Source organism: Marmota marmota, unplaced genomic scaffold (assembly GCF_001458135.2).
Source record: "Marmota marmota marmota unplaced genomic scaffold, marMar, whole genome shotgun sequence".
NCBI lineage: Eukaryota > Metazoa > Chordata > Mammalia > Rodentia > Sciuridae > Marmota > Marmota marmota.
The window spans coordinates 457872-528635 of record NW_026000207.1 but is presented as its reverse complement, the minus strand read 5'-3'; the positions used below and the strand labels follow the sequence as shown (position 1 = coordinate 528635).

General features: G+C 44.7%; 4 protein-coding genes, 1 long non-coding RNA gene and 1 pseudogene across 13 annotated transcripts in view; 2 read left to right on the top strand and 4 right to left on the bottom strand.

Annotated features, from left to right (window-relative positions):
• Window positions 1-4060: 4060 nt before the first annotated feature.
• Window positions 4061-5134, top strand: Zscan4 (zinc finger and SCAN domain containing 4). Its single transcript, XM_015505316.2, has 2 exons — window positions 4061-4181; window positions 4272-5134. The coding sequence occupies exons 1-2, from the start codon at window positions 4061-4063 to the stop codon at window positions 5021-5023; spliced, it is 873 nt and encodes a 290-aa protein (XP_015360802.2). The 3' UTR covers window positions 5024-5134.
• Window positions 5135-21326: 16192 nt separating this feature from the next.
• Window positions 21327-28650, top strand: LOC107158992 (zinc finger protein 154-like). 3 transcript variants are annotated; one of them, XM_048791543.1, is made up of 4 exons: window positions 21327-21480; window positions 24041-24167; window positions 25424-26558; window positions 26643-28650. In XM_048791543.1, exons 1-4 carry the CDS (start codon window positions 21448-21450, stop codon window positions 26806-26808), a joined length of 1461 nt encoding a protein of 486 aa, XP_048647500.1. In that variant the 5' UTR covers window positions 21327-21447; the 3' UTR covers window positions 26809-28650. The 3 variants fall into 3 exon arrangements, with proteins under 3 accessions (XP_048647500.1, XP_048647501.1, XP_015361014.1); XM_048791544.1 differs by having other exon boundaries at window positions 25664-28650; XM_015505528.2 differs by having other exon boundaries at window positions 25424-28650.
• A 1342-nt stretch (window positions 28651-29992) lies between these two features.
• On the bottom strand, window positions 29993-30708 carry LOC107158824 (annotated as a pseudogene).
• A 2741-nt stretch (window positions 30709-33449) lies between these two features.
• On the bottom strand, window positions 33450-36818 carry LOC125612791. 2 transcript variants are annotated; one of them, XR_007343261.1, is made up of 4 exons: window positions 36687-36818; window positions 35027-35149; window positions 34473-34582; window positions 33450-33979 (listed from the first exon to the last, which is right to left on the bottom strand). It is a non-coding gene; the product is annotated as an uncharacterized LOC125612791 (long non-coding RNA). The 2 variants fall into 2 exon arrangements; XR_007343262.1 differs by lacking the exon at window positions 34473-34582.
• Window positions 36819-39013: 2195 nt separating this feature from the next.
• Window positions 39014-48650, bottom strand: CUNH19orf18 (chromosome unknown C19orf18 homolog). The gene is made up of 3 exons (XM_015505315.2): window positions 48389-48650; window positions 40235-40377; window positions 39014-39367 (listed from the first exon to the last, which is right to left on the bottom strand). Exons 1-3 carry the CDS (start codon window positions 48526-48528, stop codon window positions 39252-39254), a joined length of 399 nt encoding a protein of 132 aa, XP_015360801.2. The 5' UTR covers window positions 48529-48650; the 3' UTR covers window positions 39014-39251.
• An 8914-nt stretch (window positions 48651-57564) lies between these two features.
• The window catches only part of Znf606 (zinc finger protein 606), an 18705-nt gene continuing 5505 nt past the window's right edge, over window positions 57565-70764 (bottom strand). For 5 of the 6 annotated variants that reach the window (XM_048791504.1, XM_015505505.2, XM_048791505.1 and 2 more), the window contains 3 exons: window positions 65226-65352; window positions 64842-64937; window positions 57565-60772 (listed from right to left, as the gene is read on the bottom strand). In XM_048791504.1, coding sequence (XP_048647461.1) covers window positions 58788-60772; window positions 64842-64937; window positions 65226-65352 — 2208 coding nt within the window. In that variant the 3' untranslated portion in view covers window positions 57565-58787. Of the gene's footprint in view, window positions 60773-64841; window positions 64938-65225; window positions 65353-69280; window positions 70552-70764 lie in introns of those variants that run through there. The other variant, XM_048791507.1, reaches the window with a different exon arrangement.

The window sequence follows — 70764 nt, the reverse complement described above, 5'->3', positions numbered from 1 at the left end:
CAAATGGTGTGCCTATTGTTATTCAGGTAATGTGATTTGTGATCACAAATCAAGTTCAATACATGCATACAGAATTCCACCTCTGCTAGATGCCAGACTCTAAAGGCAAAGGACAGAAATTAAAAACAGAGAAGCAAATCTTAAAAAGCAAGGACAAATGTCGATATGGTGTTCAGCCCAGAGAAAAATGTCATTTATGTGGATTTTGGCCTCTTTTTCTTTCCCCATCTGCTCAACTTCCCTGACGTATAATTAGAAAGGGAAAATTATTTAAATCTAAGGTATACAAGTGATGGTGAGATGTTTGTTGCAGTGATAGGGCTTGAACCTAAGGCACCTTACACTGAGGCACATCTCCAGCCCTTTTTATTTGTTTATTGGCACCAGGGATTGAACCCAGGGGTATGTAACCATCGAACCACGTCCCCAGCCCTTTTTATTTTTTATGTTGAGACAGGGTCTCATCAAGTTCTTAGGGCCTCACTAAGGTATTGAGGCTGGCCTCAAACTTGCAATTCTCCTGCCTCAGCCTCCTGAGATGCTGGGATTATGGGCATGTGCCACTGAGCCCAGTAGGACATTTTTTTCCCTAAAGGCTGAATAATATTCCATTGTCTCTCCCTCTCTCCCACCACATTTCTCTTCCTATCTATCCTCCATATTCTTATCCATTCATCTGTTGACAAAATTGTCTTCATGTTTTCGCTACTGTGGACGATCCACCTTTTCTCATAAATTCTGATGATTTTTGAAAGAACATATTGCATGAATTTTATTGAACTTTATCACATGAATTATAATGTAATTATAATGTAAGACCACACTTACACTCTTGTAAGCACTTTTGTTAAAGTCTGATGCCTATACAGGAAATTTAAAAATCCTGCAGTATTGGGGGATACCGGTAAGGTGCTTACCTTGCAAGGTCACCACAGAAGAAGTGTAGTCTGTAGCACAGGGAGAGCCAGTACTACTGTGTAACTAGTTTCCTTGGGAAAAAATAAACCGCTACCAACTAAACCTGGAAACCATGGCGGTAGAGCCCTCCTGGGATGCCCCCACATGCCATTCCAGTTTCTCCTTAGCTGCAGAAGTAACCGATACCCTCATATAGTGTGGATGATATATTAATACCAATAATATACTTCTGAATTTCCATGTGATGATGTGTATTAATATTTATAACATAAATTCTGAATTCCATATACTGTATAATAATAAACAAAAAGTGTTATTTAGTGTATGGGTTATTCCAGTCCATGTTATTATTTGAATTTAACTTTAATTTAATTTGATGAAGCAGCTGTTTGCCTATTTTCATTGCTGACAAATATCCCTTTATATGAATAAGTCATAATCTGTGCCATCTAACATTATATATTTAGGTTGAAACATAGGACTGTCACAGACTGTGAGGATGCAAATTTTTCTTATATGTCTTTGAGGCATATTTACAACTTGGAGCCAAGAGTTAGGCTAGTTCCATCTCATAGAAAGTGGGAAATATGCACCCAATCTACCATGATGACATTTTAAAATCATGACTCCTGGGTCCTTGAGAAAATCATTCCTGGATTGTATAACCTATAAAAGGTTTACTAGACTTTTAAAATCTTTTACATACATCACAAAGGGTTTGAGAAACAATTCTGAATACCAGGTTTTCTAAAGTAAATGTAACATCTCCTTTATGCATCAATGAGAATACAAGCATATTCATTTTAGTGAGTTGCCCTTAGAATCATCATGTCAAATTTCACACACAAGATAAAAAGTGGGTTTGTATTGCTGAATTTTCTTGATTGTATTGAATTATAAAGGAATTTGGATGTAATTGACATTTTTGTATTGTTGATTCTTCCAATCCATGGTAATATAAGTGGAAAGGTTTATTCTTTTTAATTTTTAACTATCAATAATTGATAACACAATAATACAAAATCAGTTCATTTTGATACATTAGCCTTCTACTGGACACCTTGCTAAATTCATTAAGACTAATATTTGTTGAACGTTGTTCTGTAATAAAATAAGGAGTGTTATAATGATATTTCATAGATTTTCCTTCCTTATTTTACTGGTTAAAAAACAGTCTAATGTCTCAGAGATTACATAGGATATGTGCCTCTTGACCTTAGGGAGAAAACTTTTAAGAATATTTTTCTGTAATTTTACAAAAACACTCTCACATCAAGGATGTTTCCTCAAATTTTTAGTTTATTAAATGCCTTCTTCAGAAATGAGTACTAACATTCATTTTAAATGCATCTACTATAACATACGATTATGTTATATTCTTCTATAATCTATTAACATGGTAAATTCAGCTGATGATTTTTAACCCAAACTTTTTTGGGGGGTACTGGATATTGAACCCAGGGGTGCTCTAGGAGTAGGTCATATTCCCAGCCCTTATTATTTTTTATTTTGAGACAAAGTGTCACTAAGTTACTGAGACTGGCTTCAAACTTGCAATCCTCCTGCCTCAGCCTCCTGAGTCTCTGGAACTACAGGGCCACCATGTGGGGCTTAATTGAAACTTCTTGCATTTTGAAAATTTTGATTTGGAAATATTTTGCTTTGAATTATTTGAATATACTTGTAAGATTTTGTTATCTGAGAAGTGATGACCTCATTGATGAAAATAGGTAGAGTTTCTTCCTACAATGTTTTAATGTCTGATAGAATTCATCCATAAAAGCATCTGTCCCTGAAATTTTGCACTATTCATTTGTGTTTAACTAACTGTATGTTTCTTCTGTTTCTAGCTTACATCTGTTAAGCATCCACCAATCACTGAAACAGATTCTCAGAGAAACAAGACAGCAGAGACTAAAGTGCCAAAGTTGAGCCTGAGAACTTTTGCTAAGAATGGCTTCAAATCTCACAAACTCATGTCAGTGTAAAACATCCCAGAATGATTTTGAATTAGAAAATACAGAATTTAGACGAACCCAAGGATCTGCTGTCCAGAATGGAGAGATCATCTCTGAATTCTCAAGCTCTGAGCTCAACTCACTTCCAGACAATGGTAACTCAAATGCAAGAAAGGAACTGCAGAGACTCCATGGGATTTTTCACTCATGGTTGCAGCCGGAAAAGCATAGTAAGGATGAGATTATTTCTCGATTGGTCCTGGAGCAGTTTATGATTAATGGAAACTGCAGGGACAGATCCATTTTGAAAGAGAAATGGGAATCAAGTGGAAGAAACCTGGAGAAATTAATGGAAGACCTGACTGATGATTGCATGGAACCACCAGTCTTAGTGAGTAGATGGTTATGAACTTTGGTGAGAGACAAAGCAAAGTCAGGAAGAGCACAGTCTAGTACAGTTGCCTGGAAATAGAAGAACGTCATAGCAGACCTGATTTTTCATCAGATCACACTCTCTCCCAACCACTCTTTCTCACCAAGGAGAATTTTCACTGTTCTACTTAACAGAAAATGTGTATCTGTTTATTCTGAGGATATATATGAGCCAAACACATTGATTAATTGAAGTTAATAAATTCAGTTTGTGAGAAGTGGTGGCAATCTATAACAAATTAACATTTGAGTAAAGACCTCAAGGATTAAGAATTACCTTGACAGGAGCTTTTATTTCCTTAGGGATCCACAATATAATTATATTATTAATCATGAAAAAATATAATTTTATTAATCAGTGATAACTAATCAAGAATGCATATTAAATGAGATGCTTTCAGTAGATACACATATACCAAGGTTATGTGTTGCCCAGTTGATGAAAATATTGTGGCCAGAAGTTCACCAGAAACAGCATTTTCCCCAGGCATAATTATTCTATAGTTACAAATTCAATGTTCATAGATACTTATAAAGCATAACAACTTGTGAACAATGGAAATAGCACTATCAGAGATAGGGTTAGACAAGGTGTGGTAACTCAGAGTTGAGAAATCTTGTGATAGTCTGTTGAGGGCAAGTTTTCCATAAAGTTTTTTCCTTACACAACTGACTCACAGATAAAAATGAAATGGCTTTCTTTACAGGTACGTGTTCACATGCAAGGACAGGAAGCCCTTTTTTCTGAGAACATGCCCTTAAAAGAAGTTATTGTTCATCTCAAAAAACATCTATCAGCAGAAAACACAACAGGAGAGAATAAAGGGATATCCTTCCAGGCTCCTCAGGATACTCCCCTGGAGACAAGACAAGGTGAGTCAGGCAGACCTCCACCCTGAGGGTTATTCTATGTGTGCCCCTTCTTGAGTACAACTTCATTTCATAGCTTCTTTACTTCCACAGGAAATGAAGATAAAGAAAATGCATGCAACAATTTCTGGAAAAATACTCAAGCAAATGACAGTATTAATTGTCAAGGAACTCAAACACCTTCCCTACTCATTATCCAGGAAGATAACTGTCTTAGGTTAGAAGATGGAGGTGCTTCTTGTGAGAACCCACACAACTCCAGAAGGGTAGTCACATCTAATTCTGAGAAAGGGCCCCTGGAGGGACCTTCTTACCAAAATGTCCCTGTGGAGGAGCAACCAGAGTTTCTCCCCACCTCAGACCAATCCTCCTCCGAGTTTGTCCCTGCCCACCAGAGCAATAAGGGAAACTCTACATGTGAGGGACACCATGAAAAATACCGTGGAGCTCAAAAGTCATACAAATGTAAGGAATGTCCCAAGATTTTTAGGTATCTCTGTCACTTTTTAGCCCACCAGAGAAGACACAGAAATGAGAGGCCATTTGTTTGTGCTGAGTGTCAAAAAGGCTTCTTCCAGGTGTCAGACCTACATGTGCATCAGATGATTCACACAAAGGAGAAGCCTTTCAAATGCAGCATATGTGAAAGATCCTTCAGCCACAAAACCAACTTGAGGGCCCATGAGAGAATTCACACAGGAGAAAAGCCCTATACGTGCTCCCTGTGCCAGAGAAGCTACCGCCAATCGTCTACATACCACCGTCACCTGAGGATTCACCAGAAAATCAGACTCAAAAGTGTCTCTTCCACACCAAAAGCTTCCTCAACTACTGCCCCTATGTAATTTAAATGCATATATTGCATACATGTGTATTTCCATAGTATTTATCCATTGAGAACATACAATGTAACTTCCTGACTATGTTGTCTCTCACCATGAAAATGTAAGGTTAAAGAGGGCACCACATGTGTCAATTTTGTTCACTAAAGTATTCCAAGTGCTTAGAAAAGTGCCTGATATTTCATGTTTAATAAATATCTGTTGAGTAAACAAATTAATCTGTAATGTTCATGCTATTAGCCGCTTAGAAATAAAAAAAAAATGTGCCCACATGAAAAGATCTATCCTGGAGGACAAAACACCACCACCTCACAGTGGTCCAGAGGGGCTTTCACTACCCATCGCCCCCATCATCCCAGCACACTCTATTTCTGTAACCACAGACACCTAAAAACACCCTGAGCAGAGGTGGATATTTGAAGGCAGGTCTTGCAAGATGACTTTTTCAATTTACTGGAAATGTTAATAACTAAATTAGGACTGAATATGACTGATAACTTAAAGCTGCAGGAGGTAATTTTATGAACAGATGACAAAAAAGACAACTACTTCCCATTATTTTCTTCCAAGAATGGCCGGTAAGGAGGGAAGGGGAATTTATTTCCAGAACCAGCTTTAAAAGGAAGTTTGGAGAAAAAGAAATCCTGTGCAGATCTGAGGCGAATGGGCATATATAGATCAACTTGTTGGCATGTACTGATGGGCTGCTTTCCACTAGGAAATTGGAGCTCAAACCCACTGACTAACTAGAGGATGTCATGCAGGAATGCCCTAAAACATGGAAGGGGGAATTGTGCAGTGTAAATTGTGATGGTTCTCTAATGGTCCCTCTATAGAACTCTGGGGCTGTGTACAGTGCTCTATTGGGTGGGACTCATTTATTCATACTCTTTCATGGACTGTCTCCAGGTGTTTTGCTACTGTGGACATTTTTGCATATGATTCTTGGTACACAAGGGAAAATATTTCTTTAATAAATAAGGCAAAGAAAAACATTTTGTGAGCTTTTTTTTTTCCTTTTCTTTTTGAATCCATGACAGCACCATTAGCAGCAAAAAAAAAAAAAAAAAAAAAATCCTGAATGTCCATGTCTTCTCCAACACTCAGTATGGCGATAGCTTTGGTTTTAATACCTGGATCCTGAGTACAATTATTGGAGTCTCCAGGTAACATAAAGGGGCAAATAAAGCTCTTTCCTCCTTCCCCCTTGCACAGTTGGTAGGCTTGGATCCTGTAGGTGTAACGCACGCCTGTCCATTCTCCAGGACACATAGCGCCCACAGTAACGGGTCCTGACTATTCACAGGAATCACAAATAGACTAAACGATGGCCTGCTCTAGCCCACTTCCACATATCGGTCATGATGTCCTACCCAGAGTCCAAGTACACCAAAGTTTCCTGCACATAACTTTTGGCACGGGTTCTCACATGGGACTGAAGGCTAAATTCCCAGGATAAGGTTAAAAACATCTTCCGTCTAGGGAGCCCTACTGGAGGCAAGCTCTGCGCAGGCTGACCGGTGCCACCTGGAACTTCCTGCCTGAAGCTCTGCAGCAAAGGTTGGACTGAGTCCCGGAACTTCCTGTCCAGGGCTCCACTGCGGCGGATGGGTGGAGTCCCGGAACTTCCTGCCTACAGCTCCCCTACAGAGGTTGGACTGAGTCCCGGAACTTCCTGTCCAGGGCTCCACTGCGACGGATGGGTGGTGTCCCGGAACTTCCTGCCTACAGCTCCCCTACAGAGGTTGGACTGAGTCCCGGAACTTCCTGTCCAGGGCGCCACTGCGACGGATGGGTGGAGTCCCAGAACTTCCTACCTACAGCTCCCTACAGAGGTTGGACTGAGTCCCGGAACTTCCTGTCCAGGGCTCCACTGCGGCAGATGGGCGGTGTCCCGGAACTTCCTGCCTACAGCTCCCCACAGAGGTTGGACTGAGTCCCGGAACTTCCTGTCCGGGGCTCCACTGCGGCGGATGGGTGGAGTCCCAGAACTTCCTGCCTACGGCTCCCTACAGAGGTTGAACTGAGCCCTGGAAGTCCCTGTTTGCAGCTCCTCTGTGGAGGTTGGACTGAGTTCAAACTAACAAGCTGTTTTGGAATTTCTGTTTGTATGGGTATGTGCAAGGAGGAGGGCTTAATGTGTCATTAGGTCTATCTTTGCAGTTACCATCTATTTACGCTGAGGTAGTGGCTTCTTTTTTGTCTTTAAGATACTGATGTCTGAAAAGCGAATCCATTGAAACATTCAATAATGATCACATGCCAGGAGCGTCATGTCCCTTGCGATGAAAGTGCAAATTGACTCTGGCTTACTCTCTAGCATGTGACCGTTTTCCGCTCATGATAGCCTTGGTCAAGTAAAATCATTCTTACTTAGCTTTATCCCTTGCTAGGTGCAATCTTTTCCTGCCAATCTTTTTCAGTTACCCTACGTAAAGGCACCCAAATCTATGATTTCACCCTATTGTGACGTTAGAACTCCTAGAGTCTGACATGTGGCTCATTTATTTAGTGTGGTCTGCCTTTTTTTTTTTTTAATAGCACATGGTACTTTTTATTGTGACACTCAGTGGAGACGTCTGTAAACCAACTTATGTGATGGTAGCAGCTGCCTTCTTAATGACCTGTTTCCCACCCTGACATATGAACTCCTGTTTTGTTCCTTCCAGGTGCATGGATCAGATTTAGAGTGGAAATAACCCCCCAACCTCAGCATATTCTGCAAGGCTGTTTCATCAGCCATGGCTGGCTGTCTCTGTCACCTTCCTTGAATTACTCTAGATTTGGGGGTTGTTTTATTTTGGGTTTTGGTACTGGGGATTGAACCATCCAGGGCATTCAACTACTGAGCCACATCCCCAGCCATTTAGGGTCTCACTGAGTTGCTGAGACTGGCTTTGAACTTGCAAGTTTTCTGAGTCAGCAAGCCACTGGGGTTATAGTTGTGCACCACTGCCAGGCCCTTGTATTACTCTTTTGCTCCTGTCCTCTAGTCTAACTTTTTCAAAAGTGTCATGCTCTTTCCCATCCTCCAGTCTCTGCCCTTGCATTCCATATACCTGGAACACTATACCTACCTCTATGCAGAGCCTCCAAAACTACTCCTATTTTGGACACTGCATTGATAGTCTCAACCTCCTAGAACTTTTTAACATGCAATGTCTACTATTCAGTTAAAATCAGTGCCTAGAAAAGATTGCAGTGAGATAAGAAGGTCTCTATAATGATGATAATTAGGGAAATGGGAGAGAAGGACCTGCCACTTTCCTTATCTCTAGTTCTCAGAAGAGGATATAAACAGAGTGACCCTTGTTGTAAAGTAAAGGAATGTACCTAAAAAGCAGCTGAAGAAAGCCACCTGCAGTTTGGGCTTACTACCTATCCTGTATATTCCACTAGATTATAGGTACAGTGCACCCTTCATTGTACCCCTTCCCATCACAATCCAGGGGTGAGTAATTAATGAAATGTTAATACATCTCCATTGAGTCCTCTAATTCCTTCAGGATGGGTAAACAGTACACTGGGGTATTTGCAGCCCTGGAGTTGAACAGTCCACAAAGATTAATTCTTATCTTTCTTATATCTCTAAATTTATACTCTCAGGGCTGGGACTGTGCTTCAGTGGCAAAGTGCTTGCCTAGCACATGTGAGACACTAGATTTTATCTTTAGCATGGCATTAAAAATAAATTTAAAGGGCATGCTGTCCATCAATAACTACAAATTTTTTAAATAAAATAAAGTTATACTCTCAGACTTTTCCTGAACAATCTATCATAAATCTCAACTACTTATGTTTTCTATTTCAAAATAACCTCCAAAGTCAAATAATGGACTCTGACAGAAGAGTTGAATTGTACCAAACAATAAGATAATAAATATTGTTCAAATCATCTTCAAGAACGGGAAAGAACTGGCCAGGCATGGTGGCACATGCCTTTAATCCCAGCAATTAGGAAGCAGAGGCAGGATGACTGCAAGTTCAAAGCCATTCATAGCAACTTAGTGAGATTCTGTCTCAAACTGAAAAGAACTGGGGGTGTAGCTTAGTGATTACATGTCCCTGGGCTCAACCTTAGTATGAAGGAGGAGGAGGAGAAAGAAACTATTCTATAAGCCTAATGTAACTTTGTTATAAAACTTAAATAATTAATATGAAAGGTGAAATCTAATTACCAAACTCAAAAATATTGATGTAAAGTCCTTTTTTAAATTTTTTATTTGTTTTAATTAGTTATACATGACAGTAGAATGCATTTATGCACTTTGATATATCATACATAGATGGGATATGATTTCTCTTTTTTAAAATATTTATTCTTAAGCTTTAGGTGGATACAATATATTTATTTTACATTTATGTGGTGCTGAGGATGGAACCTGGTGCCTTGTGCATGCTAGGCGAGCACTCTACCACTGAGCCACAACCCCAGCCCCGATTTCTCATTTTTCTGAGTGTACTTGTTATAGAATCATTTTGGTCATGAAGTCACATATACACATAAGGTAATAATGTCTATTTCATTCTATTATATTTCCTGTTCCCACATCCCCTCTCCTTCCCTCCCACCACTTTCCTCTACCTAATCTAAGGTAACACTATTCTTCCTTAGTGCCCCTCACCTTATTGTGAATTAGTATCCGCATATTAGAGAAAACATTTGGCCTTTGGTTTTGTAGGATTGGCTTATTTTGCTTAGAATGCTATTCTCCAACTCCAACCATTTACTGGCAGATGCCATAATTTTACTCTTCTTTAAAGCTGAGTAATATTCCATTGAGTATATATACCACATTTTCTTTATTCATTCATCTATTGAGGGACACCTAGGTTGGTTCCATAGACTAGCATTTGTGAATTGAACTGCTATAAACATTGATGTGGCCATGTTTCTCCTGTGCTGTGATATAAACCCAGGTGTTCTTTACAAGCTGATCATATTCTGTTATTATCCTTGATATATTATGAAGCTAAGAAGAGTGTTAGGACATGAATGCAGGTTTCCACAAGAAAGGTGAAGGGGGAATCCTGGTCATATACAGATCCTAAAGATACAGCCCCTCCCCTGCTCTGTCCATCAGTGGACCCCTGCAGGTCATACTGATGGTAAGTAACTGGAAAGTAACATGGGTGGGAGAGCCAGGCTCAGAACCCACCTGGCCTGGGATGGTGTGAGGAGCACTGCACATGGAGCCAGCAGCAGGGCACTGTGGGAGCGACTATCTCTGAAGGTGTTTTCTCCCATCTGTGAATCCACTGTGTTTCCACACACTGCCCCTGTAACTCTTTTGACATCAGGGCTCTGAGGCTTTTTTTTTTTTTTTTTTTTTTTTTTTTGCTCAACAAAGTAAACCTGTATAAGAATTCTGTTTAAAGTATTCTCCTTTGAAGTCCTTCTCCTTTTCCTTATGTTAGAAAGAGTTCTATTGTTCAATTTCTGGTTTGTAATTATACTAGTTTCCTCCTATGTTATTGAAGACTTAATATTTTGTCATCTGCCTCATAATCTAGGTTTTTAAATTCTAGATTCTAGTTCCTCTCTTTATAGCTTTCCCTGCCCCATTTTATGATGAATTGCTTCTCATTTTACATAGACTGAGGAAGAGCTTACTTAACATATTTTTTATAATAAAATATTACTCATTTATTCTGTCCATATTTAAAAGCCACATCTATAATTATAGCAGCTTACTTTTCCAGAAGCATGATACTTTCTGGATGATTTTATCTGTAGTGCAACATCACGCATATTCTCACTGCTCCCTTCTTCCCACTCTCTTCCCTGTTCTCCTCCTCCCTCCCTAGGTGTGCAGGGTCACTCTCTCGCTTCACACTATGCATTTGCTCACTATCTCCCTAATCAATGGTCTCACCTAATCACAGAATATTTATAAATGAGAGTGTGACCCTGGACACAGGAAAATGAGGGTGCATATAGAGTGATTTCTAGACTTGGAATCTTCTCTGTGTGGACTTACTCATGTCAAGACACTGAGGAAATGTTCCTCAGTTGAATTTAGGAGAGGTCCTGGATGTTATATATTCCTTCTCTCTCTCTCTTTTCTCATAGTGTTGGTGAAAACATCAACGATGGAGCTATGCGATTATTGATGTATTTATAAAACCTGATCTCTGTAATGCGATAACAGGCTATATTTCTTTTATACGCTGGTCCACCCTTCAGGAAAACTCATGCTGTCTCTTTACATTGAAAAGCATGGACATTACAAGTGCACCCTAGTAGAGAATGGTAGATGACTTGGTTTGGGGGAGGCTCTCAATTCAGGCTAACACTTTAAATCTCATGATGCTTTATAAAATACAAACAATGCTTCTCGTGAGGTAGTGTTCATACAGGAAAAAAAATAGATGACCTGCTTAACAGGAAAAAAACCCATCCCTCCTCTCCTAAATACAGGAAACAGCAATTCAAAATACTGAATTATTTAATATCTCATGGGTAACACTATAGTTTTGGAGTCCCCTATAGTCTCTTGTATCTAGAGGCTTGGTACTCAGGTTGCTGGTATTGGAGGTGAAATTTTAAGAGGTAAAAAAACATACATGATTATGATTGGATGCCTCATTCTTCATATCATTGTCAAGATCCAGGGGTTGAGTAGCTCTCATATGACAGTCTCATAGCAGGCACCACTGTCACTCAATGAACCTTACCCTGTTGAGAGCCACAGCCGAAGGGGCCCCAGCAAACTTCCAGCTGCCAGCAAACTCCCAGCTGCCAGCAAACTTCCAGCTGCCAGCTGATGATTGGCTCACAGCGGCCCAGCAAACTTCCAGCTGCCAACTGATTGGCTCCTCTGCCGTGATGCTCATTGGGTTGTTTCCCCGCCCTTTCAGACCTCGGAGCTGCTCATTGGGGGACTTTTTTTGGCTCCGCCCACGCGACCCAGCCAATCGGCCTCAAGAGCAGGAGGAGTGGGGGAGGTTGAGAGGCTTGTGGGAAGCGGGTGGTGGCAGTTGGGCTCTGAGGGTTTTCCTGAAGAGCTGTGTGGTGCAGCGTGTGTGTTCTAAAAATAAAGTTTGTTTCTTTTGACAAGTGGCTCCTGAATTGTACCCAGACAGACTGCGGCATTACCCCAATGGGAGGCCAGTGTGCCCTCAGAAGGGAATGTTAAAAACTGGTATCTCTTCTGCTTCTGGTTCAAAATGTAATCATTTAGTTGCTCCCTCACAGGCTCCTGCCATTTTTATTAATACCATGAGGCAAGACATCCAAGATCATGCAATATACTATTTGGACTTTCAGTCTCCACAAATGTAACATAAGTAAATCTCTTTTTCATCATCAGTAACCTGTGTCAGCTATTTTATTATAGTGAGGAAAAGTAGACGATTTTATCAGTTTAAAAATTCAAGTTATTTTCTAAGTGTCTTTTTTTCTATTTCATGTACATTTCATCTTATCCTAAGTGTCTTGACATATATTTTCTCTTTCCATTCCCCCTGCTCACAAATATCTGTGCCTGTGGGGAGTCTTTAAATTCAGTTAAATGACTGGATTATAGGAGGTTGTTGGGTGGATTATCTATATTAATCGATTCAATTTTTCAAAAATGATAAATTATAATGCAGTTATCAGTTTAGAAACTAAAAAACGTGAAGGAAATGAAGACTAGAATCAAAATTTATACTACCTAAAAAAATTGGGGGGGCACACTAAAAAGTGTTGGACAATGGTATTTTCTTGAAAATTTAGTCCATTTGAAGCAAGACAGATATTTGACCTCATTCTATTACTCTTTTTTCAGTAAATATAAAACTTTTAGATAGGTTGGCATAAAGATCTGAATTTACTTGTCCTGTTCAAAACCACAGATACCCCTTGTGGTTGGAGAGTTATGTCCCCTTCATGTCTAAAACACACATATAAGTATGATTAGCTTTCTCCATTCCTGGTATCATTTTCATGGTTCAGGGCATCAACACCTCTCACATGAAAGTTTCATAGCAGGCACTGCTACTGCTGAATGAATCTCAAACCACAAAATCATTCCATGTAACACCTTGGTCTAATGCCTTTCTAACTTTTTTACAGACATAGATAGAAGTTCATTTTTCTGATCCTTAAATCTATACCATGAAGCTGTGTGCTGAAGCCTGTGTTATTACTATTTGACCATCATCGTTATAACTGTATGCTGATTAACAAAAATACCCTAGTAAATTTTTGAAATTGTGGTAGAATACAAATACCAAAACAGTGATTATTTTAACCATTTTAAATTATATAGTACAGTAACATGAAGAGTATTCACATTGGTCTGCCACCAATCTTCAGAAACTTTTTTCATTGCAAAACTGAAATTCTATACCCATTCAAAAACTTTTCATTGTTTTTTCCCTTTGCTTCTAATAGCCATAATTTTAGGTTCTGTGTCTATCATTTTGAACATTCTGGATGCCTCACCCAAATGGAATCATATAGTACTTGGGACTGGCTTCTTTCTCCTCACACAACGATGGTTATCCAGGATGTAGCATGTGTTTTTTCCTTTGGGCTGTGGTTGTGGCTCAGTGGTAGATTGCTTGCCTACCATGTGTGAGGCACTGGGTTTGATTCTCAGCATCACATGTAAATAAATAAATAAATATCCATCAACAACTAAAACAATATTCTAAAACTCTTCTTTCCTTTTTAAGGATAAATAATATTACATTGTATGTGTATACCATTTTGCGTTTATGCATTCATCTCTTGGTAAAATTTGGATTGCATTTGACTTTTGTGAATAATGCTGCTAGGAAAAATGGGCATACAAATATCTTCAAGATTCCACTTTCAATTTTTTTAATACATAGCAAAAAGTGGAATCCTGGGATCACAGGGTAATTCTATTCATAATTTTGTTCAGAAATCTCCTTTCTATGTTTCAGGAACCTCCTTTCTGCATCAATTTACATTCCCACTGTGTGGCACAAGTGTTCCAATATGTGCACATCCTTGCCAGCACTTGCTGTTTTCTGTTTTGGGGGCATTTTTTCTTATTGGGCTAGGATCCATACTGATCCATACTGAGAGTTGAGAACTCATCATGAAGTTTTGAATTTGTGGTGCTAGTGATCAAATCCAGGACCTTGCACATGCTGGGTAAGCACACTCCATCATGGAGCTATATCATCAATCCCTCATTGTGATTTCGATTTGCATCTATCTAATAATTAGTAATTTAAGCATTTTTTCATAGGTCTGTGGGCCACTTGTATTTGTGTTTGGAAGAAAATATATTTAACTCTGTACTATTTTTAATCAGATTATTTGGTTTTCTTTCTCTTCTTTTTCATTAGGAGTTGTTTGTAAACTGTGAATATGAATGCTTTATCAAATATGTGATTTGTACATATTTTCTCCAATTTCTTTTCCAAATTTTTCAGATCTAAGCTGGGTTAATTTCAAAAGCAGTGGTTAACTATTTAAGTTCCTTTGGACATTAATTAGAACTTCAGTTATTTGTAAAACATTGGCTTTATGATAATAAGATTCCACATAGAGTGATATGGCACATCTCTTCATTTATTTAATCTTTAATTTTTTTTCTAAAAATTATACTGATTGTTGAGTTCCCCATATTTTTATTTTAATTCCTTGAAATCTGAAAAATATCTTTGAATTGATAAGCTGACATTACAGTGCAATATTTTTATATTTATTTCCCATATTTAGTAAGTGTCCAATTTGTACATTAAATACAATTGATTCAGCTAATTAAATTTAACAAATTGTACAACAGATTTCAAAAATAAAAGTTATTTAGTAATATTTTGCCATATTTTAATTTCCCATCATATTGTCTACACAGTTACACCTTTGAAAATTTACAGTTTTGATAACAATTGTAAAGTTATTTCTGACTTTAAAAAAGATGAATACCCTGTTTCAACATCCTAGCTTCAAACAATCCTCGAATCTTATAAAAATATTTTATGAAAGGATGTTAAACAAGTATTATAATCAAATTGTACATGTCACACTGAATTATTTTTAAGTGAAATTAGGCTTTTTTTTAATGAGCCTATAAATTAGTCACAGAGATGCAAAGTGCTTTAAATAAATGAAAGAAACATATTAATGGAGCAAATTTTTAAAACTTGATGATATTTAAATATCTCAAACATTTAAATTTTATTAAACACATATGAGATGTACCTCTAAGCTCAACACAAGGCATCTACTAATATAAAAAAAACAAAGCTTTAGAATACATTCATCAGTGGGAAAGATTTATAAATATAATAAAGTGATGAAAATTTGTTTTAAGCTACTTTAATAAAAGCAACACATACTTTATGTTTTCTCTCAGGGTCTTTGAACCCTAATAAATTTATCTTCCCTTCACAGATAAGAGAATGATTCTCAGGGAATTAACAGTGGGAGTTGTCTTCTTCCAGACTACAGTGGGAATCTTGGCAATTCCTCACTTCTATTTCATTATTTATTTTATTGAGTGGAAAGAGTTTGATGCCCAAAGACCTGACTGTAAAGCACTAACTTTGACCAACTTCTTGACTATTATCTCAAGAAGAATTTCTCAGACAGTGATAGAGTCTGGGTGGAAGTATTTCTCGGGTGGCATTGGATGTAAACTTGCCATCTATCTTTATCAAGTGGCCCAAGGGATGTCTCTGTACACCACCTGCCTCCTAAGTTGCTTCCAGCAGTTGTAATCAGCCCCAGCAGCACCAGGTGGATGGAGCTTAAACATAGAGCTGCCAAGTCTGTTGATCCCTCTGTCCACCTAACTGGCTTGTGCCTCTGCTTCTACACATGGTGATCACCATAATGGTGACTGGCCCTCATATCAGCAAAAATATCACTAAGAGATTCAATTTGGGGTACTGTTTGGGGTTGTTTCTGGCACTAGTGCAACTCCACTGTATGTGTCCATGCTCTGCTTCACTGCTATTCTGTGTTTGGGTCTATGGCTCCAAGGTAAGCATCCTTCTCATGCACAAGAGGCAAGTCCAGTATATTCACAGTGCCCACTGCTCCCCTGGAGTGTCCTCAGAGTCACCCAGGCCATCCTGGTCCTGGTGTGTAACTTCGTTTCTGTCCACTCATTGTTTTCCATCCTGGTACTTTATGTATCATTTTTGATAGTCCAAGACTATGGGTGATAAGCATCTTTGCATTTGTAAAAATATGTATATCCACTTTTAACCCCTTCTTCAGTAAGAACCCTATGCCTCTACACTCTTATTCTTATTCTTGCTGGGGGAAAAGGTAATTTTCTCTAAATTCGTCACAGGATTTTTGGCAATTTGTGGTCTCTGCACCATATATATATCACCTTTGTGGCCCTGGTGAATTCTGTGGTCTATTTTTTCTCCTCTTCTCCATTTAACTCTTTATATTTCTCCTGTTTTGAATCCAATCCAGTTTCTGCTGCTCCCCTCTTTTGTTCCAGCTTCATGATTCCAGACATTTGGCTACTTTATGCTAACAAGCAATGATGCCTGTGCCTCTCAGTTTTACTTTTCCTACTGGAGAAAGAAATTTATATCTTTTGCAACTGATTATACATCTGAAATATTCCTATTCTTTCCAGAAAACCAGTTTTACTTTCCCAATTTATAAGTGAGTAGTAAGTTCAAGATGTTCTGCTGGAAGTGTGTGATACCTTGTGTTTAAGAGAATTATTGATCTTGTTCTGTCCCATAAAATAACATAGCATGAATAATTATATAAGGATATTTAATATGATTTGTTATGATCTTCGGTGGAGATATTAGACATTTATGAGATAACAAATGAAAGTTAAGTTCAAGGATTTAGAAGAAAAAAGTCATTGTCTGGCTTGCTCTCGTGATGGTCCAGAAAGGCCCTTGAAGAGCACTGGACTTTTCCAGTCCTACTTCCAGGTGTGGGTGACTTGACCGACACAGGCTCCTGCAGGCCTCAGGTTTCTCCACTGGGTCTACTGCCTGGAGTGAGGATCTCTCAGCAAGACCCAGTGGCCTGCAGCTTCCTCTTGCCACTCTCCTGCAGGTGGGTTTCCAGAAGTGTGGCTCCACTTAATCACCTGTCTGGGAACAGCTTCCTGGGGAAAGCCAGATCGAGGATTTTTGACAAGTTCCAGAAACCATATTTCAAGCAAGTTCTGCCACTGTAGCTCGGTAGTGACTCATTCAATGAGTTCAGGCTCTGTCCTGTTGACAATACTTGGAACTCAGTTTGGGAATTTAAGGCACTCTCTTGAATACTTGAGGTTAGTGTGTGTGTGTGTGTGTGTGTGTGTGTGTGTACACATATACATACACACACACACACACAAATTACACTCAATTTTATCAGATAATTTTTATTGTATTATTTATGCTATATGTTGTAGTTGTATTATATATCATATAATAATATGTATTTTGCCAATTCACATGTATGATATGTTTTTCCTGTATTATTTATAACTATATCCTATATCAGTATTTGTAGTATGTTCATCATCTGAGGCACTAATGCAGAACAGATAGGCTGGGTATTATTTTGAAAAGTGAATACACCAGTGGTTCTTACTTTTTGGCATCTGTACATATGACTTGGGTTAATTAAGAATATACAAGCTTAGGCTCACTGAAATGGAGAGACTTGTGATACTACTATTCTACTTTATCTAGAATTTGGGAGCTGTAGCTCTTGTTCACTGACTGTAATGATATTACACTGCATGAAGCACTGGTCATAAAAGGGAAAACATGATGAAAACATTTTGATTAATGAACAGAATTTTTAAACCTTTATAATATCAAAATATCTCAAACTTTACATTTTATTAAATGTATTTAACATGTACCACTGAGAACAACACAAAAATATATACTAATATAGATATCTGAAATTGAGTTAGCTCGCTGAATTATACTCCTTCTATGCATAACTACAAAACTTTCTAAAATATTTGAAGCAGCTTCTTTGAGATCTTGAATGATAGACAACACAGAGGCCTGCACAGAGGAGAGGAGCCCAAATAACAGAGGGTGGAGGCACCTGAGCTCAGAGCTAAGGCCTGAGATGATCATAGTCAGTCCTGTTATTTCATCTTCTTAGCAGGCCTTCCTTGTTAGGCCAGCTCTCTGGGTTCCATCAGTGTAGAGGCTGAGACCCTCACCCTCACATCAGAGGTCATGTCCAGAGAAGTGTCCCCAGGCACTGCATCCCACCTGAGACTGATCAACATGGCAGGACACGATGAGGATGATGAGGCCCCCACTGCAGGTCCTAGACATCACAACAGACACCAAGGCTGAACCTAAATGTGGGAACAGGGTCCCGGTCTCCAGGCTTACATTTAGGCATACTTTGTCCCAGGAAGCTCTGATAAGAAACAGCTTGGGCAAAAGACACCCATGGAGTTTTCTGGAGCCTTGAAAGGTCATCTTAGGGAGACCTGGGGGACCATTATGTTGGACCTGGCTTCTCGCTTTCAGCTGGCCCACATGGATCAAGCAGATAATGAAATACAAAGCAGAATTTTAAAAGAGGCAGATTTAGGTCTAAGTTTGTAAATAAGGATGTTTTAGGTCTAAAATGAGAAAGTAGCTTTAAGTTTTCCAACATTTCTTCTTCTAGCAAGAAAAGTAAAGTAAAAAGCTATAAAATATGATTTATTTTTTACTAAGAAAATCATTTTATGTAGACATATTTGAATGTATTGCTGAAAGAAAACCTTTAGACAAATTAAAGTAAGCAGCTTATTTGATGATATAAAGATTCATGAGTGGAGCAGGCCCTGAACTAGTAGAATGAGTTCAGAGGGTTCTCCCTAGCAGTGTGAGCTGTGAGCTTCCATAGGTCAGTAAAGAAGTCCCTGTTGGCTCTAGTAGGCCAGTTGGCCTTTTTCAGGCATAGTCTGATGAGTTGCTTGACTGGTATGATTGGATAAAACCCAACAGCATGTGATTGGCCATTGTGATACCTGTAGCTTAGGTTTTTGGTTTGTTTGTGTATTAAGTTAGGTTGCAGTTTATTATATGTAGAGAGTAGAGAGACAATCTCAGACTAATGACCTCCTGTTCATTTAACAATATGGATACACAGAGAGAGAAATGGATCCATGTGTGGACACAATACTACTAACATTTTTACACAGAATGTAGACATATCTGAGACTTTGACATTCCATTGTATAATTTTATATAGTGTAGTATCCTTTCAATAAACAATTGAAAAACTTATTAGAAAAACAAATATGTAATAGATCACTTTTGTTCCTTGCAGCTTTATACAGAATTACTGCTAATTACAGAAATTCAGGCACCTGGTTCTGCAGGAATCACATCAGAAAAAATAAAATTTACTAAATGCTCAACAAAATAATCTAAAAACTGGTGAAAGTGTGTTTCAGATAGCAAGTAAGAGTTATTAAATGAATAAAAATCTTTTCAGTGAATTGACATTTGAACTTGACTCACAGAGTTCTTGATTCACTGGGTCTGGGTTCAGAACTGAGAATGTGTATTTCCCATGAGTCTGCTAGTGACATTGATGGCAAACATCCAGGAATCAAACTAGGAGAATCACTGCAGTAGGAAAGGTGATGATGTCTAGTTCCAGGGCTAGCGCACACAATAGTGTACATGTGCAGGTCCCAAGGGCCAAAGCCAAGGATTCTAAGCCACATGCCCTGAATGTCTCTGCAATGGACAAGGCAGATAAAGGCTCAGTAGGGTGGAGTCTCAAGCCTTCCACTGCTACATAGTCCTGTGAAATCTCCACCACATAGACCACCTACTCATCTGCTTCTTCTACCTGCAACTTATTCCAAAATACACACATAGCTCATCCCTCACTTCCTTCAAATGTATGCTCACTGACCCTCTTAAAAAGCACCACATCTCTCATTTTCCCTTAGCAAAAGAGCATTTATTTTATTTTATTTTTTTGAGATTGATCTTAGATTTCTGAAAGGAAGTGACTATGTCTCAGATCTCAAGTAAGAGTTTTTAAGTGGAAAAAAGCATTTCTCAATGAATTGGACACTGTTTACTGACTGTGTAGGCAGGAAAGATGTTTTCTGTGCAAGCCACAGTCAAATCCACTTTTGTACTACTGCTTCAGTGTGGCCTCAAATTCCTCCTCTATCATATAGAGGCATGTCTATGCCACTCTTTTTTTTTTAAAGAGAGAGAGAATTTTTTAATATTCATTTTTTAGTTTTTGGCAGACACAACATCTTTGTTTGTATGTGGTGCTGAGGATCAAACCCGGGCCACACGCATGCCAGGTGAGCACACTACCACTTGAGCCACATCCCCAGCCCCACTCTTTATTTTCATTCTTGCCCCTAACAGAAAGCACACAAGCTGACCAACTGACTTCAGTGCTTCAGGATGAAGCATTTTAATTGCAATACAATAATTTTTATTAAGCTTCCCTAGGAGGGCACACATTCTCTGTGTGAATGACTCTATAAAATATGTATTTGGATCCATAACTTTTGGGAGCATCTGAAATAATAAATTTGACTTCTAGGTGCATACTGAGTTTTTTTTTTTTAATTTTTAAATTTGTCTTAATTAGTTATACATGACAGTAGAATGCACTTTGATATACATAGATGGTATATGATTTCTCATTTTTCTGAGTGCACGTGTTGTAGAATCATATTGATGATGCAGTCACATATATACATAAAGTAATAATGATTGTTTCAATATACTATCTTTCCTATCCCCACATCCCCTCCCCTCCTATCACTTCCCTCTACCTAAGTAACACTATTCTTCCCTAGTGCCCCCCACCTTATTGTGAATTAGTTTCTGCATATTAGAGAAAACATTTAGCCTTTGGTTTTATGGGATTGGCTTATTTTGCTTAGCATGATATTCTCAAACTCCAACCATTTACTGACAAATGTCATAATTTCACTCTTCTTTAAAGCTGAGTAATAGTCCATTGAGTATATATACCATATTTTCTTTATTCATTCATCTATTGAGGGACACTTAGGTCGGTTCCATAGTCTAGCTATTGTGAATTGAGCTGCTATAAACATTAACAGAGTTTAAAATTTTAAGTTTCTAAACACTTGGGCTACCAGCTGCAGACAAGACTCCTTAGCAACTGCCCCTTCTGCTTTCAGAAGGGAGGAGTCCTTTCCTCTGTGTTGGTCCCTGGAGCTTAGCCTGAACTCCAAATGATCACCACCCTTATGCGTGACCTCTGGAGCTAGGAAACTGCATTACCCAGAAGGCTCTGCACTGTGCAGCTACGCCTGAGCCAATGACAGCTCAGGAAGGGGGCGTTTCCATGAACGCACAACGGGAGGGCGGGACTTCCGGCGTTTCCTAGGAGGCGGCCATTTTGCGGTTGCTCGGATGTGTCCACCAGCGCCCGGTGGGGAGGAGGGCGCCCCGCGGGCCTGCGCAGAGTCCTGGGGCCGCCGTGACCGCGCCCGCCGGGGGAGAGTCCAATGGCGGCGGCCGCTCCGGGGGACCCCGCGCGGGTGAGCGCCGCGGCTCGGCGGGGGTATGCGCGGCCCGCCTTGTCCTGTGGGGACGGGCCGGAGTGACCAGCCGGGGCGCGCGCCGCGGGCTTAGAGGCCTCGCCGTCTGTTGGGTTTCAGACGTTTCTCTGAAGCGACTTCACAGGAGGAACCGGTGGAAGGGCGACGAGCTCTTGGGGGCGCGGGGCGTACTTCTTGGTCCCGCGGCCGTGAGCACGAGGTGGGAGGCAGCCAGCCCGGCCACCCCATTTCAGGGCCAGGCGGGGTGCGAGGGTGGGCGTTCCGCCATCCCAGAAGTCAGGCTGCCCCTTCTCGTGGCTCCATGGCCCAGACGGGCTTAAGGAACCTCCTCGGGGAGTGCATGCGCCCCGCCAGCCTGCTGCTGCCTCCTGCGTCGTGTGACTTCAGTGACATTTTTCTAGTTCTTGGGTGTGGGACCTTGGATAAACTCCAAGCCTAGGGTCCTAAGGCCACGCCAGGACCTTATGGAGGTCCTCCCTGGAACTGACACCTGGAGGTTTGCGGATGAGTGGAGGGGAGCCTGACCTGGGAATGTTCAGGAAGCCGCGGGTAGGGATTGTGATGTGCCTGGAAAGTTGGGTGACTGTGCTGCAGGCAGCGGGAAGTTAGGGTCAGAAGTCTGACTAGTCTCCATCGCCTGCAGAGTGGAGAACAGACAGGGGTTGAGGGAGAAGGAAGATCAGGGTGGAGGCTCCGGCCATACTCCAGGTGAGGCTAATGGACCACCGTTATAGATTACATTTTGGATGTGAAGTTCTTTTAAAAGGCAACTTCTGATTTGGACATTGAGGAAACAGGATTCAGGAATGATCCTGTAGTTTTTGAGGGAATTCAGTTTCAATTAACTGAGATGGAGAAGATGGTATTAATAATAATATTCACTGGGACATCAGGAGTTTTGATTTGGCTATGTTAAGAGTGTAGAGATGTTTCCACCAGAGAGGCAGAATTAAGTGGGGAGCTGAATACACTGATGTGGAAATCTGGTAAGTGGTTGACAGTGGACACATCCAAAATGTGGTTGTTGTGGACTAAAGTTAGTGAGCTGTGAATCACATTGAGGATTCATGGTGGAAGGCATAGGGGGCATTGGCAGGGTTGGATGCAGCCAAGAACAGTGCCTCTTGGTTCAGTTTCCAGTTGATGGCAATAGGCTTTACAAATACATTATGGGAATAGAGGTAAAGGAGGTGAGTGGCCATGAAAGTAGGAGGTAGCAAACAGGATGTTTTGCAAGTAGCATAGGCTTTCACCGGAGGAATGGATGTGGGATGGTTGCGAGGTGTAGGTATATTTGAGGCAAGATGACACTTTGGCTGGACTTGGTGTCCAATCTATGAAATTGCTAGGATTTTAGGTAGTGACTTTAGTGGGGCCTAGTGTTTCATTCTGCCTGGAAGATAAAGCCAGGGGCAGATGTAATCACATCTGTCTGTGATAGTCACTTGCCTGGGGTTCAATGAAGAGTGGAGCAGATCTTAAAGTGTTAGGTATATAGAGAAAAGTTGGATATCTGGTACAGACATGAGTAGAGTAGGGTCATGAGTATTTGAGATGAACACATGGCCAGTGTGGCTAAGTCTGGGGCAAAAACTGGAGCCAGGCAGGGGACTTAATATAACCTTGTCTGCCACCACTAGTGGAAACTATGAGAAGTGCAGGGCAGTTTTTGATCCTGTTCATATTTGTCAAGTATACTGAGAGTCTTGTGTGCCTTTACAAGTATTGTGTGGTGTCTTGACAGCTGGTGAAATTCGGATGATATCAAGTAAACTGAATATAAGTTCCTGTCCTCACTCTTCTCCAGCTAATAATATCTCCACATAGACAATTCTTTATATGAAGGGGACCAGACATAATTTCTGCTTATTCCTTTGTAGCAGATTTTACCTCCTTACCAGCCCACGTAGTTACCCAAACATATCAATTGAGGGGACCAGGGAGTATCTTACCCTTTTGGTCCTAAAAAATTTGCATCCCACAGCCCCTGGTTCAATTTTTCTGGACCATACCTCTATGTAGTCCTAAGTGATATACATTGTCCTCTACAAGGATTGTCGTTAATCTATCCAGTATCAGATATTGTATGTTTGGTCATCCCCATAACCTAGGGTGAGAATTTACCTCCACCAATGGTGTGAAGAGGAGGTAAGGAAATCAGGAAGATGAGGTGTAGGACAGTGAAGTTGTTTTGTCCATGGGACTTTGGTATCTCTAGTTATGAGGGTTGTGTAGTGTAAAGAATGATGTGCACTTGGACAGCAAGTAACTCTGACTGTCCTGGGGTCCTGTATTGAGACTGACATGATCTTGGGTACAAAGGGGCAAGGGCAGATACTTCTGTGCCAGGTCCCTAGCTAAGTTATCTGTCCACCTTCCTGTTGTTGATGCTGTGCCTGGTGATCAGTGAACCCATAAGAGTACAGTGGCAATTGGAAGCTTGGGCATGGAATGGGCATGAGATAAATATGTGGGGGAATGGATTGTGTGTCCTCAGGGAAGGGACTATTTGTGGTTTGATTTTCTTCCATCATGGCAGGGCAATATAACTTTTGAAGATGTAGCCATACACTTCTCTTGTGAAGAATGGAATCTCCTTGACCAGGCTCAACAATGCCTGTACCGTGATGTGATGGTGGAGAACTTGGCCCTTATAACTTCCCTGGGTAAGTTCCTGACACCCACCCATGAGCCCCGAGCAAGTCTGTTTTCTCGCCCTTTTTCTGAGAGGCAGGTCTGTCCTCACACAGGACCATTGGCTCTACTTCCCTCTGCTCCCTGGGTAGGTTCTGTGGTTAGTAGGATTGAGATGTGTACTGCTTTTCTTTGCCTAAGCATCCCCAACTCTGTTTCCCTGTAGCCTCACAAGGAGACTCGGGATCAGAAGTCTTGCAGTCACATTGCTGCATCCTGCCTTCTTTCCCTCTCCATGATTCGATGTCTTTGTCCAGCTTTGACACCTCTATGTGCGCCAGGTTCTGCTTCCTTCTTCTAACCAATGTTTCCTTATGACTGCCTGTACCAGGGATCATGCCACTGAAATGCTCATACTTACAGGGACTGTACTATTCTTACAAGACCTTTCTTTGAAATTTTCTTTCTAATATTTGTTTTATTTCTCTGGGCTATCGTGTGCTAAATTTTTTCTGGGTCAATGCTGGCTGCTCTTGTTTCCCATCTTTCCCTTAGTACTTGTATCCCTAAGTGCCATGTTTTTGTATCATTTTGGAATTGAGGTAAATAGTCCTCATTGGTTCACAAACAACATCAAGAGGAACTGAGAGGAAGACTGCCCAGGTTAAGAAAATGATGTGAAAGCTGTGCTCGCATCGTAGCAGATATATATTCTGTTTGACTAGTGTTTTGGTGCCAGTGCCAGTGGCTGGAGCTCATTTCTGTTTTTCCGTTGTCATTTTGATACTTTTTTAATTTGTCAGCTCCATTACTTGTCACTTCTACTCTCATATCCAGCCTGCAGCTAATTTACACATTTCTGAACTCCCACTTCTACAGTGCTCTCCAACATTGGCCTTTATATATTGTGTCATGAAATAAGCATACATCCTTAAACTGTCCGTAAAGGCCAGCTGCTCTACTAAAGGCATATATTTTTCTTGGGCCTGGATACACCATTCCATACAGCACTTAGGTATCATCAGCAGAGAAGGTTATGCAGGAAGTTGTTTGCAGAGGATAAAGTTTCAAATTCTCCCTCTTCTCTTTCTGTCACATCACATGGTGTGTCCCTTGCCTAATCAACTCTCCCCCATTCTGTCATCTTTATAACCCACTATTGCTGAGCCCCTCATTCTCAACCAGAACCCAACTCCCTTGTCTTATAAACAATCCCATGGATTTGCTCCTTGGCTTGTAGCAGTTGCCCCTTCCCACTAGCACTTTGACTAGCATTTCTTGCTTTCAGATTGTTGGCATGGAATGGAGAATGAGGAGGATCTTTCTGAGCAGGATATTTCTTTAGAAGATGTGTCCCAAGTAAGGACTTCAAATGAAGGTCTGTCTCCCCAGAAGGCTCCTCCCTGTGTGATGTATGGCCTGGTCTTGAGAGACATTTTGCACATAACTCATCACCAACAGGGAACACATTGTCAGCAGAAACTGTACAGATGTGGGGCATCTGGGAAACAGTTGTATTTCTCTGCAGACATTGATCATCGCTTTGGAGAGAAACCCTTCAAAAGCAATGTGGGAAGAGCCTTATTTATGAAGAGGTACAAATTCCATGAATCAAGGGAACCCTTTGCCTGCATAGAAGTTGGGAAGGACTTCCTGGCCAGCTCAGAATTTCTCCATCAACCAGCCACTTGCATTGAGGAACAGTCAAGTGGCAAAAGTAATTTGGGGACTGTCTGTCACAACGGAAAAACTCATTTTGACTATAGAGAATACATACAGACATGCAGCCATGAACACACAACTGTGCAGCAGCAGAAAACCCACACTAGAGAAAGATGTTATATGTGCAGTGAGTGTGGGAAATCTTTTAGCAAAAGCTATAGCCTCAATGACCACTGGAGGGTTCACACTGGTGAAAAACCTTATGAGTGTGGGGAGTGTGGGAAATCATTTAGGCAGAGCTCTAGCCTCATTCAGCACCGGAGAGTTCACACTGGAGTGCGACCTCATGAATGTGAGGAATGTGGTAAATTATTTAGCAACAAGTCCAACCTCATCAAACATCGGAGAGTTCACACTGGAGAAAGGCCTTATGAGTGCAGTGAATGTGGAAAATCCTTTAGTGAGAGCTCAGCACTTCTTCAACACCAGAGCGTGCACACTGGAGAAAGGCCTTACGAATGCAGTGAATGTGGGAAATTCTTTACATATCATTCGAGTCTCATAAAGCACCAGAAAGTTCATAGTGGATCAAAACCTTATGAATGCAGTGAGTGTGGGAAATCATTCAGTCAAAATTCCAGCCTTATTGAACACAGGAGAGTTCATACTGGAGAAAGGCCCTTTAAGTGCAATGAATGTGGGAAATCCTTTAGCCAGAGCTCTGCACTCCTTCAGCATCGTAGAGTTCACACTGGAGAAAGGCCTTATGAGTGCAGTGAATGTGGGAAATTCTTTACCTATAGTTCCAGTCTCCAAAAACACCAGAGAGTTCATACTGGTTCAAGGCCTTATGAGTGCAGTGAATGTGGGAAATCCTTTACTCAAAACTCCAGTCTCATTAAACACAAGAGAGTTCATACTGGAGAAAGACCTTATGAGTGCAACGAATGTGGGAAATCCTTCAGCCATAGCTCTAGCCTCATTAAACACAGGCGAATTCATACTCGATAAAGGCCTGTGGGAAATATGGAAAACACTTTAGCTGAAGATCCAATCTCTACAAACTTGAAAATTCACCTTAGAAAAGTCCTTGTGAGAACAGTGAACTTGAGAAAACATTCAGCTGAAAGCCTTATCTCAGTGGATACCACAAAGTTCATATGAGAAATATACCTTTGATGTGCATGGATATGTTATTGTTCATTATACCAGTTCTTGAAGGGTTTTGGTGGTGCCACTGCCTGAATAGGACCACATACATCCAAGCATCCACTCACATTCCAGGTATGTGGGAGATAGGCTGCACTCATTAACCTGCCTGGGCCCCGTGCCAAATTCATGCCACTGAAAGCTTAACTCTACCTGCTGGAAGGTGCCCACAGTATGCACCATTCACCCACCCCAGTGAAACAGGGCTCTCCCGTCTGTGAAAAGGATCTGTACGTAGGCTAAGCATTCATCCCCTTTTCATCTATTTCTCTCTGATGAGTTAGTCCATGCCACAAGGACTGTGCTGTTGACTTAGGAAGGTGGACCTTTTTCAGAAATATTGTTGGTTTCATGTGACTCTTGATGGAATTTTTCCTACCACAGAATCACCAAGTGTGGGAACCACCTGTGTCTCATTGCTCCGGTTGTCTGATAATAAAATCTTTATTGGTTGAGGCACCAGTTATTTGGGGGAATTCTATTTACTGAATGTAGTTCTTTAAAAACAATTGGGATCTTTTGGGTGAACAAGTTTGTTGGGATCCCAAACTTTGTGTCCCTAGGGAGGGTAGTGGAATGATGGCAGAATACAGCTCTTTCTGGCTTGGGCCTTCTGTATTGCTGCCTGAGGCTTCCAGGAAAACCTGCAGGGCGCTGTTTGAAGTCGGGAGAGGTAGTGACAATCTGATGCTTCTGAGAGCAACATGAACTTATTTTCCTTTTCAAAGGGATATTGCCTCAAGCTCAGTATTGGCTGGGGTTCCTGTTTGTCAGGCCCTGCATGGATCTGTATGCCCTGACATTCTGAGTTCCATAGGATAGCATCACAAGCTGTAAGATTATAGTTGTTAACAGAAATACTGGATTAATAGGTAGTGGAAGAGACTATCACAAATTGATTGGTGCCTCTTTTACATGGGTATCCACAATGTTAGTCACTCTGGCTATGAAAGATGAGCAGGTCAGAAATACTTAGGACCGTATCTTGTGTAGCTGAAGTTATTGTCAGAGACTGCTCATCTCAAGGCTGTACTGTGCAGACAGGAAATTAAGGATTCTAAGAAGGGAGATCTTGGTCCACTTACATGGCCTCTGTGAGCAGGCAGTATTCCTGCCAAGTCCAGAGGAAACAGTCTTCACCTCTTAGCTATGTTTGTTACCACTGAGGCAAGAGGTCCCCCAGGGCATGAGGAGAAAGGTGATGGAGTCAACATCGTCAATCCTGATTTTTTCAAAAACAAATTCAGACTTTCACCTGTACAACAATAGATTCATTCATATCCTGGAATTGTATGTTATTGAAATCATTTTAAGTTCTCATGCTTTTTCCCCTGGGTATATTCAAACAGCATATATGAGATTTATCAGTATTGCTTATATGAGTGAGATTTTTGTTTTTTAAGAGAAAGGAAAAAGGTTTGTGGCTTTGCTGCAAAGAAGAAACACTGGGTACTCCTGTCCCCAAAGCTGTGACTCTGCCCATCAACAGGAACATGAGGATGTCTGGATATTTTTTATTGCTGAGAAGTATGAGGTTATATGGCTATAACCTATTTTTTATTTATTCATCTGGTCATAGATATTTTGGTTGTTTACAACAAGTTTTAGATTTATTGCAAATAAAAGCTGCTGCAAACACTTTTCCAAGGATGTGTTTAATTTCTCTTGTGTTAATGCCTGAGTCACAGAGTAGGTGAATGTATAACCTTTTAAGAATTGCTGAACTCTGATCTCACATGCTTGTTTTCTTTGGATTCCTATGAGCAGTGTATGAGAGTTCTGGTTCTTCATATCCACTGGATATGGTTAGTTTTTTAAGAGTAAATGTGTAGCAGTGTAATAATGTAGTTTAGTACCATTTCCCTGGTGTTTTATTATACTGAGCATTTTTTATTTACAACCAGAATGTTTTTGATAAAATATATTCATAACTTTTGTATAACTAAAAATGAGTTTTAGCTATATTCCCTTTTATCAACAAATAAGTTGATAGAAAAAAAATACAAAGATGTATGTTAGACCCTATGCTTCAATAATGTGAATTTTTAACTGCAATCCTGAATGCGTAGTGCCTAATTTTGTGTATATGCCTTATACACAATGCAATGATCACATCTACATATATTTTAAAGTTCAATTTGTATTATTAGCATATTCTCCAGCATTTTCTAATTCTAGATAATTCATTGAATCTTTTGCCACATTCCTTGATGTAAAATCTCCCATCATGGCTAATTTCCATTTGTCACATGATGTCACTGCAGAACATGGAATTTGAGAAAGTTATCAGTAGCACACCAATGTATTGTTTCTACCATATTTATATAGTAGGCACAAAAAAAGCTCAAGTGCATAGAAAATAATGAAATATAGTAAAATGAATAAGAAGCTTTTTTATATCTTTAAAATAGTTTGAGGTATAATTTACTCAAACTATGTGTTTAGAAAGTGTGTGTGTGTGTGCGCGCGCGCGTGCGTGCGCATGCACTGTGAATTGACCACAGGGGCACATTACCACTGAGCTACATGCCTATCTAGGGTCTCATTAAGTTGCTTATTATGCAACAAATTATGCTGAGGCTTGCCTTGAACTTGCAATCCTCGTGCCTCAGCCCCTGAGTAGTTGGAATTATGGGTGTGCACCACTGCACCAAGCATTACTTCTAATGTTTTGATGCATAGTCACACCTAAAAATAAGTTTTTTCTGGTCTTTAGTTCATCTTCCTCAACTTAGAATTCTATCCCTTGTGATGGCCACTTTCAGTTATGTGCAAAAATGAGAAAGACTGCTAAGAACCAGATGAATTCTTCCAACCAGCTTTCTTTCCCACTTCTGAGGCATCACACTGCAGCTCCTGGCACACAATTCAAATCAGCATGGTATCCTCTTTGAGAAGGTCAAGAAAGTAAAAGGAATGTGGAATCTAAAAATTTATCCAGTTCAGAATCCATTTTTTTCTACTTAAGCAATGACCAGGAGTCCACTGGGCAGATTATTAGGGACAGTGACTCTCTTCATCTCCTTGCCATTCTTCACTATTGATGAAGAGCCCAGTGTCACTGTTGCTATACAAACTGCTGGTTTCCCATTCTGATATGTTTTTTGTTTATCTGCTTCATACTCTATTCTCTATTTCCTTCCTATTTTGCTTAGGAAAGTGCTGCTTTCTGCTGATTCACACAACCATGGCCCAGTGAGGTCCAGGGAGTATTCTCCTTCCAGCAGGACAACACTGCTCCTTAGTAGACTTGAACAGGCAGCCTCTCTCAGAGCTCCAGTCTGAACTTTCAGGTTCTCTGAAGGCTGGCAGCCACCTTCTCCTGGCAACTGAATGGTGACAAGGTGCATTTTCAGTAAAGAAATCAGATTCGTGCCAAGAATGTTGCTTATTCTTTAACTATGGCATTGAAAGCTGGGTGCTGTTTGGCTACCGTTGTGTCATCGGAGTCACTGAAATTGGTGACTGGGCCACTTGTCAACAATTTTTAATGGCCTCATCCAGATGTGACTCAGAGGCCTCACTGTATCAGCAAGTGTGTTCTGCCAGGTGAGTAAAGTCAGACTGGGGCTTCCAAAGCTGCTGTCTCTGCTGCCAAGGGCTCAGGGACATCTCCTCCCACTGCTCACCAAGTTTATTCTGCTCAGATGTCTGCTCCCAGTCTAAGGCTAAGTCAAGTACCAGCTCATCCTTGAGGCCACATCAGATAGCAACTGTGATGTTAGCAAAAACAAGCAAACTCAGGGAACTAGATCTCTGTGCTTTCTCCCCAATTTGTCACTGAATTATCAGACTAGTCAAATGCTCGTTCAGAATCCTTCCCTGCCTCAAAGATTGCATTTCAAATGCAGACAGTACAATCATGAGACTCCCACACCTCCAATCTTGCTTATATGCCCAGGGTGACCCTGGGTCCAGGTATGTCCTGGAGAGAAGTAATCCATCCAAGCCACACATGGGCAAAGTGCTGACTCCAAAAGATGAAGGTGGGGAGGCACAACGGTAACTTCTCATTTGGACCTAGGACAGGGGAGTAGCCCTTCTAGGGCAGAAACTGCCAAACAGAAAGTCCTGGTGACTGGGCTCCCTCCAAGACTGAGGGTCTCAACAGGACCACATATGTGGGAGAAACAAGCATATTTCGAAGGACTCCACCATGCCCCAGCCTGGCCCCGAGGGCTTGAGCAAACATGGCTTGGAACACCATGCCTACACAGAAACAGAGAGAGAAGAGAGCTGTAAGAGGCCATCTTGGATTGGGTGATAGGCCCTGAAAAGCAATGCCCCATCACCCTTGTCCCTCCCTCCAGCCATTACAGCCCCATGGTGTCATTAGCCATTGAGCTGCATCCCAGTGCCCCATCCCCTCTGTCACTGGCCCTGACCCCACCCTCTCAACCTGCTCCTTCCCCTTTCCACTACCTATTAATCCAGTGTTCATGTAACAATCACGGTCCCTTGCCCCACACTGCAACTATTGGTGCTATCCTAGGACTCATGGCTCCTTTGCAGGACGAGGGAAAGAGATTTCTCTCAAGGGAATCACACAATAACACCTGTGAACAAATTTCACACTGTACTGAAATTTCACAGTCACACCTCCCAAGTGAGCTCAGAAGCCACAAAGTACCACAGTAGCCAGGCTGTAAGTTAGGTCCATGGTGCTTTCCTTGGAGGCTTGGGGAGAAACACAAATCAGGCCCAAACAGAAGAATTACTTTCTGCCATAATACCCTGAGGCATACATGTAGAATGCTCTCAAATGCTGCTGCTGCTTTCATTATGACAGAACTCTACTGTTTTCAAATCACTCAATAAAGTGAATAGGGCTCCCAAGATTAAAGGTGGCTTAAGAGATAAGACATTGGGGCCGCAGTTATAGCTCAGTGGTAGCACGCTTGCCTAGCATGTGTGAGGCACTGGGTTCAATCCTCAGCACCACATAAAAATAAGCGAATAAAGGTATTGTGTCCATCTACAAACAATTTTTTTTAAAAAGAAATTTATCATCACACAAAGCAGAGAAACAAGAGGCAGGTTTTTCCTCAGGTTGGTCAGGTAAAGGCCACAAAACTCATCACTGGTCATGAAAGACAATATCTCTGGAAAACGTAGTCTATCTTTTAATTCACAAGCAGGACTCAACCAGGTCTTTGGGGCCAAACCTGAGTCAGACCCAGACCTTAACACGTTGGGAGTGAATGCTGTCATCTCACAAATCCTGCTCTGGGTTGGGAAAGCAAAGACTAACCACTTCTCTATGCAATAGGAGTACCAACACACACTGTGGGCGCCTGGCAGGTGATAGAGGCCACACGGCTTCAGTTACAGTACTGAAGGTGACTAACGCTTGGGCAAAGACCCTGGACAGGTTTAGAAGTGCAACACAAAGCTTCAAGCTTCCCCCACACCTGGAATTAATGTGGACGTGTGAATGAATCAGGTTCAGTTCAGGCAAATGGCATCCTAAGGGATTTCCTCCAGTGTCATTGCATTAAACAAGAAAGCACCCAACTTCCAGGACATTAAGGTGTCTTCCCCATGTGAACTTTGTGGTATCTGAGGAAAGGCATTTGGCCGATAGCTTTCTCATATTCAAAACATTTATAAGGCCTACTCCAGAGTGAAATCTGGTGTTGAATGAGGCCAGAGCTTTGGATAAGATTTTTCCACACGTAAGACCCTCTAGGGCCTTTCTCCAGTGTGAACTCTCCTATGGTCTCTGAAGTTGAAGTACACATTTGCTGCACTCATAGGGCCTTTCTTCAGTATGAACTGTGTGGTGTTTAAGGAGTGCAGACCTTTGGCTAAAGGATTTCCCGTATTCATTGCACCCATAAGACCTTTCTCCAGTGTGAACTCTCAGGTGTAGAATAAGGCTGCAGTACTGACCAAAGGATTTCCTACATTCACTGCACTGATAAGGCCTTCATCCAGTGTGAATGTTCTGGTGGTTTAGAACACTGGAATTGTAGGTAAAGAATTTCCCACGTTCATAAGGCCTTTCTCCAGTGTGAATACTATGCTGCTGCAGGAGTGCAGAGCTCTGGCTAAGGAATTTCCCACATTCACTACACTTAAAAAGCCTTTGTCCAGTGTGAATTCTGTGATGTTAGATTGGGTTGGATCTTTGGATAAAGATTTCCCACATTCCCCACACTCAAAAGGCCTCTATCCAGGGTGAACTTTCCAATGGTTATTGAGGCTGCAGCTCTGGCTAAAGGATTTACTGCATTCACAGCACTTATAAGGCCTTTCTCCAGTGTGAACTCTCCAATGTTGAAAGAGGTTAGAGCTTTGGCTAAAGGACTTGCCACACTCTGAGCACTTATAAGGTCTTTCTCCAGTGTGTACTCTGGTATTTAATGAGACTGGAGCTGTGGGTAAAGGATTCCCTACACTCTCTGCACATGTAACATCTTTCTCTAGTGAGGACACTCTAATGCTGAACAAGTAAGTGTGTGTTTGGGGATGAACACTTCATCACATTCTTCCCAGTTACAATGAGCTTTCTCCTGCGAGAGGCAGCACCATACTTGGTTTTGCTATTTGACTTTTCCACAGGAAGAAGACTGTTGATGGAGAAATTCCAAGCTGGTCAGGAAATCACTTCCAACCTCCCTGTGTATAAAGGCCTTCCTGGTTCATGGAATTTACAGTTCTTCACAAATGAGGTTCTGCCCATATCACTTCTGAATGGCTTCTCTTCAATATGCTGATTCTTGTGCTGAAAATTTGTACTGAAATAGAATTGTTTCTCACATGCTCAACACATGCACATTTTCTGCTTGTGGTGTGCTTCCTTATGCTCAGCCAAGTGAAGGATGTCTTTTAAGATAAGGCCACACATCTCACAGAGGTTGGTCTCTTGGAGAGATAGAACTGACTTGGGAGTCATAATCTGTGACACTTCCTCTTACAGAAACACTCTGCTCAGAAGTTGCCTCCTCGTCCTCTATTCCATACCACCAACCTGAAAGAAAGAAATAATGAAATACATATTGATGCCGTTGAAGGAGACAGCTCCATTACAAACATTTCTTGCATGTGTAATGCTCCCAGGAACAAGTCTATGAGACTGCTTAAAGGACAAGGAGTTGGTGTTGAGGATAAGAATGAACTGCTTAGCAAAACTGGGCCCTGACAGTCACAGAATGGGGGAAGCCTTAGGAGGCCAGAGATACAATTGCAGGTGTGACACAGGAGAGGCAGGGCCTACGACTTGTTCCTCTGTAAATAACTTTGTCAGGACCTTGTCTGCTGCTGACACCCAGGGCTATGCAGGTGGGTATATCCAAGAAAACCATCACAACACAGCTTCCAGTGCTCAGGACCAAATAAGAATGTGTGCACACCTCAGGACCAAACATGAAGAAGCTGATGCTAGAGAACCATGCAGACAGCATGGAGAGACACAGGTGAGACCCAGGGCCCAGATATGAATTACTGATATGAACTATACATACCACCCCAGGATTAAAAAAAAAAATCACACTGCATCCAGATGATGCAGGTAGTAAGAGAAAAACAGGAGAGGCAAGGGGACACCAGCCAGCCTAGTTCAGCACATAGCAGCCTGCAGGAAAGGAAAACATCATCACAAAAGAACTTCAGGGAGGATGCTGAAAGAACAGCTCATGGTCTACTGAGGAGCCAGCACCTAGGTACCAGCAGTGCGGCACAGGCAGGGTGAGGAGATGTTAGTTATAAATGGGAAGCAGTACCTAGAAGACATGGGGCACTGGATATGGGAAGGCCACTGTCAGCAAGAGGGAAGTAAGGGGGACCCATTAGGGTGACTGCCAGCCCCCTCAACCTGCATCCTCTACAGCCAGGCATGGGCTTCACAGAAGCTGGGGTTGTCCAAGAAAAGAGCAGTGTTCACACTGCAGCCCTGAAATCAAAGCACCTACCAAGGGAACTGGGGAGGAAGTTGAGCCTATAGTCCTGATATGCTGCTGAGGAGGAAGGGAAGGGCAGAGGCTACCTCAGAGCCCAGAAGCAGGTGTGAAGACTTTACCCAGAGAAGTGTAAGTGCCAATTTTCCCACCATCACATCAGGGTACAAGCATCTTTGAACCTCATCAAGGAGATCCCATTCTTGAGGAGAAATAGAAATCCAATCCTCAAAGGTCACAGTGCCCTGCCGGGGTGGGGAGAGATGACATCATAAACAGTCCACTCCTGAAGCTCCACAATCCATCCTCATCTACCCCATGCCCATCTTGTTCCAAGCTCCATATCTCAGAGGAGAAACCAGGCCCTGGTGTCATTGGTATCACTGTCTACTCATAGGCCCGAAGATTGTTCAGCCACCAGGCACAAGGGCAATGACACAAAGAGACATGCAACTGTGGGCTTGGCAAAGCAGCATCCAATGCTAGTGTCAGGTAATCCTCTGTATGACCAAGGTCACAGAAGTCTCAATTCCAGGCACTTGGGGCCATCACACCATTCTCTAGACTGCACACTCCTCACGTCTGGACATCACAGACATTTCCATCACAACCCTCTCATGGCCCCATGCTAAGCATTTCCCTGGCCTCTTCACATTCCCCTTTGTACCCCATTGGTGAGAGCAGAACTGTCCCCTAGGGTTATGGGGATGGCAAACACACAACACATGACACTTAGGCAGATGAGATCCAAGCAACTTATTAGTCACATATATTCCCAACCTGGGAAAGGAGAAACCACACACCATCAGGGGCTGCACTATAGATAAGAATGGACAACCAGAAATTGTGGGATGCATGTTTTCTAGGATCAAGAGGGCAAGGTGACCTATGGTTCGAGTATGATTCCTATGGTACGAGTATGCAACTGGCCTTACTCCATCACTGGTGGGGAACTAAAACTCACTACCAATGCACTGATTCCAACTTGATAAAAAGGTTTACTTACTTGGTAGACCTTACCCAGGGTATAGAGTGGGGAGAACCTGTACTCAGGGCATAGAAACCCAAAACAACTGGCCTTATTTCCAGGCCTTACATCTCATCTTGGCAAAGAGCTGCAGAATAAACCTTCTAAGTCAACTTCCATGGCACCCAGGGCTCCCAACAGCAGTGGCAGCCCAAATCCTAATGCAAAAGCCTTCCTGCCCAGCTTGATTGGAATCTGATACCCAGCGCCTTTCCACTTCTGGCCCCACATGCCATCCCTCAGTTGCAAAAGTCTTCCTCTGCCCACCAAACCTTCAAAGCCCAGCTCCGCTGCTCACTCCTCTGAGCACATGTCGCTCTGAGATCACAGGCACGGCTGGCCTCATCTGCCAGGCTGGACCAAACCCTGCGCCCCGCTCCCCCGGGCACCACACACCCTGGAGAGCCCAGGGACCCTCAGCTCGACTCGGGCCTGAGTGTCGTCTTCCCTTCTCACTCCTTTGCTGCCGAACCACTGCTCGCCCACTCTTCCTCTGAAAGCCTTGGCCATGCAGGACCGTCCTGTCCCCAACACGTTCTCCCTTCACGACCACAAGACCATTCCTCAGCCCAGAAACCCAGGCACGTCCCCCCGCCCTGCACCGACACGGAGCCCGCGGGAAGAGGCGGCCTCTTCCCCGAGCCCCAGCGGACTGCCCGGGCGTCTGCCTCGGTGCTCTTGTCCCTGCGCCCGCCGTGGGGCTCAGGGAAGGGGTGCCGCCTCCCGGTGCGGGAGCGGCCTCGTCGCCTTCGTACCGTTCTTCCTTTAACTGTCTCGAACGTTTAAAAACCCCACCACGAACGGCGTCCCAGCTCCGCTCCAACCCTCCCAGATTCCAGCGGCCTCACAGGAAAGTGGCATGACTCCGCCCCACTGTTAGTGGGCTCCGGAAGTCCCGCCCCGAGCGCGAGTGTGGCGGAAGTGCCGCCCGGCGCAGGCGCGGCTGGGTGACGCGTTTCCGTGGAAGGAGGGGGGCTGCCGCGAAGGACGCCTGGAAGCGCCAGGGCACGACTGGAGGGCCTTGGTCCGTCCAGTCGGGCTTTGGAGACTGGTTAGTCCTCGCACTGACTTTGGAGGTTCCACAACTGAGCAGTGTTATTTGTTGATGGACATTAAAGCTTGTTTTGCCATGTTGTCTATCAAATGAGCAAGCTGATGGCAGTGGTAGCTGCTCAACAAATAGTTGTAGGTAGGGTTTTGAAAAGCAGTTGCTGTAGACTGAATGTGTCCACCCAAATTCATACGTTGAAGCTCTGATTCTCTGTGATGGTATTTGAAAATGGAGATGTTGGGAGGTAATTAGGTCATGAGGGTGGAGCCCTGGTGAGTAGGATTAGTACCCTTACTTACAACCTCACAAAAGCCAGGATTTTCTCTCCCTTTCCATCTCAAAGATCCCTCACCAGAAGCCAACCATGCTAGCACCCTGATCTTGAACTTCAGCTGCCAGAACTATGCGACATAAATGTGTTTTTTCCCTTTAAGCCACCCAAACTAAGATACTTGTTAAGGAAAGCCAGCCAGACTAAGGCAAGTGACTTCACGTTAGTGCCTCCCTGAGTTGGGATTTTGTCTAAGGGTAGCTGGGCAGAGATAAGGATGTCTTTGGGAACACTGAAGGCCCCCAGGCCCTGAGAGTTGTGAATCAAGGCAGCTCCCTGGCTGCTATGTCATCCTGCTACCAACTGGAACATCTGTCCCATATGTGGTTCTTTCTTTCCCTCACTATACCCCACATGCAGCTTCAAACTATTGGCTGGAAAGTTGTTTGGGGGTTTTTGTTTTGGCAGTGCTGGAGGTCGAACCCAGAGCCTTCTGCCTACAAGGCAAGCACCCTACCAACTGAGCTATATCCCCAGCCCTTAAAGGTTCTTTAGACTGCCCCAGCCTCTACTACACAGCACCCCTGTTCCTGTGTCACATTGTCTTTTAGAATTTTTCAAGTTTAGGAAATATGGAAATTGAAAGCAAAAGTCAGGAGACTGGTCTGTCTTCAGCTCATCCTCAAGTTAGACTAAATCTTTTTTGTTAATAGCTCGTTTGAGACTTAATTAATATACCATGCAATTCTCTTTTAAAGTGTACACTTTTGGGTTCTGAAAGTCAAGCTCAGTGATAGAGCATGTACAAGGACCTGGTTCAATTTCCAGCATACATACACACAAAAACACAAGTGCAACTCAGTGGTTTTCAGCATATTCACCAGGTTGAACAGCCATTACCACTATTAAATCTTGAAACATTTTCATTACCCCCAAAATAAATACCATTCCCATTAGCAATCAATCCTATTTCATCCTTCCCCCAGCTCTGGAGCCACTAACCCATTTTCTGCAATTGCAGGTCTGACTGTTCTGTGTATAAAAGGAGTTGTGTAGTAGGTGTCTTGCTCCTTACACGTAGCATGATGTTTTCTGAATTCATTTATGTTGTGGTGTACATCAGTACTTCATTTCTATTGCTAAAAAAAAATCTGATTGTAAGGATAGATTGCATTTTGTTCATCCATTTATCAGTTGGTGGACATTTGGGTGGTTTCCACTTTCAGCTCTTCTGAATAATGGCATTATGAATATTTGTGTGCAAAGTTTTGTGTGGAAGGTGTTTTCAATTCTCTTGAATGTGTATCTAGGAGTAGAATTGTTGGGTCAGGCAGTAATTCAGTGTTTAACTTTCTAGAAACTGCCAGACATTTCCAAAGCAACTGCACCATTTAGACTAAATATTGCCTCCTGTGTTTTCACAGCCCTTGGCAGCTCCCGGCTTGTAGCTTGCTACATTTGGCTATGTCTATGGCTCCTCACTGCACGCCACTCTGCTCCAGAGAGCTGACATCCACAGGCATGCCTGTCTTAATCTGGTGTCATTTATTGTGGCAACCTCAGTCTCTTCATGTGTAAAATAGTCACAAATAAATGCCTGGAATTGATAGAAAATGTCAAAGAGAAAGTTTTGTTTAATGAAAGCATTTTGCTAGCATGGTATGGGGTCCTGCCCAAAGAAACTATCTGTGCCCCTATCTGAACCTGTGAGGAGCAAGAGAAGAAAATCCTGACAATTTCTCCTTTTCCCTTAACACAGTTGGATTCCTTCTGTTCTCCAATCAAGCTACAACTGTCCATGGATGATCAGAGCTACGAAGCAAGGGTTGCTGACCACAGGAATTTATTTTCTGTTACATACTTCCGATGCTGTTTTCTCTGGAGTGCTCTTCTCCGGGCTCTCGGAGCAGGTCCTGCTGCGTCCTGCTGCGTCCTCAGCCACCGCTGCCGTGTGGTCTTGTCAGCCTGGCGAGCGCACCCTGCATCTCCCACTTGCTTTCACAGATTCTCCATTTTTGCACCATACATGGCATCCTTTATCTTTTCTTTCATTAACTTTTGCTCTTCCCTCAATTTCTTCTTTTCAATATTTTCCCTCCTTTTCAATTTGATAACTAAAATGTAGAGATGAAGTTATTGAGATGTGAGAAAGTGAGGAATGAGAATGGAGAAGAAAGGATTGAGGGTGCAACATGGGAAATGAAGGAACAAGCAGTGGGCTTCTTGAGATGATAAATGTTATTTAATTTTAATGTCATTTCCCTTTTGTATATAAAAACTTTATAAATGCCTAATTTTTAAAAAGAACAGGTAAAAGTCATAATCCAATGTAACAAAAAGATATTGAAAAAATATTTTCTATTAGGTTATGAAAAGGGCTCCTGGGCCTTTTGGCTCTTTTGGGCTGTCCATGTCTGGAATTGTTAGAGGGAATCCAGAGGTGGGTATCAGTATGACTTGATCAGACAGAATCACGTGTTCCCTCTAGAAGTTTGTAACAGGTGTCCAAGAATCTCAGAACTTTCAGAGATCAGTGTGCAGGAGCATTCAGGCCACCCCTTCACAGTGGGCAGGCACCCCTGGGGGTAGGGGCATCTGTTCTGTGATCCTGGACCTACCTCCACAGCAGACTGAGGCAAGAGAAATGTCTGCATAACTGTGTCCTAAACATGAGAACAACGTCATAGAAACAATTATACTTAAGGGAAAGTTCTGTTCTGCAGAGTTTACTTCCTGGACTCTGTCCCAGGGTCCTTGGGATCACCATGCATTAGGAAACAAGCAGCCACACAGCCATCCGCCTTCCAGGACTGGAGGAGAATGGTTGCTTCTGTGGGTATGGACACAGGTGTCCATCTTTCCTACCAGGGAATCCACTATCTCCCACTTATCTTTGCTTTTACAAACTAAACCATTAAAAAATTGCTGGCCGAGCTTTCGTGTGACCTTGTATCCACTTAGTCAAACTAGCCCATCACTACCTGAACGGATGAACTTCCCCAGCTCCTTCTCGTTCTCTGGAAGCAGGCTGGTGGACTCATCCTCAGAAACTTCCTCATATGGTATCTCAATGTTTTCATAAAGCACCGCAAGCTGCTGCTTCTCCTCAGCCTTTACCAGCCTACTGGAGAAGAACACATGAGTTCAGGTGCAGTTTTCATGATGAATCATTGTCTTACTCATGCACCATTTTAACAGCAAAGGAGGTGGTAAGTGGGGATGGAGGAGGAAGCAGGCGATTAAATAAGACTGATCATGAGAAGACCTCAGATTTCTGGGATGACTGGCCAAATTCTGGAGGAAGGAGTGAGTCTGATAATCCGAAATTGTGGATCAAAGCCAGGACTAGGAGTGAATGAGGCACTCACATTGGGTACAAAATTTAAGGGGTTGGTAAAAACAAACAGAAAACCTACCATCAAGACAAATCATAATTCAATGTAATACATGATGAAATAAAAACTAAAGCCAAAAATGTATCATAAACACAGTAACAACATTTTGAATAAAGACGGGTGGGTATTAAAAGTCTTCCTTTTGCTGAGGCTCCATAACATGGCTCAGCCCAGCACTGTCACTGGTTCTGTATTGAAAATGTTGATATTTTGGTCACTGTGGATTTTTCTGGCATTAATCTGAATTTTAAAAGTACTGCCTTAAAATAGTACTTTATCCTGCTTACTGAGTTTTTTTGATCCTCCCTTAAACTGAGGCTACTGAAGGGAAGTCACTTCCTGTGGTCCAGTCCTGGAGTGGCTCCTGGAGCTGCTGTTCCTGTTCACTGTGGACCATGACACAGGCTCCTGATTTTTCCTGACACCATTGCCCTCCCAGTTCTGTGAGACTTGGGTAATGAAAGTTACTTTAAGGGGACCATGATGAGAAAGGTTGTGGGAGCATCCAGAGCTTGCTATGGATGGCAAGAACTGGACTGGTAAACTTTACCAAAGTTGATCATGATATTGGGTAGAATGAGGCCTTCACCTCAAGAACAAAGTTTAAGAGGCACCAAAACACCCAGGCACAAAGATAAACACTAACACAATGTTTTCAAAAATTGAAATGAATGACCCCCAAAAACCATAAGCCAAATATTAAAATCTTAAATGAAGATAGGATCCCAATGCTGATTTTAAGTGATTTTTCATTTCCAAACACTAAAATAAATGAGATTGATTTCAAAAATTGAAAGTCACAACATAAATTGAAATGTTTTATCTAAAACAAAGCTAGAATTTGTTAGAATTTTACCTTCCTGGTTTAAATGAAAGTAAACTTGCCAGTAGTATTTTCGAAAGCTACTTCTGTGAAAGAGAAACCAGTAGAGATAGACCAGTACATAAAAGCATGCTTTTTGGGCCACATGTTTTTTCTTCTGCCCCAGACTCTAGGCAACTTGTGAGGCACATAACAGGTGGCACAGATGATGATGGTCACAGGGTTAAATGTAGGTCAGTGCTTTATCCAGCACTGAACTTCAGCAATGTTTTAGTGACCTAAGTTAGAAGCTTTTGAGATTTGTTAACGTATTTCCCATAGTAATTAATCACATTTCAGTTGCACCCATTAAGTCAACCCAGATTATCACCTCAGATAACCCAAAACCAAACAGCAGGCTCCATGCTGGTTAGTGGAGCACCTCCCATTTTACTTTCCATCTCATTTTACCTTCAGTTGACCTAGTCCAAAGTGGTCTTTGAGTGGCTTTCTTAAAAACATTCCATGTGTGGCAATATGTTCCTTGTTCTCACACCTAATTCTCAAAGAGCAAATACATTTGTACTTCTGGGGCTGTTTCTGATGGGTGGGTGAAACTCCTGGGAGTAGGAAGCACAGTGTAGACTCTGGGCCAATAGCACAATGTCACTTTACAACTAATTTTTTAATCTTTTATTTGTTATACTTGGTTATACATGACAGCAGAATGCATTTCAATTCATTGTACACAAATGGAGTGCAACATTTCAATTCTCTGGTTATATACAGTATAAAGATGCACCATTGGCGCAATCACACATGTACCTAGGGTGATGATATCCATCTCATTCCACCATCTTTCCTATCTTCATAACTCCTCTACACCCTCTCCTTTGCCCAATCCAAAGTTTCTCCATTCTTCCTATGCTACCCTCATCATAGATCAACATCCACTAATTAGAGAAAACATTTGCCCTTTAGTTTTTTGGGATTGGCTTACTAAGCTTAGCATAATATTCTCCAACTCCATCCATTTACCTGCAAATGCCATAATTTTATTCTATTTTAATGCTGAGTAATATTACATTGTGTATATATATCACAGTTTCTTTGTCTATTGATCTACTGATATTTAGGTTGGTTCCACATTTTAGCTATTGTGAATTTAGCTGCTATAAACATTGGTGTGGCTATGTCACTATAGTATGCTGATTTTAAGTCCTTTGGGTATAGACTGAGGAATGGGATAACTAGGTCAAATGGTGGTTTCATTCCAAGTTTTCTGGGAATCTCCTCACTGCTCTCTAAAATGGTTGCACCAATTTGCAGTCCCACCAGCATTGTATGAGTACCTTTTCCCCCCACATCCTCTCCATCACTTATTATTGCTGGTATTCTTGATAACTGCCATTCTGACTGGGGTGAGATGAAATCTTAGAGTAGTTTTAATTTGTATTTCTCTAATTGCTAAAGATGTTGAACACTTTTTCATACATTTGGTGATCACTTGTACATCTTCTTCTGACAAGTGTCTGTTCAGTTCCTTAGCCCATTTATTGATCAGGTTGTTTCTTATTTTTGGTATTAAGTTGTTCGTGTTCTTTATATATCCCGGAGATTAGTGCTCTATCTGATGTACGTGTGGTAAGAATTTGCTCCCATACTGTAGGCTCTCTCTACACCTCAATGATTGTCTCCTCTGCTGAGAAGTAGCATTTTAGTTTGAATCCCTCCCATTTATTGATTCATGCTTTTATTTCTTGCACTTTAGGACTCTTGTTAAGGAAGTTGGGAACTAACCCAACATGATAAAGATTTGAGCCTATTTTTTCTTCTATTAGGTGCAGAGTCTCTGGTGTAATTCCTAGATCCTTGGTCCACTTTAAGTTCAGTTTTATGCATGGTGAGAGACAGAAGTTTAATTTCATTTTGCTACATATGGATTTCCAGTTTTTCCAGCACCATTTGTTGAAGAGGCTTTCCTTTCTCCAATGTATGTGTTTGGTGCCTTTGTCTAATACGAGATAACTGTATTCATGTGGGTTTGTCTCTGTCTCTTTTACTCTGCACCATTGTTCTACATGTCTATTTTAGTGCCAATGCCATGCTATTTTTGTTACTATTGCTCTATAGTATAGTTTAAGGTCTGGTATAGTGATGCTTCCTGCTTTACTTTTCTTGCTAAGGATTGCTTTAGCTATTCTGGGTCTCTTATTTTTCCAGATGAATTTCATGATTGCTTTTTCAAGTTCTATGAAGAATTTCACTGGGATTTTAATAGAAATCCCATTAAATCTGTATAACAGTTTTGGTATTATGGCCATTTTGAATATTCTGTCTATCCAAGAGCACAGGAGATCTTTCCATCTTCTAAGTTCTTCTTCAATTTCCTTCTTTAGTATTCTGTAGTTTTTATTGTGTAGGTATTTCACCTCCTTTGTTAGATTGATTTCCAAGTATTTTGTATTTTCTGTGGCTATTTTGAATGAGATGATTTTCCTAATTTCTCTTTCAGTGGATTCATCACTTATGTATAGAAATGCCTTTGATTTATGGATATTTTTATACCCTGCTACTTTGCTGAATTTATTCATTAGTTCTAGAAGTTTTCTGATGGAATTTTTTTGGATCAATTCCATGTCATTAGAAAAGAGTTATAGTTTGAGTTCTTTTCCTATGTGTATCCCTTTAATTTCTTTTGTCTGATGGCTCTGGCTACAATTTCAAGGACTATGTTGAACAGAAGTGATGAAAGACAATATCCCTGTCTTGTCCCAGTTTTTAGAAGGCTCTCAATTTTTCTCCATTTAAAATGATGTTGGTGACACTAGGATTGCTGTAGGTATACACATGGATGTATAACCAATGTGACCCTGCAATCTGTACACGTGGAAAAATGAGAATTCATACCTTATTTGAATCAAATGTATGATGTCATGATCATTGTGTTGTCTTGAGCAACTAATGAAAAAAATAAAATGATGTTGGCCTTCGGCTTAGCATAGATAGCTTTTACAGTATTGAAGTATGATCCTACTATTCCTAGTTTTTCCTAGTGTTTTGAACATGAAGAGGTGCAGTATTTTGTTGAATGCTTTTTCAGCATTTATTAAGATAATCGTGATTCTGGTCTTTAAGTCTATTGATGTGATGGATTATGTTTATTGATTTCCATATGTTGAACCAACCTTGCATCCCTGGGATGAACCCCACTTGATTTTGGTGCACAATCTTTCTAATATGTTGTTGTTTGCCTCTGGCCAGAGTTTATTGAGAATTTTTGCATCTATGTTCATCAGGGATATTCGTCTAAAGTTTTCTTTCCTTGATGTGTCTTTGTCTGGTTTTGGTATCAAAGTGATGCTAGCCTCATAGAATGAATTTGGAATTTCTTTTCTATTTCATGGAATAATTTGAGGAGTATTGTTATTAGTTCTTCTTGGAAGATCTTATAGAACTTGTCTGAGAATCCATCTGGTCCTGGGCTTTTCTTGGTTGGTAGGCTTTTGATGGCATCTTCTATTTCCTTGCTTGAAATTAATGTTAAATTGCCTATGTCCTCCTGATTCACTTTGTTTTTTTTTTAATATTTTTTTTTAATATTTTTTTTTAAAGATAGAGTGAGAGAGGGAGGGAGGGAGAGAGAGAGAGAGAATTTTTAATATTTATTTTTTAGTTCTCGGCGGACACAACATCTTTGTTTGTATGTGGTGCTGAGGATCGAACCCGGGCCGCAAGCATGCCAGGCGAGCGCGCTACCGCTTGAGCCACATCCCCAGCCCCCTGATTCACTTTGGGTAGATCATATGTTTATAGAAATTTGTGTCATTGAGATTTTCTCTCTCTTTGGAGTATAAATTTTCAAAATAATTTCTAATTATCTCTGTATTTCAATAGTGTCATCATATTTTCTTTTTCATCACAAATTTTAGTAATTTGAGTTTTCTCTCTCCTTCTCTTCATTAGAATGGCTAAGGGTTTATCAATTTTATTTATTTTTTCAAAGAACCAACTTCATTTTTTTCAATTTTTTTAAAAAAATGTTTTTTGTTTCATTTTCATTGATTTCAGCTCTGATTTTAATTATTTCCTGTCTTCTATTTCTTATGGTGTTGATTTCTTCTTCTTTTAATAAGGCTTTGAGATGTAATTTTAGGTCATTTATTTGTTGACTTTTTCTTTTGATGAATAAGCTCAATGCAGTGAAGTTTCCTCTTAGCACTGTCTTTGTAGTGTCCCAGAGATTTTGATATGTTGTATCAGTATTCACATTTACCTCTAGAAATTTTTTAATTTCCTCTCTGATATCTTCTGCTCTCTATTGCTCATTTAAAATATTTAGTCTCCAGGTGTTGGAGTAGCTTCTATTTTTTATTTTATCATTAATTTCTAGTTTCATTCCACTATGGTTTGCTAGAATACAGGGCAATATATCTATTTTTTTTATTTGCTGAGAGTTGATTTGTGGCATAATATAAAGGTCTATATTAGAGAAGGAACCAAGTGCTATTCAGAAGAAGGTGTATTCACTTGATGGTGGATGAAATACTCTATATATGTCTGTTAAGTCTAAATCATTGTGTTATTGAGTTCTATGGTTTCTTTGATTAGTTTTTGTTTGGGGGGAGATCTATTCAGTGGTGAGAGAGGTGTGTTAAAGTCACCCAATATTACTGTGTTGTGATCTATTTGCTTCTTGAAATTGAGAAGGGTTTGTTTGACATATGTAGATGCTCCATTGTTTGGGGCATAGATATCTACGATTTCTTATTGGTGTATGGTTCCCTTAAGCAGCATACCTTTGACTTTGGTTTGAAGTCCACTTCATCTGATATTAGGATGGAAACCCCTGTTTATGTGGCCCGTGTGAGTGATATGTTTTTTCCCATCCTTTCACCTTCAGTCTGTGGATGTCTTTTCCTATGATATGAGCCTCTTGAACACAGCATATTGATTGATTTTTTTAATCCAATCTACCAGTCTATGTCTTTTAATTGATAGGTTTAGGCCATTAACATCCAGGGTTATTGTTGAGACATGGTTTGTATTCCTAGTCATTTTGGTGTATTTGGGGTTTTTAACTTGAGTTGATTTCTCCTTTGATTGTATTTTACTTTAGTGTAGTTCCTCCCTTTGCTGATTTTCATTGTTGTTTTTCATTTCCTCATGGATTATTTGCCAAGAATATTCTGTAGTGCCAGCTTTCTCATTGTAGATTCTTTTATTTTTTGTTTATGGTGGGAAGTTTTTATTTTGTCATCAAATCTGAAGCTTAATTTTGCTGGGTATAAGATTCTTGGTTGGCATCCATTTTCTTACAGAGCTTGGTATATGTTGTTCCAGGATCTCTTAGCTTTGATGGTCTGGGATGAGAAATCTGCTGCAATCCAAATTGGTTTCCCCTATATGTAATCTAATCATTTTCTCTTGCAGCTTTTACAATTCTCTCCTTATTCTGTATGTTAGGCATTTTTATTATAGTATGCCTTGGTGTGGATCATTGAAATTTTGTACATCTGGTATCCTGTAAGCCTCTTGTGTTTGATTGAAATCAATTCATTCATCATGTTTAGAAAATTTTCTGCTATCGTTTCATTGAAGAAACTGCACATTCATTTGGTTTGTATCTGTGACTTCCTGTAACCTGGTGATTCTTGGTCTTTTCATGTTGTCTCATGATTCTTGGAGGTTCTGTTCATGGCTTCTCACTATCTTCACTGTGTGGTCAACTTTATTTTCAAGATTATATATTTGTCTTCATTGCCTGAGATTCTATCTTCCAAGTGATCTAGTCTGTTGTCGATGCTTTCTGTTGAATTTTTTTGTTTGGTTTATTGTTTCCTTCATATCAAGGATTTCTGCTTGGGTTTTCTTTTCAGAGTATCTCTTTTCTTCCCAATCTTGCTACCTGTAATTCCTTTCTTATCTCTTTGTAGGAGCAGTCAATCATTGCCTGTATTTTCTCTCTTAGTGCATTTTTTGCTTTGCAGACCATTTTAATTTTGTACATTCTGAACTCCTTCTCTGACATTTCATGTACTGTGTTGTCAATGGAATCTATTATTGTATCAGCTTGGTTTGTTTGGGGCACTTTCTTCCCTTGTTTCTTCATATTGTCTGAATGTCTTCGTCTCTATCAATGTGGATTCAAGGGTCACTCTGCTCCTACCATGCTGCAGGCAGGCCAGGGTCATGGTCATCTGCTGCTCCTCCTTCTGGGCAGCAGATGGGCCGGGATCATGGTTGACAACTAATTTTTTACTTCTATTTTATTTATTTACTTTTATGTGGTGCTGAGGATCAAACTCAGTGCCTCACACATTCTAGGCAAGTGCTCTTGTCACAATCCCAGCCCCCACTTTATAACTAATTTTTAAAATACCATGTCACCTGAAAGAGCCTGATTCCAAGCTTTACTTATGTTGAGAGGGTATAATATCTTCCCCAAAAGCTACTGTTTCCCTGGACAGCATCAGCAAATTTGCAGACAAAAAGAGAGCACATTTACCTCCTCCTTCTGTGCCAGGGTGACTCCAAAGTATCAAGCTCACCCCAGAACACCACACTCAGAGGACACTGGCCTGATGTTTTTCAAATCCCTCCCATGGCCAGCCCACCACAGGAAATGTGTCTTTCTTCACAAATGTTCTTTCTTCACAAATCTTTCCAAAAGTTTCAAAAATGGGCCTTTATTTTAATACCTGCAATCTTTTCCCAAGTTTTCTGTTATACTAAGTTGTATTGTTTCTTTTCTTTTCCTTTTGAGTTACATCATGACCCAACCTAAACATGACTGGTATTTTGAAAACATGGGTCTGGAAATGTACAATGACTATAATAACTTAGCGCATCAGGAGGATCATCACCCTTTGACACTAAATGATACACTCATGAAGTTGTCATCTGAGGATGGTGGGTGTTATTCCACATGCACTTACTGTATCATATAGGAGACCATGATCCCACATACCAGAGCAATGCTGAAGGCTATACACGCGATTAGAATCACTTGAACAAGAGCAGGTCTGTGCGGAATCACTGCTGACATGGAAAGAAGACAAGTGCTCAAAAATCTCATTTTAGCTGAATTTCTCAACTAACATGTGTTAATCACACTGCTATTACAAAGAGAATAGAAGACAAAAAATACCTTTAAGAATATATTCTTAATTTCTTAAATATACTAAGGCTATATTGCACAGGCTGTATAAACAAATACAATTTTAGTTCCCAACAATCTCTGATGCCTTTTTTATTTTTTAAATATTTTTTTTTTATTTTTTAGTTGTAGTTGGACACAATACCTTTATTTATTTATTTTTATGTGGTGCTGAGGATCGAACCCAGGGCCTCGCACATGCTAGGCAAGCGCTCTACCGCTGAGCCACGATCCCAATCCTGCCTTTTTTTAAATCTACCTCCAATCCTCAAAGTCATCTCTTGCTCAATAGTTATACTGGTTTCTATAATGACATCTGTCATCTGGGGATATACTGATCCCTAGAACAGTGGCTGTCATCTGGGTACATCCTGATCCCCATAGAGACCCTGTCATCTGGGGACATTCTGGTCCCTAGAGCAACACCTGTCATTGATGGGTACTTTTCACCTGTCATCGTGTAGCTGCAAGGAGAATGGCTTAGTTCTATGAATCAGACTAGATTTCCTCAGGTCATCTGGTACTGTAATGAAAGGGGATTACTGGGCAATTTGGGGTAGGATTCTACGAACCTCTGTTCCAAGAGTCAGATTTCAGGGTTATGGTCTGTGCTATAAAGCCATGGCTGGTCTTTGTAAGCTCAGATGTTTTGCTCTTCTTTACATTATCTGAAATTTAAAACAATTACTAGGGAATTATTGTTTGTACAAGTTGAACAGAAAACAATTGCTAAAACAGGTACATTACTCAGCTACTTATAAAACCTGCCAGTTGTCTATGTCCAGTCCCATGCTTGGCCTCTTTCACCTTGTGTCCCAGCAATGATATAGAATGGAGAATTTTCTTTTTCCTCCAAAGTTGGTGATTATTATACAGGATGGACCGGGAAGAGAAAGCACAAGGTAAAATTTCTAATAATTCAAAGATCCAAATAGTAGATAATCAAAATTCTAAACAAATGGATCTCAGCTCCAGCAGGAGGCTATACGTGGAGTTCCATGAATTGAGACTTGGCTTTGTCTGGTGTTCATTTGCTCAATCCCAGCTCTGAAGTCATCCCAGATCTGGTCAAGGCCAGTCTGCTTCAGTCTGTGAGGATTCTGACTCCTGTTTGATGCATGGTAAGCAATGTTCTGAAGTCATCCAGGGCAGCTATCCTTATTCAAGACCCAGCTAGCTCTCTGTTAGTTGAAAATATACAGTGTCATTCCAGATTCAATCACAGCAGCTCAGAAAAGATGTCCTTTCAGTGTGAAGAATGCAATCTCACTGCAGGCAAACCTACCAGGTAGATACCGCAAGCTGCTTAAATTGCCTAAGCTTCAACTTTCTACATTACAAATCACTTTCCTCAAATGGCTGTTGTAATAACTTCTAAGAGGTAGTTTTTCCAGTGTGGCTGTTCATGTTAAAAAGTTGTGACATTCCCATGGGATCCATATCCTCTGAGGGCCTAAAGAAACCTGGAAGCAGCAGCCCCTTCCCAGGCACCAGCTGTCCAGCACCAGGATGGAGAGTTTTCTGACAGCCGAAAGTGCCCTGAGGTGGAAACGCAGCTTGATGCTACACAAACCACCTGGCCGCCGGGCACCGGGAGTGCAGGTGACCACCGTAGATGGTGAGCCATGGGTGCCCAGGGTTCTCTGCAGCTCTGACAGCTTCCTGAATGTCTGCATGTGTTCACAGCGAAATGCTGCAGAGGGAAGAGCAGCAGTTTCATGGTCAGTGCCATGAGACTGAAAGTGGCCAACGGGAGGCCATTAGAGACAAGGGAAGAGGCAGGATCTGCTTGTGTGAGAACCAAGCCCAAGTGAGCAAGCTCAAGGAGAGGAGGAGTCAGAGGAGCTTTGCTACAGATGGGGAAGGAGGGCGGGTGCATCCTGGAGGAAGCCATGGGGTCAGAAGGCAGGATCATGAGATGCTGTGAATGCATCGTGTACTGCATCCTGTGCAGCCTGCTGTACCAAAGCACCAGAAACCTGTTGGCTTCTGGACAGCAGAGCTGTGCTGCCCCAGCTCTGGACTGGGCACTGGGGGCCCCTGGCTGCCCTATCAGAGGCCAGATCCTTCTCTGGACTTCTAAGGCACTAGTCCCCTCCATGAGAGCACTGTCCTGGGACCTGCCCCCGCAGGGCTCCGGCCACAACCCAGGGCAGTGTGGTTTCAACACACTTCTCGTCACAAGGGAGGTAGCAGCACTCCACAGGATCAGCAGCTAAGGGGCCCTGTGACTGGGGAGGCTGAGGAGGAGGGTGGTATGTGCAAGGCCTTGTCTCAAAATAAAAAAATAAAATGACTGGGGCTGAAGCTCACCAGTGGAGTGTCCCTGGTTCAATCCCCAATACCAAAACAAAACTAAACACAGTAGTGCTCAGGTCCCAGGAGGAGCTGCTCTTTTCCAGGGTCTGATTAGACAGCCACCCCTGCCCTCTGGGCAGAGCCATCGCCCCTGAAGCCCAGGAGCAGCAAGCATTTCCACAGGCCATCCCTGGTGCAAGCTCATGAAACGTGGGGTCCCATTGCCTGGGGGGCACTAGGTGCCTGGGCGCGGTGCTGGGAACCTGTGAGTGAAAGGCGCACCCCTGAGCTTTGGGAAGACCCTGCGTGTTCGGGACCACAGCTACACCGACTGCTTCTCCTTCTCTGCACTTCCCCATGCTTTGATGCTTGGGGGCCTGAACTGCCCCTCCTAAGAGAAGGGGCAAAGGACAGGTAGCAGTCCTCTCTCTAGGAGGGAGAGAAATGGGTAGACAGCAGTCCCCCAACGCTCCTGGGAAGGGAGGATCCAACCTGAGCCATTACGTCCTGGGCTACTCTTTCCTGCCTTTTGGGGTGCATTTAAGGCAGAGGGGACGGCAAGGAGCCAAGTCATGCCAGGCCTTAGCACAAAAAGGAAGAGAAGGGCAGACTTCAAGAGGCAGAAGGAGCACCAGGGCCCAGTGGCCACCCTCAGTGTGCTCCAGGGGACAAATCTGCAGGAAGAGATGCTGCTGGAAAGGCCGCTCCGCTGTGTGTGTGTGGTCACACCTCGTGTGTCACCCAAAGGGAGCTGGAGCTTACCCCAGCGCTGGTGTCCTCCTCTGTGGAGTGGGACCCTCACCACTCACCCTCTGAGGGACGCTGCACTCGAGTTTGCCCAGAGGTGGTCTGCCCTGGGGTGAGTGCCTGGGGCCCACCCAGCTCAGCCCCGGGTGTGAACGGATCCTCTACCCTCCTAGGCCCCTCAGCTCACCTGTAGTCCTCCCGGAGACCGTGAACTTGTGGGTGGGCTCATCAGGTCTCTCTGTGTGGGCTTTGAAGAGGATCAAAGGCAAAGTTAGGCTCCAGGTCAACTAGGGAGAGTGAGGACAGGACTTGGCATCAGACAGGGAGCCTGACGGTCTCCGCCTCTCTAGATGTAAAGGCTGCTGGTCGGGGGCCCAACACCCAGGAGACACTGTGAGGTGCTGGTGGCACCCAGAGCCTCCTTTCCTGAGCCAGACTCTCAGGGGCAGTAGTCAGGCCTGGGTGCAGCTCTGTGGTGGAGCCCTGGCGCAGCACGCACAGGCCCTGGGTTCTGTCCCCGGCACTTTAAAGAGGAAAAACGACCAGAAAACCATGTGTTTGGATGCTGTCCACCTTTGCAGTGAGCTGGGACATGTAGGCCCCAGAGCTTGTGTCACAGATGGGGCCAGAGCCGGTGGGCGAGCACAGAGCCCCTTCTGAGACACACAGCACACACGAGGTGCAGACAGCCTCTCCCAGGTCCAGACCAAGACTGCTGATGAGCACCACACTCACAGACGGGCAGGGTGGGCTCTGCTGTTTTAAGATAAACAGCTTCCCGTTCTCGAGTTAAAAAGCAGAGCATAACCTGGGAATGGTGGCCCAGGCCTACGACCCAGCAACTCTGAGGTGAGGCGGGAAGATCGCAAGTTCCAGACCAGCCTCAGCAACTTAGTGAGACCCTGTCTCAAATAAAAATAAAAAGGGCTGGGTATGTAGCTCAGTGTTAGAGTGCCCTGGGTTTAATTCCCATTGAGGGGAGGGGACAGTGACACAGAAAGACAAGTGGCAGTGAAGGACCAAGCTGTGATGGAAGTCAGACCTTCCCTGTGGTCTGGGGGGAGTGGGCTTCCCTGGTGGCTTCTGAAGTGGGCCCACCGGAGGCCAGCACCGTCCCTAAGGCGAGAGCAGGCTGGCAGGGAGTGGAGGACTCGGCCTGGCTTCCCAGGGTGCCTGTCTGGGGGCCCTGCACAGGTCTGTGGGAGCAGCACCCGGCACACCCGCCCCACGAGCGAGCACGGCAGACGCACCTGGAGCAGGGGAGAAGGTCGCGGGAGTTCCAGAAGGGATGATGCTGTAGCCCTTCGCCAGCATCTGGGAGAGGTTGCTGAGCCGCTGGGACTCCTCACTGCCTGGGGAGAGGGCCTGTGGCCGTGAAAGGCGGGCACCAGCCACCCCCCGCCCGGCCTCCCCTGAACCTCCCCTGGACAGCTACCTGTCAGGTCGGTGGTGCTTCCATGGTCAGGGACCCCGTCTGCCTGAGGCAAGCACAAGAGAGGCGGGCAGCCCAGCGAGACCCGCAGCAGAAGCACCAGAGATCCCCAAGCGTCCATCACTGCAACAGCCAGCCGGCCAGAGGGACGAAAGGAAGCCTTCCAGGCCAGCAGGGCCTCGCCAGCGGGGTCTGAGGAAGGAGCTCTGCTCCCCCCAGAATGCCCAGTGATGGCACAGAGCCACCAGTGTGAGGTCAGCGCGAGTCACCGCAGCGAGATTCCTTCACAGAACCCACCAGCCACCGCAAGGCAGGGGATCAGGACCGGTCCCGGCCTCCTGAGGGCAGGGAGCGGGAGTCGGAGAGCATGGCCACCAGCCAGGTGCTCTACGGCCCAACGCTGGGTAGTGTCCTGGTCCACATGGCTTTATCCCTCTACGCCCAAAAAATAGGAGGAAGAAACAGACCCCACCTGCCAGGGTCACCACGGGGACAAAATAAAGCAAGGCACACACACTGGGAAGAACCAAAGGCCCAAGGACATTCTGTGGGACAGGGACGTCCGCAGTAAAGCACCTCCAGGCCTGTCCAGCCTCAGGCACCAGGGTCCTCCCGGCTGCCTCCAAGAGTTCCTCTAAGGAAGACCAAGACAACCATCTCAAAACCTGGAAGTGGGATGGAAAACAAGATGACCTAGGAGACCAGCAGGCTGGGCGCGGGTGCCCACCTGTACTCCCAGCAGCTTGGGAGGCTGAGGCCAGAGAGCCTCACAACTTAGCAAGATCTTGCCTCAAAATAAAATAAAAATAAAAAGGGCTGGGATATGGCTCACTGGTAGGGCAGCACTGGGTTTCATCACTACGACCAAAAATCCAAAACCAAAGACAAAAACAACGAGCCGGGCCCCTGAACAGGCTGTGCTCCAGAGGGGTCCGCTCCCCAGCAGCCACAAGGCGACCACAGGGCTCAGAGCCTGGGGAGGAGCTGCCTCCATCCACCACCCTAGGGGAGCCCAGCCACAGCACCTTCCCAGCAGGCCTCAAGCACACCCCACAGTGACCCCCGGGACACCAGCCAGGGCTGCTGTGTCCAGCGACACCCACCCTGCTCCCAACATCTGCCCTGTGCTGGAGCAGGCCAGGCCCCCAGTGACTCCTGTAGGAACGAGAGTCCCTCTTGCTGCCCCTCACAGTCCTCCAGACCAGGCTGCCCCTGCGCTGTCCCCACAGGCCCTGTCATTCCTCATAGGTGCTGCTGTCTCCATGGACTTGGCCTTTTAGTGCCCAGGGGCCCCTGCTGACCCCCCAGAGGCACCACCTCTTGAAGTTGTTTGGGGATAGCCACTTCCCCAGGGTCACTAGCCTCACCCATTGTCCCTGTGGCTCTGAGAGCGCCCGGCTGTTCCCGACATGGGTCAGCCTGGGCTTTACAGTTCACCGCCCATCCATGGGCAGAATGCCATGGTGGCCAGGGGTGCTGACCACCGTGAGCCTGTGTCTCTCCCTCCATCTCTCACTTCAAAACTGGGAGTCGGGAATCATCTCCAGGAGGCAGAACACTGGGCAGACTGGGAGTCAAAGAGTTCCGCTGCACCAGCAGCTCATTTCAGAGTGGACAGAGGAGAGCCACCTGGGCAGTGGCTTCCAAGCCGTCTTCTGGTGCACGGCCAGGCACACATCCCCACGCGAGCAGGTCCAGTAGCCGGCTCCTGTTTCTGTGGCACACAAAGCTACATCCCTGCTTGGGGTCTCAATTCCCAGCTGACACTGAGGTGTTTGCTGAGACTGGGGTCTTTGGAAGCCGGGCGGGCCCTGTTGGCAGACCTCAGTGCCTGGCTCTCAGGACGGAGGTCCCACTTTCCTGCTAGCTGCCAGGTGAGAACTGCTCTCAGCATTTGCATCCGTCCTGTTTCCAGCCAGGAGAGCACCTCCACAATCCCCAGGTGGTGCTTCCTTCCTCAAGGTCAGCAGGAAGATCCCTCCCAGACTTTGAAATTCTACCTCAGCAAGACCTGCCCTGTTTGAGGACTCAGTTGATTAGGTCAGTCCCACTCAAATGGTCTCCCTTTTCATGAATCCACAGACAAGTGGCTTGGGACTTTAATGACATCACTCATCACATCACCAGGCACAGCCACAGACACAAAACGCATCACGGCCGCAGGCCTCCCACATGCGAGAGGCCTGCCTGCACACCGGGGGCAGAATTCTTGAAGACCATTTTGGAAGTCCACCACCACCGTATCCAAAGCCTGGGAGAACCTTCATAAGATGCAAGGCCCAGGCCCACACTGAAGGACCCCTGCTTCAGCACCTGGGTGAGTCCAGGGTGTGGTCAGTTGTAAATAACGCCCCAAGCTTCCAATGGCTAGGGAGTGCTGGAGACCGACAGGCCCGTGGGCCCGGTGGGACTGAGGAGGAAACTGCCCAGAGGCTGCTCCTGGCACTTCCATGTCCACCAGAACAGGCGTCTCCTTCCTGACAAGCAGCTGCTTTGTGGCTGTGCTTGGGGGTGACTGTTCCTCCCCTCTGCCTCCTGGGAATGGCCCTCAATCCCAGGGCATGCTGGGCCTCCAGGGAGGCTGAAGGGCTGGACAGGCCCCTCAGCCTAGCCACAGCTGTGCTCGACTACACCCTGGTCAGCACAGGCACGTGCAGGGGGTTAGCCAACGGTGGGTCCAGGCCGCAGCACTTGCTCTTTCAGGGTGGACACGTCCTTTAGCTAACGGTTCATGAGACCAAACGTGGACACCTGCAGGCTGGTGGCCTCTGATCAGGTAGACACGGCTCCTACCTTGCCTCCCTGCGGGAGGCCCAGGCCTCACACAATGCCTGCCCCTGTGGGCACTCCGCCCCTCTCCTGGTGGCTGAAGGGGGACGAGCACTGCCTGTCTCCGGGAGCCACTCTCCTGTCAAGGTGTTTCTCTGGGTGGCGTGGCCATGTAGGGGAAGCAGCGGCCAGGACAGGGCTGGAGGGAGAGTTAGAAGTGAGACTCGGGTGCCAGCGCACCCCCAGCCCAGCCTGCTCTCTATGGCTGAGACCTCTGAAGCCATGAGCCCCCACATAGACTTCCTCCTCTAAAGTCGTCCTGTCAGTCTTCTAGTCACAGCAGCAAAGCCCGCCGACAAGAGCGCTGTCAGGGAAGCCGGCAGCACGCATCGCTGGCCGAGGGGCTCCCCAGCCAAGGGGCTCCGGAACCACACTGCAGGCCAGTCCTCGGGAGGGAGCCCCTGGCTGTGGAGGGCGGGCACGGAGCCTGCAGAGAGAGCTCAGGACATGAAGGTCAGGGTCAAGGGTGCTGCGGGGGAAGGCACCGAGGCCGCAGGGCAGGAGCTGGGAGCGCCTGACAGTGAGGACTGTGGCTGAGGGTTAGAGCCATCTGGAGGCAGCGGGTGACAAGGGGGAAGAGCAAGAAGCCAGTGTGCAAGGGAGTGTCCAGGGGGACCCACAGCAGGAAGGCGAAGGGGAACGTGATGGCTGGAGGGGACTGGGTCTGTCGGGTTTCAGAGTTAGGGAGGGGAGGGCGTGGTGAAAGGGACATGGCCGAGGGGCAGGCAGGTCGGACCCAGCCACGGAGGGGTCCTGGAGTCCTGGACACACGCGCACTAACAGCACTGTGCTCCGGGGCAGTGTGCAGCTGTGAGGGATTTCACCTGACTCCTGAAGGGGCTGAGCCACAGGAGGCCTCTCAAACACATTTTAAAGGTCATAAGGCTGGGATAAGGTCCCCAGGTAGGTTGCCAGGGTACACTGTGGGATCCCTGGGAGTCCAGACCCGCTGCTGGGGTCCGATCTCATCACACTCAGGACAGCTCTGGACACGTGCTCTGCCACAGAGACCTGCTGACCCCACCTCTCCTAGGGCCTCTGCCTCTGAAGGCCACAGGATAAACCATCGACTCTGTGAGTCCAGCAAGACGCCTAGCATGGCCACCAGTGCACCAGGCCCTGTGGGCAAGGGGACGTCACAGTCACACCTGTGGTCAGACAGTGAACACAGCCTCTCCACAGAGTGCGGCCATGTCGCAGGACGTCCTGGGAGTCCTGACTCCCTGGGACGAGATGGCCCTTGTGCAGCGCTGACACCTACCCAGGAAGGGTCCTTGGCCCAAGTTCTTGGCTCCCTCCTGCCCCTTCCCCTCACTCTGGGTGGACTGGCGAGGTTTCCCTTCACTCCTGACCTCCCTCAGTCGAGTGTTCTTTTCACCTAAAGATTAAAAGAGGCACACACTGAACACTGAGACCCTGGGAAACGCCCTGGCGTGCACAGGTCCAGGGAGGGCAGACCGCCCTCCAGGGAGTGCCCCAGGCCCACTGCCCCATCACCCTCAGAGCTGCCAGGGCCAAGTGCTAGGAAACCCAGATCCCAGAAGATGCAGCAGTTCCAAACTCCACCCAGATTTCTTCCTATTCCCCAGTGATCTGAGCTCAACTCGTGTTAACAGCAATGCTTCAGGACAAAGGAGACAGTGACTTCATTTCTTTTTGCTTAGGATTTTCTTGAATTTTATTATCAAATCTCTACTATAGAAACACTAAACAAAAGGGGAACATGATGGTAAAATATCACTAGAGACGCAGAGCACCGTGGTTGGGACACGGCCTCTGGAGCCAACCTCAGCTCTACTCCTTACTAGCTCTGGTCCTCAGCTGGGTTCCCCAACATTTCTGCCTCCGTTCCCCATTTGTAAAACTGGGGTAATGGCAGTACCTAGTTAATGGGATTAAACAATTTAATATCTGAAAAACATTTAAAACAAAACGGCAAATGATAAGTGCTATATGTATTTGAAGAACAAAACGAAGACATCTTAAATTAAGTGGGTTAATTTCTCCATGGGCCTCACAGGTCCTTATCCATATACACATTTTTTAGATCTGTTATAGTAGATATCACACACAATTCTATGTTCTTTTAATTCCTTTGTGCTATGTATATTGAAGCCGTGTCCAAAGTTATAATTTATAGTGATTGCCTAAAACAAATTACAAACTACCACCCAAGGAGGGAGTCATGAGCAGAGACAGGCAGCAGACCCTGGCCCCGGGTGGTGAGTGTCACCTTCGACCCACACAAGCCTCACCCTTCCAGGCTGCACCCTTTCTGCCCTCAGTGATCTCACGCACTCATCTTGTCTAAGGAGTTCATCTTGACCAACAGCAAACACCCCACTCAAAACTATACTATTTCCTTTCTTGAACCAGATTAATATCCCATATTCTACCCCTAAAAGGGCACCCAAACCCCGCCCTCATCAAAGCAAAATCTATCTGCATTTCTGTAATTACGCGTAAAATGGTGTTATAAAGATTTCCACCCAATATCTCAGCTCCATGAGAAGTACATTCCAGTCCAACCCGGCTCTGCACGAGCCCCCCGACAGAGCACACGATCACAGAGGTGGGAGCACCTGCTGAAGGGTGCCCCCACCAGATCCTCAAGCACAGGCTCCTGGTGGGTTGCTTGCGGAGTCCAGAGCTCCCTTCTCTGTGTTGATATGAGGCCGAAAGGGCTGATGACTGCAGATACCCTTTCCCTAATTTTCACATCATACCATTACTTCCAAGATATGCCCTACTGAGTGACAAAGGGGGAAGTCTTCTTGAATTCTTAATGAGAAGCTTTCCCTTTTGATTTTATTTATAGGGTTTTCTCCTATAGGTTATCAAATGTACAAGAAATGAAAACCCTCTGATAAATTCAAGGACGTTTCTCCTCGCTGTGACTCCTCTGGTGCTGAAGCAGGGCCGAGTGGCCGCTGAAGGCTCTCCCACACTGGCTGCATATGAAGCGCTTCTCTCCACTGTGCATTCTCTGGTGGATAATGAGGGAGGAATTCTTACAGAAAGCTTTCTCACAGTGGTTACACTTGTAGGGCTTCTCTCCAGTGTGGTTTCTCAGGTGCACAATAAGGGAAGAGCTCTCATTGAATGCTTTCCCACATTCATTACATCTGTATGGTTTCTCTCCAGTGTGAGTTCTCCGGTGTGCAATAAGGTGAGAGCTACAGTTAAAGGACCTTTCACACTGATTACATTTATAGGGTTTCTCACCAGTGTGAATTCTCCGATGAGCCACCAGGTGACAGCTCTGACTGAAGGACTTCCCACATTTATTGCACTCATAGGGTTTTTCTCCAGTGTGAGTCCTTTGATGCCTAACAAGGTGAGCCATTTGGCTGCAGGATTTCCCACATTTGTTACATTCATAGGGCTTAATTCCAGAATGAATGATTTCATGCTTAGTGAGGGCTGAGCGTTCTCTGAATGCTTTGCCACATTCCTGGCAGTTATAGGGTTTCTCCCCTGTGTGAGTTCTCTGGTGGGCAATGAGATGGGAGCTCCAGCTGAAGGATTTTCCACACTCAGTGCATTTATATGGTTTTGCTCCAGAGTGAGTTCGTTCATGTTTACTAAGGGCTGAGTAATCCCTAAAAGCCTTCTCACACTCGTCACATTTAAAGGGCTTCTCTCCAGTATGCATTCTCATGTGGGCAATGAGGTGGGAGCTCCAGCTGAAAGACTTCCCACACTCTGTACACTCAAAAGGCTTCTCTCCAGTATGAGTCCTCTGATGTCCAATAAGATGGGAGTTCCAGTTGAAAGATTTCCCACACTCATTACATACATAAGGTTTTTCTCCTGTGTGTATTCTCTTGTGTACAACAAGATGAGAATTCCAGCTAAAGGCTTTTCCACACTTGTTACATTCATAGGGTTTTAGTCCAGTGTGAGTCCGCTCGTGTTTAGTAAGGGCGGAGCGATTCCTAAAAGCTTTTCCACACTTGTCACATTCATAGGGCTTCTCTCCAGCATGACTCTTCTTATGCTGAATCAGGTAAGAGCTCCAGATGAAGGACGTGCCACACTCACTGTACTCAAAGGGCTTCTCTGCAGTGTAAGAGCTTGTGTGTTGAGTGAGGAACGAGTCATACCCAAAGACTTTCTCCCACTCATTGTATTTACATGCTTTCTCTACAGCACCAAGTTTCTGATGTTCCATAAAGGATGAGAAGTAAAAGATATTCTCATATTCTTTGTAATCATACTGGTTTTCTCCCATATGGAGTCTTGGATGTTCATTAAAGGATGGGCTCTGGTTAAAGATCTGATGGCACTCCTTATACTTGTACAGTTTTTCTCCTGTGTGCATTCCTTTATGATCACCAAAATGTATTATATGGTTGAAAGACTTAACAGCATCAGTACATCTGAAAAGATCATCCCCAGTTTGCATTTTTACAGGGTGAACAGGGTGGAGGGACTGGAACAGGGCTTTGTCATGATCACTGTTTTCACAGGTGATCTTATCTGCATACATTATGGCCGAGTTGCACCTCCAGCATTCAGCATGCACATCAGGCTTATAGAAATGCTCTAACTGAGAAACCCTCTGACATGGAACAAAGTTTACGCTCTGGCTATACTCTGCCCCAAGTCCACAGAATTCAGAATTCAGTCCTCTCTGAGACAGGACTTGTTTTTGCATGAAGACCATTTGCCTCATAGCTGTACTCTGGTTTGTATGGTACATTTCTAATTGGTCTTTACATCCCCAGACTCCTAACCTAGAAACCCAAGGATCATCCCATATGTATCTTTTCAACTTCATGCCGTGGGATGGTTCTTCATTGAAAGTACTCTGTGTTGGGATCAAGGCACTGCTTTCATGATCTCTCATCCACTCTAAAAAGAGACAGAAAAGAGCCGTGAGGACACAGAGACCTAGGCTGGAAGGGTGATGAGCTTCATAGTCCATGCTATTGGAAGGCAACAGTGAAACTGTTCTCTGGAAGCCAGAGAAATATCACAGCAGACAAGAGTGAGAAGTGAACATTGTTTACCAGAACACAAACTACACCACTGAAGAGTACTTTCCCATGAAAAGCAGAACCAGAACAAGGGTGTGCAGAAATGAGCAAACTTTGTCAGACTGTGTGCTTAACACTGCACATGACCAAGATGGCCTGCTTCAGGACTGGCCCTGGCCCACTCCTGGGAATTGAGGTCTTGAAGTATTGTAACTGGTAGAGACTGTGACATGCTCCAGCCCTTGAAGCACACTGTACCTGCTCCTCCAGGCATCTCTGCGAGCCCTGCCGATCCTGGTGAGAAGCTCTCTCCACCTGCTCCTCCAGGCATCTGCACAAACCCTGCTGATCCTGGTGAGAAGCTCTCTCTACCTGCTCTCCCAGGCATCTACGCAAGCCCTGCTGTTCCTGATGAACATCTGCTTTCTCTCTGGAAGGATGGAGTTCAGGGATTGCAGTAAGGTGTGCTGGCACTCTGCCCACGTGAGCAACACCTCAAACACCCTAGACTCTCAGGCTCAGGCAGGTTTTCCAGCAGAAAACACTTCACTGGGCGTGTGTACCTCCACTGAAGAGCTGATGGAGACCCAGGCCAGGTTTCCTCTGGGCCGAGCCCTGCACACCTTTTCCTTTTGCTTGTATGCCTTCATTATGACAAGCCCCAGATCTAAGTACATTGATACCTGTGTGTATGTGTCCTCCCAGAGGGCAATGAACCTGGGTTGGTCTTGGGGACTAAAAGGACACGTGAATGCTCTTAAGGTATGGGGGGAAAAGGGGCAGGGCAGGGCAGGGCAGGGCAGGGCAGGGCGAACTGGTTCAATAAAAGATGGGAATGCAGGCTTAGAAACTAACGTGCAAATCACCAAAGAGTGTCCTGACTTACTTCTATGTTAGAACACCTTCATAATTCCCATCTTGACACCTACCCCCCAAAAAGGAAGATGGGTGGGGTGAGAGAGAGCACCACCAGCAAGACAGGAGCTTATCTGTGATAAAACGCTTTCACATTGTGTCTGTATCATGGAGTCCAGTTGAAGACATGAGATTCACCAGCTCAAAGAGCAACACCATCGTGGTTTCAAAACACCCCTAAGGTTACAATTCTTGTGAACTACACAATCATTTTTAGAGCAATTACATAAGATATGGACTGGAAAAACAGGTGCATGACAAAAAAGCCAAGGGAGTCGCAGCCTGACCATCTGCACTCAAATACTGGTGCTGCCCCCACCCTATGTGGACTTTCCTGATGACTGGCTGAGAATGAATCCAGCAAAATGCTGCCAAATTCCCTCCTTTCCCTTCAGCAAGAAATCCTCAATGCTGAGGCAGCAGCCCTCCAACAACGGGAGTCTGCTATTATAATAAATGCTCACATGCTCGGTGGCTTACAATAACACAAGCTTATTATGGTACAGTTCCAGAAGGCAGCAGCCATCAAGGTGTGCCCTCTCCAGTGGCTCTGGGGAAGCCCTGCCCTTGCCCCCTCCAGCCTTGAGATGCTGGCTACCCTCTGCAGCTTGAAGCTTGCTCCCCATCTTCAAAGAACAGCACTCCCACCTCCACCTCTGTCCCACCTCCCCTGTGTCTCTGACCCTCCTGCCTCACTTTTGTTGAGGACCCTCATGATTTCATTTAGAATCTACCCAGATGAGCCAGGATAATCTCATCTCAGAATCTGTAATTTATTCACATCTGAAAAGCCCCTTCTGCCATACAAGGTGCCCTGTTCGCACACTCTGGGGGTTAGAATATGGTCTCCTTTGACAGCCATCACACAGCTTCCCACGAGTATCCAGTGGGACCAGACTTTGTTCTCTTTCTCCAGCTTCTCTTCTCACTTCCCATGCACCACCTTTCTCTTTACCCACCTGAATTCATCATAACAGAGGCTTAACTCTGCTTGAGAAGTGGCACTGATTACAAACTTCACACTTAGCTCTGAGATGTGAGTGCACCTTCATATAGTTCTCAAATTAACTCCAGAGAAACGTAAGATGGTAGCTGACCAAACATAAGACCAAAGAAACCGTTCCTGTCCAGCACTACACAGTGCCGGTGGCCCACGGAGCATGCACCAGAGACAAGCCAGAAGCACAGGAAGTCAATAAACATGTGAGAGCCAGGACATCAACAACCGCATCCCTCTGGAAAGGCAATTTTAAAACTGGCTATATGGTCAAAATCAAATTTTCAGAATTCTGTAAATGAACCAGAGCCTTAGATCAACCAGAAAGTGTTAAACAAGAAAAATAACAGTATCAATAAGGACAGTGACCTTTGTGGGTTTTTAGTAATGTATCCTAGTCCTATCAGGGGCTCCCCAGCTCATCCGTAGTCCTGAAAAATAATAGCCCACGTGTCCAATACTGGGTGAGAAGAACAGAACAGAGCTGGAGTTTCTCCTAAGCCTCATTCCCAAACAACAGTCAAGAGGGGTCCTGCTTGGTGGTCCCTAGAAACCCCAACAGAAAAGGTCACCTCTGTCCTACCTACTCACAGTGTGCAGAAAGCCTTGAGGGAGCTGGTCAAGCCTGCACCTCCAAGCTGTCAGGGGCAACAACAAGCAGCTAGGTCCAGCAGCACTCAGCTAGGGCCATGAAAAGGACAAGTTCAGGAGTGAGATGCACACAGGAGCTCTGAGAAGCCCTAACCAAGAAGGCCGCACACACACATCGACAGGAAAACTATAAAGAGAGAGAGCTGTCAAAGGAGAACTCTGAAAGCAGCAGGAGACAACAACTCCTCTCACACAGGGGAGCCTCAACAAGTGGGCTTACATGAGCGCTTCTCATCAGAAACCATGGGACAAAAGGAAAAAACTGTCCATCGAGAATTTTATATCCAGTAAAATTACTCTTGGAAAATAAAAGAGACAAAGAGATTCCCAAAAAACAAAACCTGGAAGTTGCCAAACCCTCCCCTAAAGAAATGCTAGTAGCCGGGCACAGTGGAGCACGCCTGTAATCCCCGCAGCTTGGGAGGCTGGGACAAGAGGATCGCAGGTTCAAGGCAGCCTCAGCAATGGCGAAGCACTAAGCAGCTCAATGAGACCCTGTCTCTAAATTAAAAAAATAGGGCTGGGGATGTGGCTCAGTGCCCCCGAGTTCAATCCGTGGTTCAAAAAAAGAAAAGAAATGCTAAAGGGAGCCCCTGAGGCAGAGAGGAAAGAACCACAGGCAGCGACTGCAAGTGAAGACCACCAACAAGAAAACCACAGATGCGAGGGCAAGCGGGGGCACGTGTCTTCGGCTGGTAACTCCCACTTTCTATTTGATTCAAAAGGCGATAACAGAGCAGCAGTTACAAAATCTATGCTAGACCCACAGGAGGTGACTCCTGAGAACAGCACAACAGGAAGGTAGAATACGGTCAAAATAGACTGGATTAACTAAGTGAGTCTGTTACAAATTGAGATGCAAACTGCAGTGCCCAGAACAACCAGGAAAATGACTGGAAAACGTACAACAACAGAGCAGCTGCGGCCCGCAGGGCGCGTCCAGGTGGGAAGAGCCACCTGAGCGACAGGGAGCTTTCAGGAGGCTTTCAGCTTTACGGTCTAGCAGCTTCGGTTTGAGACATGAATATGCTTCCTAAATAAGAACAACTTTCTTGTTTTTTTCATTTTTAAAAGAAGAGTTTGTGGCCACGGGCTACAAATTTGGGAAAAACAGAAAAAACAAAAGTTTTAAAGTTAAGTAAATGAAAGAGCAGTCATCTCAGAGAAGGGACAGCAGAGAAGGTGAGCGCCATCGAGAGGTGCCCAGGGCTGGGAGCTGGCCCAGCAAGCTGTTCTGACAGTCAGGTGGGGCATCTGTGCTGAGAACACAGCAGGAAAGTCAGGTGCCAGGGAGGGAGCTCCTGGGAGGGATTCTCCAAGGTCCCAAAACAGGTGACCCCTGCCCTCAGCCCCCTTCTCTCACACAGGGGCCTGCCCTCACCTGGACAAGAGCTCTCAGGACACGTCTGCTCCACCAACCACGGTTCTTCTCCTTGTTCCAACAGGGAGATGACCTCAGGCTTGGCCATCTGATTCCCTGTGTGTGGAGGGAAAATGGGACTGTGAATCAAACAGGAGACAGCAAAGATGGATCTGCCCAGTCCTTCCACCATGCCGGGCCTGAGAAAGACGCTGTCCACTCCCCCAATGATGCCCCACTCAAGACATCCCCTTGACCAGTCCTCATGCAAAGTCCCACCAGGACTGAGGAAGCACAGGTCCTCCTACCTCATGAGTACTGGGGCTCCAGATCACCTCAGCCCTCTGAGAACTGGCCCCCACCAGGGAGCCACTGGGGCACTGCCATTTTCACGGTGTCACTTACCCACAGAGAGCAGGTGCCCATAGGTCTCCAGCATCACATCACGGTACAGAGTCCTCTGCACAAGATCGAGTTGCCCCCACTCTTCTTGGGTGAAGTCCACAGCCACATCCTCGAAGGTCACTGGTTCCTAAAGAGCACGTGTTTCTCAGCCAGGGCCCCCCTCCAATGTTTCCAGGGAAAGAACAAGACTGAAAGCCTGGAAGAGGAGACTGGAGGGAAGGGCCTCCTGGAGGTAGTCACGAATCTGGCCTCACCAAGGCCCCAACTGGACGTGTGGGGCCCCAATAACCACAGCAAAGAGGAGCAGGTGTCTCCTAGGACACCTGCCCAATACCAGTAACACCAGGTGGTGTGGACAGCTCACCTGGGCAGTCCCCTCCCTGCAAAGGCAGGCAATGAAGCCCAGGTCAGAGTGGGAACAAGCTAAGGACACCAACAGCAGGCTAGAAACCATGGGGCTAACTCTGTGCTCCCATATGGGAACCCAGGCCCTGGAAGGGACTGAACATTCACATATGACCTCCTGGCCACCGTGGGGAAGCTTCCACCCCAGACCCTCCCTCCCTGTCCACTCCCAGACCCTCTGAATGCATCCCCAGACCACCCCCAAGTTCATCCCAGACCTTCTCAATCCCTCTCAAGGACTGGAGCTAAGGGTGAGCAGGATGACCCTGAGTGGCTGGGCCAAGGGTAATCAGTCACAGTAGCCATCAAAATATGTGACCTAAATAAAACCCGCGCTGACATTTTTAGGAATAAGAGAACAGGAAACTATAGGGAAAGATGAAGTCTGACTTTTACAATGAAGACATCCCTTACAGTTCCTCTCAGAGTTGAGTTGTGTGCCTCAGGCACCTGGCATCCAGGGGGCATAGGGGGAAGTGAGTGATGTGTCCCCAGAGTTCCTGCTCACCGGGCCTCACCGCCCACCATGCACATGGTCCTGACAGGGGCAGAGCCAGCCTAAGACAAACACCTGCCGAGCAGACAGGTGTGCAGAGCATCACTTCTACTCTGAGGGTCCCTGGACCCCTCCCTGCCCTCCCAGCACCCACCTCTCTCCTCTCCTGGGGGCATACCTTCTGTCCTTGCTAGGTGCAGCTCAGACACAGCCTGCCACCTCTAATCTCAGTGACCATCTCTCTCTCTGCACCAGAACTGCACCTTCCACTCGCACTGTGACTGGCCTGAAGAGCCGTCCCTGCCGCAGTTCCCTGGAGACCTGCCAAGGCCCCACAGCCAGCTTGTCGCAGTCCCTTCCCCACCTGTGCCCAGCATTTGCGGCAGCGAACATGCGCTAAGTGTAGAGACGCGTTGTCTGAAGCTCTCACCAAGAGCCCTGGTGCCGAGTGACTGCTAGGCCAGGGGGCTCCTGCCTTGGCCTCCGACCCTCTTCAGCACAGACGGGGCTGGCACATCCCGTGAGCCACTGCTGACTGTGGGCCTGTGGGCTCCGTGCTGACCTCCTGCTTCTCTCACAGCCCTGTCCAGACCTGTTTGCTGGATGGCTACCTGTGTCTCTGCATTCTGGGATTCTGTCTGAATGGGACACAGGACAGAGAAGTGCACAAACCCTAAGCTCATGAGCTTTCAGAGCACAACACCGGTGGGGCAAGCTGGGAGGCCCTGCTCACTGTCCACACACCTCCCGCTACCTGACCTCCCTGGGGTGGCACCTCAGCTGGCCTCCACAGCTACCTGCGCTTCACCAGGATGCTGGCAGACTGCCACAAACTCACCTCCCAAGACCCCAGAGGGACCACTGATTTTTTTTTTTTTAAGCATTGAAGAATCACACCCAGTAGACACTGCCTTGAAGACAGATGAATAGAATGAAATCACTGGAGAAGGGTTTTGCAACCCCTGATAATAAAGTGGATGCTGACAAGAACCACGGACAGCAGCTGGGCCAAGGAGAAAGGCCGACAGGGAGCTTTAGGATGGGGGTGGAGGATAGGGGGATAGGAAGGGTAGTAGAATGAAACGGACATTATCATGACTGTGTGTATATTTGTGACTGCATGACCAATATGATTCTGCAACCTGTACACTCAGAAAAATGAGAAATTAGATCCCATCTGATTCAAATGTATGATATGTCAAGGTCATTGTACTGTCATGTGTAACTAATTAAAACAAATAAAAATCAAAAAAAAAAAGATGGGGGTGAGGGCGTATCACCACCTCTAATCCATCCTTCGCCTGGAGATCAAGCACAGACATTGTGGGCCTTCTGATGCAACAAAGCAGGAGGGGCCAGAGCCACACAGAAGTACTGTCAAAATACCAGACGGGCCTGGGGCTGTGGCTCAGCAGTAGAGCACTCGCCTAGCACGGGCGAGGCCCTGGGTTCAATCCTCAGCACCTTTATTAAAAATAAATAAATAAAGGTATTGTGTCCAACTACAATTAAAAAAAATAAAGATTCAAAAAAAAATACCAAATGGATCTGCACAGCTCCCTAGTCCAACTGCCAGTTCACAGGACACGGGGGCAGGACTCGTCTGATGACATCACAAAGGCAAACCAGGCAAACCAGCCAAGGCACCAGTTTCTTCAGCCTACCAGGCACAAGCCATGTGTGGGTTTTCTGTGGATCCCGATACGAACAACCAACAAACCAACTCTAAGAAGATATTTGGGCTGGGCATGTGGTGCACATCTGTCATCCCAGCCCCTCAGAATGCTGAGGCAGGAGGATCACAAGTTCAGAGTCAGCCTCAGCAACGTAGCGAGGGTCTAGGAACTGTCTCAAAATGAAGAATAAAAAAGACTCCTGGGGATATACCTCAGTGGTAAAGTACCCATTTACCAATCCCCAGTACCAAAACAGAGAAGACGGCATTTTGGGGACAAGTGAGCCAGCCTGAAGTGCACCAGGTACTAGGCAACGTTAAGGAACCAAGTTAAATTCCTGGGTGATAAATGCTCTGTGGCTACAGGCTGAAAGGTACCTCTCTCTTACAGACCCAGACATTCTTACAGGTGAAATGATAGGATCCGAGACTTGATTCGAAATACTCATTTTAACAAGAAGGTGGTTGGAGCGAATGAAACGGCGGGGGCTGAAAGCTAGCAGGCGCTGAAGCTGAGGATCATGGGGGCTGTGGAAGGCTTGGAGGCAGGGGACACCCGCACCATCACCACAGTGATGAAAGGGACTCTGCAGACGTGACTGAAATGGGGAGGTTATCTCAGAGTATCAGGTGATCCAACGTGGCCACACAGTCCTCCTGGGAGGGAGGGAGGCAGGGAGGGAGGCAGGAGGGTCAGCCAGTCACAAGATGGAGGCAAAGGTCACAGCACTGTGCTGAAGACAAAGGGCACAAGCAAGGAGGGCAGGTGGCCCCTGGAAACCTGACCGGCAGGAAAGCATACTCCCCTCGGGCCTCCAGTGGAACACATTTCAGACTTCCACGCTCCAGAAGAGAGAGTCCGTGTTGTTCTAAGCCATCACGTCGGTGGCGGTCTGTTAAAGGGACTGCTGTATGTCTACAGTACAGGCAGGTGTGGTGGTGCAGGCCACACTCCAGCTACCAAGGAGGCTGAGGCAGGATGGCAAGTTCAAGCAAGTTCAAACCCAGGGAACCCAACAAGTCACTCTCTCTACATAAAAAGTGAAAAGAGCTAGGAGTGTAGCTCAGTAGAGAAAACTCCAAAGAACACGTGTGCAAGCGCAGGTGTGTGTTTGTGTGTGTGAAAAAACGGGTCAGCAGCACCAGAAGTTCCACAGTGTGTCAGAAATGCTGACCCCAGTAAATGGAGCAGAGGAAGGCTGCCACGGGAGCCCGGACGGCTCTGGGCACCTACTTAGGACACAGTGAGGCAGGAGGGAGTTGGGCTGGAACACTCGCAGCAGAACCAGACTCAGGACGGCTCCCCATCTCCCCACCGTGGCCCATGCCACCAGCACTGCACTTGCACCTGGGCAAAGCCCATAAGCATTCTGGACCCAAGCGTGCAAGGTGGGTTCCCAGGCTGCCGCCGGAGTTGAGACCCCTGCAGTTAGGCCTGGGGTCTAAGTGGCCCAAGCTGAGACAGGCAGCAGCACTGACCTGCGGATCCTGGCCACTGAGGCCCACCGCCTCCAGAGAGGGACTTGTCAGGAGGGCGGGCATCTTCAGCTGCAGCACACACACACACACAGCCTCACAGCCCTTCCCTGGTGAACACAGACAGACCAGAGGACCCCTGGGACAGCAGAAACACCTGCCACCCAGGAAGGCGGAACTCAGCGGCCAGGCGGAGCAGCACCCAACTTTCAGTGAACTGTAGGTCCCTTCTCAGCCTCTCAGCCCAGGAAGACTGCAATGGAAAATGAAGCAGACTATAGAAACACTCTCTGGGGACAGGGAAGGAGTCCCAGAAGTGGGGAACAGAGGCCCTGCACTCAGCTCAGGATCCCCGAGAGCTCTGTGGAGGTGGGAATGACGGCCAAGCCTCCCTCTCTCCCTGAGGACAGATATGGATTGCAAAGCAGAAATAACAGCCAGCAATTTGTTGAGGAGGCCCATCATTCAGCAGAGGACCCCAGAGCGAGAACATAAAGAAGGAGAAAGTTACCTTTTAAAGCACAGTTCTCTTAAAATAAGACACATACACACACACACAAACAGCCATAAACAAAGCTATACATTTGGAAAAAAAAAATGTACCAAAAAACACATGACACAAGTTAAGACAAGCCACAGACTGGAAGATAACTCACATATGGCAAAGCATGAGGGCCCAGAGTGCATGGAAAATACCTACACAGCAGCACAGCAATGTCTAGAAATCCAGGGACAAGGGAATGAACCAGAGAGAAAATACAAATGGCCAACAAAGATACCAAAAGATATTCTATCTCACTGGTATCCAACTAAAATAATGCAACAGGACTTTGGGTCATAAGGTCATTGAAAACTACAGGACCTGGCAAAGACGCAGGGAAATGGGCATTCTCCCAGAGTGGGGAGGCTGCACAGAGGCTGCACCCAGGCTGAGCCACACAGCAGCAGGCCTGGGAACTCAGCAGTATTCCCCTCCAGGGACATGCTAGGGGAGGTCTCACAGCGGCACAGACGGAAGCCACGGGACATTCCCCATGTGGTTTACAGCAAAGACAACAGAGGCAGGCCTTACACGCCCATCCAGAAGAAAGGGTGGCAGGGCGAGCTTCCCCGTGGGGCCACCTGGCGTAACCCACCTGTATCAACACAGGCCACCTCAAAGTTCCACAAAGGAAGCTTTAAAGAAGTAACAGGTACAAGGGAGGAAACTTCAGAAAGATCAGATTGTACATCTCTGCTGTCTACATAGTTTGTTATGAAAACGAAAAAGTATTATCTGTGTACACACCAGATCCATGACCGGCAGCTCTGGAAAAGAATGAGAACCACTGAGGACAATGTAAAGAAGGAACCCAGCAAACGCGACCACACATCACTCCCCAGAGTGATGGGCCTGGTGTTTGTTCAACTGCTTTCTATACTTTTCTATAACTTAACAATCTGTCAAAAGAATATTTAAAATAAAAATTTCCAGAATTTAAAAAAGG

Excerpts from the sequence above, each read along its gene's own strand:
- Zscan4 (XM_015505316.2), top strand. The coding sequence starts at position 4,061 with ATGCCCTTAAAAGAAGTTATTGTTCATCTCAAAAAACATCTATCAGCA. Across the intron at positions 4,182-4,271 it reads TCCCCTGGAGACAAGACAAG|GAAATGAAGATAAAGAAAAT; the intron begins GTGAGTCAGGCA and ends TTACTTCCACAG.
- LOC107158992 (XM_015505528.2), top strand. The coding sequence starts at position 21,448 with ATGGCGGCGGCCGCTCCGGGGGACCCCGCGCGG. Across the intron at positions 21,481-24,040 it reads CTCCGGGGGACCCCGCGCGG|GGCAATATAACTTTTGAAGA; the intron begins GTGAGCGCCGCG and ends CCATCATGGCAG. Across the intron at positions 24,168-25,423 it reads GGCCCTTATAACTTCCCTGG|ATTGTTGGCATGGAATGGAG; the intron begins GTAAGTTCCTGA and ends TCTTGCTTTCAG.
- CUNH19orf18 (XM_015505315.2), bottom strand. The coding sequence starts at position 48,528 with ATGAGATTTTTGAGCACTTGTCTTCTTTCCATGTCAGCAGTGATTCCG. Across the intron at positions 40,378-48,388 it reads ATGGTCTCCTATATGATACA|TAGGCTGGTAAAGGCTGAGG; the intron begins GTAAGTGCATGT and ends GTTCTTCTCCAG. Across the intron at positions 39,368-40,234 it reads GGGGAAGTTCATCCGTTCAG|TTATCAAATTGAAAAGGAGG; the intron begins GTAGTGATGGGC and ends TCTACATTTTAG.